This window comes from Temnothorax nylanderi, unplaced genomic scaffold (genome assembly GCF_030848795.1).
Source record: "Temnothorax nylanderi isolate EJ_2023f unplaced genomic scaffold, tnyl_v1.0 TNYL_tig0762_pilon, whole genome shotgun sequence".
Taxonomy (NCBI): Eukaryota; Metazoa; Arthropoda; class Insecta; order Hymenoptera; family Formicidae; genus Temnothorax; species Temnothorax nylanderi.
The window spans coordinates 1-70,930 of NW_027249824.1; the positions used below are offsets into that span (position 1 = coordinate 1).

Genomic DNA, 70,930 nt, shown 5'->3' on the forward strand with positions numbered 1-70,930 from the left:
AATATTATTACTTAGCCTCATATTTATTTACTTTTAAACAATGCTTGAACTAGATTGTTACTATTTCCAGCAGGATAACAAATATATTATTAGTATTATTATGTGGCATTAGTTTCGTAAAAATTAACCTAGTCTTAAATTAAAAAAATTAAGCAAATTTATTTAAAAATAATAAACTGTTATTTAACATTTTTCTTTCAAAAATTTGCGAAGCGTTTATGTTTCATAAAAAATATAGAAGTATAAAATGGATCTCTTTGGTGCATACAGTCGTAAATATATAAGAGTGTTCAAGTCGCAGTGAATGCATTATAAAGTCTTATACGTTTTAAAAAGATGGTTGATTATATCTGACTGGAAAAAGTAGATTATCAGAGAGAGATATTTTTTTTCATAGAAAGTACACACAAGCTGGCAAATTAAGCACGAAATACTAACTAATACTTTAAAAAACTTTTGTGGTATTTTTTGTTAAATGTAAATCGTAATTAACCCTTCATTGCCCTCGTGTTAGGCAAGCGCTAACATCACATCTTATTTCTTTAATTGCATAGATATGGCATAAAGGTGACTCTGAAACTTTTTTAATTTTTATTCACAATCTTTTAGGTTATATTTGTATAGTTATTTTCAAAAATTTTGTTAGTACAATTTTTAGAGTAGACTTTGAAAGTGCGATAACATGTGATATATCTATGCGCAGCGCTCATGTCAAGAGCAAATACGTAGAGTCAACGTGACTCGTGCTGTTGCCAAATGCAAGTTTTATTGTTTTAGATTGAGTACCAGTCCATATTTCATCTCTGTTCTTACAAAAACTGTGTTTGGAGGTCACTATTTCCAATGTCTGTTAATCTCTAATCGACTATTAATTTTCAGAATAGCCAACTTCTATTGACTATTCTGAACAGTCAATAGTCGGTTTAGAGTTTAACAGATGTTGAAGTGGTTCTTGATCTGAGAAAACTATGTGCAACATCACACTAATACAGTGATAATACATACAAGAGCGGCGCAAGGTTAACACGAGAACACTGATGTTTGTTTGCTGAACGAGGGCAATAAAGGGTTAAATGCGCATTCACATACTTCCAAAACACTCAAAACAATCACAATTACTTCAAGATCACTGTAGCTTGTTCATGAATTGTCTAATTTATTAATCAATACGGGTTCACTTCTTCTTGGTGTTGGGACTTGTCGACTGAAACACGCTCGAAGCTGACATTAAATTCTCAATGTATTGGCTCAGAACCTGATTCTCACTTCTCAACTTGAGATTCTCCTCCTTCACACTATCCACTCTCTGTGACAGATCTAGATAAAACACATGTATTTGCACTTATAGAAGTGCCAATAGACATATTCTTCTACAATCTTCACCTTTACTGAAAAATATACATACCATCTAAAGTATTTTGCAGTTCGAGAACCTGTGCAATCAATCTAGCTTTCTCTTCTTGCTCATCTGGACTAATGTCTGGATCTAAGCCTATAATTAACATAAATCCTTTTACGCAAACCATCATAACTCAATAGTATTATAATTTTATATAAAAGGAGAAATTCTCCTGAAGTTGCTGTAATTTTTCATGTAATATTATTTATGTATGTAATAATTTTGATAATAGAAATCAAAGTTTCTCTTAACAATCACTTAATGCTCACTTTAAAAATATATAATTAGAAAAAATATTTTGTACATTTACTTAGAAAGACAAACGATACAAAAAATATGTGTAATGAGGGAAGAAATCAGTAATATCACTTACTGTTAGGACTACAGCTTCCATTGGTAAATGTCGATGGAAGAGAATCCATGCTACGTCCTCTGCCTAGCGGATCAGATATATGCGAGGCATTGTCCAAGATTTCCTCTTCTGGTATTATCACTATGAATAATATGCGAGAAATAACCTTAGTAAGGTGTTACTCCACAACAACAGAAATCAGAAAAAAGCTTAGAGGCTTCTCATTACCAAAGTACAAGCAAATTGCATAGAATGTGTAAACGCAATTAAGGATTTCTAAGCTAAATAATTTGCAAGATAAATAATCCAACGATCTAATATCTCTCGATCGTTTCAACGTCTTTACGTCAAATTCGAGAAACGGAGTAAACGTCACGTTATCATTGCTAATTTATTGTTGATTGTAACTGGTTCAATTTTCACACTATCAATAAAAGTAAACATAAGATTCGGGATGAGGGAATAAAATATCGGAATAAAATAAACTCAGGACAAGTAAAGAGTTTGTAGATTCCCCTCGGATAAGAGGTCCAGTGCCTTCGACTCCTTTGAGTCCTGCAGCACAGGGAACACTCTTCCTATCTTCGAGGCTCAAGACAAGTTTTAATTTATAGGTTATAATTCGTCAATGACGAGCGAGCGGTCGCTGAGAGGCATCGCGAAATCAGACGGCTCTAAGTTCTCACCCTGAGGATCGTCGTCCGCCAGAGGTATGCTGTTCATGTCGTCCTGAAGCTTGGCTGTCATCGTCGCCGACATCTCGACCGTGACGGCCAAACACGAACCGTACTCCGTAGCTGTCCGTAGCGTAGCAGCCGATCGGAATCGTTCGCAATATCGCAATTCGCATGCGACGCGAGCTTGTGCGCGGGCGCTCGACTTTATCGATCCCGAGTCCCGAACGCGACCCAATCGAGAGCCCGCGATATTTCCGGACTCCAGCGCGGCGACGTCTCAGGACTTGATTATTGTGGAGATAAATTTTATGATAATTATAATTTTCTTCTCTCCTAGCTCCGTTTGTTTTCCTTTTGTAATTTATAGGGATTCAGAAGTGCAGTTACAATGCACTCAAATTGTACATGCTGGCAATGCATGACGCATGAAGGAAGAAAAAGGAGAATATTGTAAATTATATATCTCGTTATATATAGTTCGTGAATAGAGAGCATAAAGAGATAATCTAAAGTTTGCGATCAGCTATCATAAGTCAGTTAAGAATGCATTCAAAGATATACTAATACAGTACTAAAGAGTACTAATATAGAAAAAAATAATAGTTCGATATAAATTATAAAAATAATCTTTTTAGATAAAAGTTAAATTTTTAATACCTATTTTTGTTCTTGGCCTTTGTTGTGACATATCGTGAAATATATCCTATTGTTTATTCTTTTATTTATTTATATTATTTATATTATTTATTTATAGAAATTTAGTAGGTGATTTTTTATTTAAAGGAAGGCTTTAGTGACATTATAACAAATAATTTTCTCTTATGTTTCCAAATATCTGCTTTCTGTATGGATTGAAATAAATAATGTTTCTCATTTGTTAATTTCTTTTACCTCATAATGATTGTAATATGAATATCAGACCATTAGAAGAAACAATTCTTTAAACATCATCAGAGTTTATTTTTACAAAGTTAGCGCATAAATATTTATTCAAATAGCGAAATAGCACACCCTAATTATTCTTATATCTTACAACAAAAAATTTGCATAAGAATAAAATGTATTATAATTAAGCTATAATTAATTAACATTCTATTTTATAACAAGTTCTATGATATTGATTATGCTTTACGGAGATTTGCTTAGTATTACCAAGTCGTGCTCAAGAATTAATTGCAAAAACTGATAATTTAAATTACATTAGTTTGACTTGAGATCAAACTTGGTCGGTATAAATTTATTTTTAGAAGGCAATTTAAAGTCTGTATTATGCCTGCAAGATTCCACATGTCCATTGTTTGTTTGGATATGTTCTCTTTCTTATATTTATCTTATACCATTCTTCGGTTTCATTTTCTGTACTTTTGTATTCTTTTGCAGCAACATAAATCCTGATATTTTGCGGCATCAAATATTTATCCATTATCTCCTTGATCAAGTCCGGTCGCCACTCAGTGAACTCATGTTGCGTCCAAATAATTTCGTCCAAGGGACATGTTTGCAGCGCTTGGCTGTAGAAATCATATCGATAGGAGGCGCAACTTTTCGGTATAACGAAGATCAATATTCGCCATATCTTTACATTCTTGCAAATGTAAAATTGCGTTACTTCATATGATACACCATGTTAAAATGCAAGATGTCTGGTAAATTGCGATACTATCATTTGCCAGACATTCTACGTTAGATTATATTTTATTTCATCAATTACATTGTAGATCCATTTTTTCGGGCCTTCTAACTTCAGCATATTGATGTATTGATACATATACGTGTGTGTGTGTGTGTGTGTGTGTGTGTGTGTGTGGTGTGTGTGTGTGTGCGTGTGTGTGTGTGTGTGTGTGTGTGTGTGTGTGTGTGTGTGTGTGTGTGTGTGTGTGTGTGTGTGTGTGTGTACGTTATATGTATTAATATACATAATTATATTTGAAAAGAACTGACTATATAAGATATAATATTCGTATAAAGCATCAGGACTAATAGAATATAGAAAAGTATATTATATTACTGAAGACCGGTATTATTGCTACATTTCAGGTAAAGGAAATGAATTGTATAATTTTATGATATACTGTACAGGAACAAAGTAGCATATAGTGCCAAAGTGTCATCATTAAATGGATGTTTAGGCCATTCAGGAACTTCAACTTCTTTGTTTTGCACACCACAAAAGTGTTTTACTACCATTTCATCTAATAACTCTCTAAACAAAAAATTTATTTATTGATATAACATATAATAATTATATGTAACTATGTAACAGACATTATTATTAAGTTGTTTATGGCAAAAGATTTTACTTTATTCAGAAGTCAGAAAAATAACTATACGGGATATTTTACACTGAATTACAAATTGACATTCCAAATTTTGCTCGGACCTCATTTAAAATATTGATTATAATAATTATACACTGGATAAAGGAATCTATAGAAAGAAATTGAAATTTTACGTAGTAATTTATGAAGACTGACATTTCTATATATTTTTCTCCATTTATGTATTGATAAGGACTTTGACTCCTTTTTGGAAGATAAGATAATGTGTAAATATTTAACATACTAATTATTATAAGAGGTACATTAATTCATCATTTACCAATATTTCATTGATCATCATTCAGTACAAATAAAAAAATTCAAATATTTTGGATATAATATTTTGGAAAGTATAAAAAACATTCACTTTGTTTTAATCATAAACAGTTATTTGTAAATTATCTCCGTACCTTTGCCAAGAATACACAGCGATATAATATTTGCAGAATAATATGTCTCATAAAACTCTAATAGCTTATTTCTAATGTTAATGTTTTTCTCCTTCGGTATTTTGTCCAATGCTCTCTATTGCCTTCGCCGAATTTTGAATACGGATGATCTGGTGTCGCAGATAATTTCTCCAATTGATTAAATCGCCACTTATCATCCATTAAATGTATCTTGTGTTCTAAATTTATATCATTTACCTCCTGATCAATCAATTTTTCCATAAAGAGTGGCGTTAAGAAAAACTGTGTAAAGTGAAAAAGCGCCTTCCAACTTATCCGGTCTTATATCGAAGTAAAACGTGGTGTAATCTAAGCCTGTCGATGAGCTGCTCGAACCGCCATTCCACTACAGATATATATTGTAATTATTTCAGTGAGAAAATTTTTTTGGTCCCAAATGTAACATACGCTCGCACAAGTGCGCTAATCCAGGTAGATCGTCTGGATGGTATTTTTAGCTAAAAATAGGGTTGCGATGTTAGACATGATGGACACGATTAAAAGATTTCTGAGGAAAAGGAAAATGGTATTGTGTACCGAAAAGACCAAGATGGTGGTGTTCAATAAAAAAGGTAGGGAAAAATTTGAAAGGTGGAAATGGAATAATAAAGAAATTGAAGAAGTTAAGCAGTTTAAATATTTGGGATTTGTGTTCAGCAGGAATGGAAAATATGTAGAACATGTAAAGGATTTATGCAGAAAAGGGAGGATTGCGGTAAATAAGGTATGGGGTTTGGGGGAAAGAATTTGCAGAAAACGATTTTTGTAGAAGGTGGATGTTGTTTAAATATTTGGTTCAAAGTGTGATTTGGTATGGTGTAGAATTATGGGGATGGGAGGAAAAAAAGGAATTAGAAAAATTATGTTGGATTACGTTAGATGGATTTTTAATTTAAATTTTGTACACCAAGATATATGATGTCAAGGGAGTTGGGATTAAAGAAATTAAGAATAGGGTGGGGGATAAGGGCTATGAGATATGAAGAGAAAATTAGAGCGGCTGATGATAATAGATGGATTAAAATGTGCTGGATAGATAAAGAAGGAAATGATTGGAAAGATATATATGGTAGAGAAAGATCAAAATATTTTAATAGGAATGGTTGGAGTATTGTGGCTGTAGATGCTTTAAGAAGGGAGGGAAGAGATTTAGTTAAGGAAATGAGTGAAAGAGATGAAGATGTACAAAGACAAATTGAGGAAAGTAGTATTTTAAATTCTAGGTATAATAAGAAATATAAGAATTTAAGTAGAGAAATAGTTGGCCCTAAATATTTAAGGAAGGAAAATATGGATAAATATGATAAAGGCGAAATTATTAGAGCTCTGGTGAACTTAAGATGTGGTAATTTGGAGGACGCGCATATGTATTGGTTAAAAGAGGAAAGCGGTATTTGTATGTTTTGTAAACAAGGTAGGGATAACACGAATCATTATGTGTCGGAATGCGAAGCGATAAAAAATTGGTTTATAGAATTAGGTAAGAATAATAAATTAGGTAAGAATAATAAAGAAAGATTAGAGAGGCTTTGGAATGATGATATGGACATCATCAAAGAAAAGATATTGTTAAGATTATATAGAGAACGGTCAAAGTTAGAGAAAGAAGAGCGAAAAAGAAGGTTGGAATAATACATGAAGGTCAATGTGTAACAATGTGCAATAGTTATATAGTTGTAAATTAGGATAGTAGTGTATGAATGGCAGGATGAATGATTAAGGTTATTTGTAAACCAAGTCCACTTCTTGGCTATGTAGCTGAAGTTAATAAATATACATAGCCTGTAACATATTTCATCTCTAATTAAATAATCCTTGAAATTGATAATTTAGCAGTATTAATTCCTGATTATTTGCGTTATCACAAAAAAATGACCAATTATATCCAGAAGGAAATGTAAACAGTAATCATACTATAGATAGAGTAACTCAAAAGAGGAGAAGTGCATAAAAAGTGCATCAAAACATTAAATTTATGTATATGCCGAAAATACAAAGTTATTAAACAGAAATCATAAAAATCAAAAAAGTAACACATGAAAAATATTAAATATATTAAACTGATGAAGAAGTGATGTATCTTCAGACTTATATATATTACAATTTATAATGTATGTACAGAATGATTTTATCAGAAAGTTTTTATGAGAATTATTATAAAAACAAGTATACGTAAAATAGCGAAATAATATAATTACCGATATTAACGTCCATTGCGAAAGAACTATTGGCAGTTGTTCAATCGCTTATTAAAAGAACTTTCATTTTATATTAGCGAGTTCTAAGCTCCTGTATTTTCGGTGGTCTTCTGTTTTTCCTATATCATCGTATCGATTCTCCACATCTTTATGAGTCGACATATTAGTCACACTGATGGAGCTACAGATTCGGAAATATTATTTCTAAACATAAAGGAAATACAAATACAGACTTTAAGAATGTATAAATTTGTTTACCCATTATATCTATATTATCTATACAACAACGATGCTGAAAATATATTATTCTAACTGAAGCAAAATTGTAACTTTTCAAGAATTATTTGCACAATAAACTTTTTTCGAAAAGTCTTTGAATCATAAAACATTTATAGTTACTAATAATATACAATATTAAATAAAATATTGAATAAGGATATTTTAAAATATTAGGAAAAATTTATTAAGTATGTATGAATGCAACACAATATTGTAGTATAAATTCAAACTGTTACATGGATTAAGTACGGAGTTACAATATTTCTATTTTGTTAAATTGTCAAAAGAAAATGTTTTCCTTATTTAAGTCATTTTCTTATGAACAAAATTAAAATGTAAGTAGTGCATTCTCTGTTCTTCATTCATTTTCTCATTTCAATATATGGTTACATATATGACAAAAATATAAGTAGAAAAGTAACATAAAAAGGAAACAAAGGAAAACTTAACTTATTTATAAGATTACAATCAATTATATTATTAATGGAAAAAGAGTCGAATGTAATAAAGTACTATTAGAGAATAATTTCAATTAAAATGTGTAATGTTTTTCATTGCCAACGTATGCGTCTTTTCTAAAACTTAATTTGTAATAATTGTTATCTGTTTTTGGATTATCAGTTATTGGAAAACCTATCCTAACCTAACCTAACTACATGTGTCCGCATTTTAATATTTCCTTGAAAAGACACGAATTTCGTATGAGTCAAACCGTATTTATTGTAAATTCTCAACAAAAGATATAAGATAGTAGACAAGAAAAGATTATGATGTCGAAATAAGTAATATTGATACAATTAAAAATATTACGCATAAGACAGACATTGCCAATGAATATACACCTACCTATAATATAGATAATATAAAGTAAAATAATGCCCAGATATCATCAATCATCACAATACCGATAATTAGTAAAACAGCGACAAATGCGAAAGATATTGATACACCAGTAGTATTGAAAACAATTAACAAAGAGAACAATGTAAACTATCCCAGACACGTAAACTCGATCATGACGATCGAGCGTTTGTGCAAATAACACGTAAAGCTACGTCCGCAAATATATGCTTAGCGATAATATTGAGTTTGTTTCAGGCAACGTATTCAATATTTATTCGTATGTATTTGGCCGGAAATGAACGTCTTTTTAAAGAATCTCTATATGAAATCGTTTGTATTTCGTATGAAGACTTTTGAAGTGCAATTGAAAAGGTTTGTGAGTCATTCGTTTAATTGTAATTAATTATTTATTTTTACACCATGCATTTAGCCGAAATAGATAAATTAATAAAAGTTTTTATATGGAATCGTTTGTATTTTGTATGAAGAGTTATGAAGTGTGATTAAAAAGGTTTGTGAGTCACCCAAATAATTTTAATTAAATATTTATAAACTCGGTAATTATATATAGCCGAAATATAGATTTTTAGTTATTCATGCTAAAAGAAGAAGGCGCTAGTGTTCCCGAAGGTCCGTCTGCAGTCAGAATTAATATAAACATTTTAAAAATTATTTTATACTGAAATAAATAAATATACAAGGCAAAGATGCAGAATAAAGGCCATCGCACACAAAATTGCATAGGTTGGATAAGCATAGCATAAGACCGCTGGACCAATGAGCATTTTATGTAAATTGGTAGTTATAAGCGATAGTTGCTAATTAAGTTTGTCACTCATATATTTCCATCTTGCAGAGGACCTCCGTAACGAGATCAAAGATGTACCAGCTGTGCAGGGTGAAGATGTTATCTCAAACGCCCTGCCACAGCCCAAGAGCGACTCAAATGTCATTACCGCTGAGAAGTAGGGGAGACCGGGGCTAAACCGCCAGTTTTTTTTCGGTGCCGATTTTTAACAACAAAATAAATAATTTTAGTTAAATGTGGTATACCACTGTAAAGAGTGAACCTTTAGCTACAAAATTTATATAGGAAATTTTTATCTATGTTGCTTTGTTTAACCGGTATAGAGCAAAAACGACAACGGTGGAAAAATTGAAATCTAAAAAATGCCGGGGTTGAACCGCCACCCCCCCCGGGATAAATAAGTTTCAGGTTTGATCGCCCATGAAATATTAGATATCTACACTGGATTCGTGTTCAGCATGCATTACTCTTTATAATCAGCATGCATTTATAATCACGTACCTCGAGATTTGGAGAGCAAATATTATTGCAGATATTACAAAATTTCCACGCGTAGAAAATTTCACTTTTCACCACGAAAACACGTTTGCCTCCGTAAAAATCATAACACGGCAGGTAACCTGCCGAAACTCCGTTGGTCACATGGGTACCATAAGCAGCGTTTACAATGTTAATAGCGAGTTCGCACAATATACAGGTTCTGAGATATTTGATTTGGCGGTTCAACCCCGTTGGCGGTTTAGCCCCGGTCTCCCCTACTTCTTGCCATTTGAGTTAGCATGTCAGAGCAACCGGATTGTCCATTGCGTTCCATCTTGAATTTTTTTTACAGTCGTTTATTAGGATTGCCCTGCTTTTAAATGTATTATTATTAAACTACTGATATCGATATATTATTAGTAATTTAATATTAAAGCTTGACAGAGTGACGTAAACTAATTCGCTCATAGTATTAACAAGTATTATGCGTTCAAATTCTCGAAAGATAGCTTCTTTACTATGCTCTCTCTTTATGTCGATCGATTCGGATAAAAATCTCCGAAGTCTTTCTTTCTCTCGCGATATTCCTGATACATAATCCTAGAGTAAAACTGTACAAAAGCTCTACGAAAGTGGCGATATTTTTCACGGATCTGGTTCGAGTCTCGGCTCTTGGGGAAGGTGCGCATGTAGAAAGAGTACGCCAACACAGTTTATCCTGCTAAATGGTTATTAATTCTCTATAAGTTCTGTATTGTTTACACATAAATTATAGAATATCTAAACGTTTCTTTTTTTTCGATGTCCTGTGAAATTGTACAATAGAGTTACAAATAAAGATAAAGCCACACTTTACGTATAATCTGATTCAGTCTTTGCTAATGTTACATAATAACGTGCGAAAGAACTAACAGTTAGACTATTTAAGAGGCTATTTAAGAATTTTAATCAAGATACTGGAAGCATAAAACTGTTCAGCTAGCTTTACACAAGATATTGGTCTTCTTCTTTATGAAATCGTCAAATTATGATTATGATACATTTCTACATTATCACCAGCATCGAATCTAATCTTATTTATCGTGATACTCTTGAGAAACTGTTAATCCATTGTCTTAATAAACTCGATCGCGGCGCAGAGAACTGCGTCCACCAATATTGTTCCTCTCCCTCCAATCGATTCCCGTAAAAGCTGTCTACATATTGAACAGTCGATACAACGACGGCGGATTAGTCTGACATTAAGCACACGTTAACAATCACTCTTCTTGCTAAAATCACATTATCTCTTTTCAATCGCATACCTTGATTATGACATAGACCAGCACGGGAGTCAGATCGTTGGCAGCAGGTATGCCTCTTTCCGACGCCATGGAGAGGAGATTCATGATGGTAGTCGCGCAACAAAATATACGCTGCAACTTATCCCTAGGAGTCTTATACGCCGATATCACAGCCAATTCAGTCTGCGCCCATGACCAGGGGCATTTGTAATGATAAACCTTTGGAATGCGTAGGTCCTTGTGATTTGGAGTTACGACCTTCGCCAACTTTTTGATGTGACCGTGAAGAAGCTGGTCCCTATATACATCTCCATCTTCATTTAGGGGTGCGTTCCGATTCCCCACCTGGGTGCTGAAAATCTATAGTGCACGTGACATATACTATAGGATTTTTAGCACTCGGGTGGGAATCCGAACGTAGCCTAGATAGAGCGCATTGTGGTATACCCGTGCCATGACGGTTCTTTCCACCACGACTCTCGCCAAATCTAACTGGTTGGCGCTCGCCGCTGAAAGTAAGAAGTAAGTTTAGACGTCTCTGAGTACTCCGCTAAGATCAATTGCGAGATAAATAATTATATTCATTGTACATTGCCAGATCGGATCGTTGTCCTTCCCTAGTGGGCCTTCCCTAGAAAATTATCCGCGAGATCCTGTTTCTCGTCAGCTAGCGTAAGCTTTTTAAACTCTTCGTAGAAACGCAGGAAGAAAGCCTCCTTTTTTTCCAAAAATACCCTCACACAAACGGATACAAGATGATTATTGATAGCATCCCGATCGCACTTAACTCGCACGCATAATCTGGAAAATATTATTATTAAACGGTTAACATCTTACATTTAAACATCTTACATTTACTTATACATTACATACAAAGATGATATTTATATATAAACAGTACCTATCTAAGTGAGCTAATGTCGACAGCAATCCCTGACGACATCTGATTAAATATGCGATATAAGGAGATCGTTTTTGATAATCCTCTCGAAGTGATTTGAAGAGCTTTCTACATCCATCGTCATTAAATAGACGCACGCAACATAAAGTTTCATGAAGATGAGCTATTAATGCCCTATCCTGCAGGATTATAGCTTCTGCCAATTGTAGTTGTAAAAACGCAACCAGTTCGTTTTCTTTCTGAGACCAACAATGTCTCTGTAATAAAATTTTATATGCGAATATTTGAACATTAAGTAATTAAGTAATCCATAAAAAAACCACACTTTTTGTTTTGTACACCATGATTGAAAAATAATACAATAAATACCTCTGAAGTATTCCATGGAATGTGCTGAAGGTCAGCAGTGCTAAGTACCATACGTAATTTTCTTTTAGCATCCGCAAAAGCATAAGAGAGTTCTACATTATTCGGATCGATTGAAAGTTTTTCGTCTTCCACCTCTTTTGTACGGGACTGATTGCTTTCGACCAAGGCTGTATTGCTAGCTGCGCTTGGCTTTCTTCTGTATTTCGCTAATATATCATCGGTAGTATCTGAAATTAATCAAAAGAACAATTTATTACTGTCTAAAACTTGCAGGAAAACTTTTCCTTTTTTTTTTAGCATTACTTTCCGATTTATCTTCGATTCGATTCTACAAAACTATTAAAACAGAAACCGTTTATATTGTAACAAAATAATATTGCTTGAAACAAAACTTTATATTGCTTGTCTCGAAAAGAACATTCTCTGTTCCAAATAATACATCTATCCTGTCATCCTCTTTCTTATAACGCACCTGATTTGGCGATGCACCTAGCTCCAGAGCTTGACGACCTTGAGCAATCTTAGAGAGATCATTGACGAGCTTCTCGAAGAGATTCGCTGCTGAGAGATCGCAATCATAGTTAACGTAGATGTCGACGACGCTCTGGGCATCCGCACAGATCCTCGTAAGCGCATGTATGACCATCCACTTGTGCTCGAAAGAGCTGCTAGAGGTCTCGAGAATGTTCATAAAGATCTCCTTGAAGAACACCTCAATCTGCATCTTGAGGTGCATCTTGAAACGGGCGAGCAACGCCAGGAACAGTGCTAACGACAGCTCGAACACTTCCGGCACCGAAGACACGCCAGTCTTCGACAGCGCGACACACAAGTACTGTTTAATGGCGATAACAAACATCTCGTTAGAGCGCAATATTGGACCGGCATTTTGCAAGATTCCCAGAAGTAACTGAAGCGACAAGATCTTGGAACGGAGCTCGTGCGATCTTGGATCGGGAGTGCCGTCCGGCAGCGGTTTCATAGAGAGCTTGCAGAGAGCGCGAAATACCAGGACTGCATCCTTTTGCAGCACATGGGTGAATTTCGCAGTTACCATGTTGTCATTCTCAGCGGCCGCCTCGTCACCGTTGTCCTCCGGACTGCCGTTCTCCAAACTGACTTCCTCTTCCAATGGCACCACGGATTTTACTACATCATCAAGAATACTCTTGACAATAATTGTTTGAGAATCAATGTTATCATTACTAGGAGCATTCTCTGGACTTAGCTCGGCTTCAGTTTCGCCGTTTGCTATGACAGAACCCTCCTGCTGATGTTCCCCATCAAGCCTCACGTTCTCTTCCTCCGCCTGAGTCTCCATTCGCGCGAAGATCATGTTGATCACCTGCGTGAGAGTCGCATGGGCTGTTTGATTCACCAGGTTGCGCGACGCCAAGTAAACGTTGTAAACAGTACAAGTTGTTAACAGTACCGTACCCTCGTGTACCTCCACATGCTGGCTTGTCATTACAGTCAGCAAAGCTTTAATAATCTGCAGCTGCACACCCTCGACAATGCGCACAATCAGCAGCTTGTTAGGCTCCGTTGAATCAGGCACATTGCCAGTGAGATGGCCATATGCGATTAACTTCTGCAGGCAGTCCAGTGCTGTGTCACCACAATCCGCGGTGACTTGATCTGACATGCTAACTCAAATGGCAAGAAGTACTTCTCAGCGGTAATGACATTTGAGTCGCTCTGGGGCTATGGCAGGGCGTTTGAGATAACATCTTCACCCTGCACAGCTGGTACATCTTTGATCTCGTTACGGAGGTCCTCTGCAAGATGGAAATATATGAGTGACAAACTTAATTAGCAACTATCGCTTATAGCTACAGGCTTATAGCCTGTATATTTATTTATTTCAGTATAAAATAATTTTTAAAACGTTTATATTAATTCTGACTGCAGACGGACCTTCGGGAACACTAGCGCCTTCTTCTTTTAACATGAATAACTAAAAATCTATATTTCGGCTATATAATTACCGAGTTTATAAATATTTAATTAAAATTATCTGGGTGACTCACAAACCTTTTTAATCACACTTCATAACTCTTCATACAAAATACAAACGATTCCATATAAAAACTTTTATTAATTTATCTATTTCGGCTAAATGCATGGTGTAAAAATAAATAATTAATTACAATTAAACGAATGACTCACAAACCTTTTCAATTGCACTTCAAAAGTCTTTATACGAAATACAAACGATTTCATATAGAGATTCTTTAAAAAGACGTTCATTTCCGGCCAAATACATACGAATTCAATATTTGTTACATTTATCCAGCAACAGTTTACGCCCAGAGGTTTGATTAATGTATAGTTTACAATTTACATATTATTGATGGGGAAACAATTTACACATTGTATACACACACATATATGTATTATATATATTCTATAGAGGACGATTTTTATCTCTTTTATATATCTCATGTAATATTTTTATTAGGGGAGTGGGAGTGGAGAATTTCTTCATAATTTATTTTCTTTTATTTGTAATAAATATTTAAAAATATCAGTACTTTACCATATGAAAAAAATAGCCACAAGATTAGGGAAAGTCAAATATATATAAAATTTTTATAGTGTTTTTTGTGCCAAAACCAATTAATATAACAAACGACAAACAGACAAAATAAATTAAAAAATCTTAAATTATAAGAAACGCAAACAAAGATAAAGTTTAAATAAATCAGTTATTATTACAAACTCACCAATATATAAATAGTATTACATAGCAAAGTAATAATTATTTTCCTATTCACAATTATGTATTCAGATCAAAATCATTTATTAAGAAATTATACAACTAGTCGAAAGTATATATTTTACATGTTTGTTGTTCTTTCTTAAATAGAGCTTAATTATTAATAAGAGAAAAAGGAAGGCATATCTTTTCACACATTTTGATATATATCTGATATAAATAGTATACATATCTGATATTATAAATAGTATATATTCTTTGAGATTCTGAATCAGGATATCTGCGGTGAGGAAATGACAATATAATATTTATTTGATTTATTACAATTTATTATTATAGAAATTAAAGAAGAAATTGAACATGATTCAATTTATACCAATTAAGAACGTTTTTTAATTAAGAATAATATCTGTAAATAAGTATAATATCTGAACTCTTTACATTGCGAATATTATATGGAAATCACAATTGCATCCCCAGTAGAGGAATATTCCTAAATTATATTCAAATTATCTTATTTTATTTATATACCATATATCGTTTAATTCATAATACTTAATATAATTAATTTAAACTTTTATTTAAGCTTGTACTTATATAATAGACATACTATTTTAGTTAGGGAGCTGGGTGCCAAATCGGTATATGATTTGTTCATGTTTCATATCGATAAGGATTAAAGTTCAGATCAATACGAATCGATTTGGTCCAGTCAATTAAGATCCTACGTTGCTGCGTTTTTGCGTTACAGCGCTTCAAAATTGTAAAAAAAAAATGGGTACTAAATCATTTGCTCATGTCTGCCTCTGAGGCTGATGGTCAAAATCATCCTGAAAACGAAGAAAATCCATGAGGCAGACATCCAGGGCTCTGGATTATCACGGTACGTTGTTGTAAAAATGTAAAAAAAAAGCTCTATTAAGTCATTTGCTCATGGTTCTAGTTGCGTCCATTCGATTCATTATAACTCCCTGAATACGAAAAAAATTTGGCAGACATTTTGCTCACTGATTTTGAACTGTACAATTTTTTGAAATTCAAGGAGAATCAAAGGAAAGCGGGTATTACGGCTGATTATTGTTATTATTAATAGTTTTAATATTATTATTTTGTTTAGTAATTTTTATTAACTCAACTCAACAGGTAATAAAAAAGTAAAAAAAAGCACTTGTAGCTTGGCGCGAGTGTCGAGTTTTTCAAAAATATATTCAAATGGTCTGCCTTTGGAATATCAGAGGGCTGGATGTCTGCCTCATCGATTTTGTTCTTTTTTATAAGAAATCTAAACATCAGTCCAAGAGGCAGACATGAACACATGATATAGCACACCTTTTTTTTTAATATTTTTGAAGCGCTGTCAATTGACAACGCAGAGGCAACATGCTGGCAGACCATTTTTCTGTGGTCCTTCACATTGTCTTTAATCGAACAATTCAGGTCTGCCAAGTGTACACTTCATATACACTTTTTTAAATCATAAAAAAAACTTGAAAAATTGATTACTACAAAAGTCAGAGCCCTGGATGTCTGCCTCTTCGATTTTCTTCGTTTTCAGAAGGATTCTGAACATTAGCCTCAGAGGCAGACATGAACAAATCATATAGTACCCCCTTTTGCTTCCTCAGGCTGCCTTCACATGCGGCGTAAGATCGTACGCCAGCGTACGCGTAACTTACGCCAAACCACGTCAGCCAATCAAATAATCTCAGCTAACATACGCAAATCTGCCTAGTTATTTTACGCGTTTTACGCTATTGCCGATATGCCAAATCCAATTTCTCGCGTAACTGATGAAGTGACGTGTGTGTGTGTGTGTGTGTGTGTGTTTGCGGACAATCGCCGAGAGTAACATTCGTGACCAGACGGATTGGACGAATATAAAGAAATGGATGAAATTCGGGTAAGTCAACAAATTCTTCTAACAAATTCTATATAAAGTTTCTAAAAATAATCCATTCAATGCTTAGAAGTATTCGGTAATCGCTTGCCAGTATGACAAAATAATTTCAAGGTTATGCTCGATAATTATGGTAATCTGTCATTTGCATGTTTGGGCTAGTTTTAGCAATCTGCTGCGGCATATACATCTTGACTTATATATTTCCTTTTTTTAATGTAGCACAAATGTGGATACTGCGGGTGGTTGTTTAGGTTTACCACAAACTTCACTGATCACGAATGCTTCAAAAATTACATCGAAGAAGTAGACCGCATCAACATTGACGAAAACTACGTCGTAACAATAGGTATGATTGCTGTATATAACTCTTTATGTATATTTTGTTCTATTAAATGAATTAATTAGTATAATTATTTAACAGTCGAAAACAATCCAACGGTTGTTGGCAAAGAAAATTTAAACGAGCTGTTGATCGAAGCAGTTAGAAGCAAGCGTGGGCTTTACGACTTCCGTCATGTACCTGCTTCAGAGAGAACTATATTGCGTAAAAATGCATTATGGATGGAAGTTTCAAATATACTACGAGGTATATTTTACACATGTAGAAAGCCTTTTCTTTATTTTATTGTATATAATGCTTTAAAATGTAAATGAGTAGAATGAGCTTTAAAATCAAATTATTTATTAAGGATCCCTCAGTCCAGAAGAAGCTAAGGCTCGATGGAAATATTTACGAGATAATTACATAAAAGCCCGCAAGAAGGTTCGAGCGTACATACCCAGCGGATCGGCAGCTACTGTTGCTAATACCAATTGTAAGTCAAGGTTTCAATATTACGAGCTTATGAGATTCCTTGACGATTCATTGCAGACACGGCCGTAAGTTCTTACTTTTTAATATTTACATAACTATCATTCTTATTTAGTCAGAAATAAAAGAAAGTTTGTCACAGGTGTGACCCATTCATTAATATATGTATTTCAGGACAGTGAGTTCGTTGACAGATGCCAATGAAAGTGAAGTAGTAACTTCACTTGACACACAAAACGAGCAATACGAGAGTGATGCCATAGCTGGGTCTTCGACGACACTTCAGATTTCAACTTCAGCTATCAACAAGTCTCCACAAACACATGCATTCCCCTATGTTCCTTCACGAACGCCGACACCTACAAATACTTCTCCACGTGCGCTCGATTCCATCGACGTTCTTTTACAAACCCCGACACCAACGAAAGACTTTCCATTGACATCAACTACAAACAGAGTGCCTACACGACCACGAACCACAGGATCGAAACGTTTGTTCATTTATATTATCATCTCTTAGTTTTTTTAATTACCGCGCGAATAACATTTTAATATCTTTGTAGAATCAGTACAAAACTCCATCGACGTTTATGAGCCGCCTGTTGCAAAAAGTATGAGTTTTTTTTACCTAAGTTCCTTACATATTAATGTGTGTCATAAAGAAACATTTTCAGTGTCAAAATGTACGTTGACGTATTTGCGTTCGTGTTTTAGAAAAAAAAAATGATGCTGCCTTTCAAGAAGCTTTGATAGAAGCCATAAGAGGCGGAAATGAGCCAGCAACACAACCGATTGATCCGCTGGACGGATTTCTTATCCGCTTGGGAGAAGGGATGCGAAAACTGCCATATCGAAACAGAGCCAGACTAGAAATACAGTTTTTGACATTGCTAGGTGAAATGGAAGATCGTTGCTTTAATCAAGATTCCGACGATCGAGATCAACGTAACTGTTCAAAAGGCATGTTTGAAAATGTTCGATAAGTCGCTCATTCCACATCATCATCGAACCAACACCTTTGAATGTGTTTTTTTTTTTATCAAAGATTTTGTGCCAAAAAATCCGTGCAATGTACAAGCGTAAGATAGTCCGTAGTCGTATAATTTTTTTCGTGCCTACGTGTTGATCAAAACGATTTTTTTTGTTAATACATTCATGAAATTTGATTTTATCGTCAAAGAGAGTGAAAAACTGATAAAACATTCAATATGATAAGATTTTAGTATTACGTAATCGTGCAAAACACTTTAGTTATGTTTTTAGTTTTATATATTTTGGCGTAATGTTTAGTTTTTTATTCTAGAGAAAACATCTTTGCGGGGTGTTATAAATACATAGCACGGTAAAGCTAGTGATTTAATCTGTAAACAGATTGTTTTTCCTTAAAGTAAACCAAAGATTGTGATTGTACGTTACCTAACTTAAAATGTGATATTCGCTTGTAGTCACGTTACTGTAAGTAAAAGTACAAACAAACGCGTGATATTAGTTAAGGGAATATATACAGTATATTATAATAAGTGTATACGCATAAAGTATAATAGTATATAATGTATATTTTAAAATGTTAATCGTTGAATAAATATGCATTGAACTGAACTTCTTTTATTAATAAATTTATACATACAAGATATATTGCCTGTAACAATTATCTTGGGACTCGCTAACGTTTTAGTCTTATCATTTTCATGTAGAAAAATTCAAAGTGTATTATTAAAAATCATTGTTAAGAACTTTTTGCCACTGCCAAGGTACTGCTCCGCCGTGTTCAAAGTATGACGCAAAATCGTCCCGGATTCTGGAAGCAAGTCGAGTGTGGGCGTTAGCTTGGCCAGCATTGTTAATTTCTTGCAATGCACCGCCAATCGAGGTTTCGTCATCTGTGCCAGTTCGAGTGTACCGCCTTTGGAAGTTCTGCAACTTGTTTTCATTCTTGATTATAAAATTGTGTAAGCATGTAGTCGCTTGGACAATTTTCACTGCAGTAGAAATGGACGAGATTATTGGCCGCCGATAGATTCGCCATCGTGCCGCCAGAATTCCAAATGCACTTTCGATCACTCTTCTCGCTCGACTCAGACGATAATTAAGTATTTTTTTCTGACGAGTTAATCGGTAACTTCGAGGGTACGGTCGCATCATATACTGCTTCAGTGCGAATGCCTCATCTGCCACTAACACATATGGTAAAGGGGGTCCGCTAGGTTCTATTTTACTCGGTTGTGGCAAATTTATTTCATTTCTTTCAAAACGTTGACCAAACTTTGAGTTCGCAAAGATACCTCCATCACTCTGTCTACCTTCGGCTCCAATGTCGACTAGTGTGAAGCAGTAATTGGCATCCGAAACTGCTAACAAACTAATACTATGAGCCCCTTTGTAGTTATAATATACCGACCCGCTATGCGGTGGTGCCTGAAAAGCAAACAGAAATGTTTATCACGGATTAATCTTCTAGCACTTCTCAGTATAAACAAATAACAAATAAATTCTGAAAAAAAGAAATCACCTGAATCACAACGTGTTTGCCATCTATTGCACCTATACAATGTGGGAAATTCCATTTTCTCTCAAATTCTTCCGCGATTCTCAACCAATCCTCTTCGTTCATTGGTGGCATTACAGATTCGTGGAGACAATTCCACAATACCTCGCACGTTTCAGAAACAATTTTTGAAACAGTGTTTACTCCAATTCTAAATGCATAGGATATTGAGGCCATACTGTCACCGGAGGCTAAGTAACGCAAACACACCAGAAGCCGTGTGCGAGCCGGTATTGGGTCTCGAACAACAATCTGTTTTTCAAGGAAAGGCCCAACTATACTCAGCAACTGATCAAACATTTCTGTAGACATTCTACAGTAATTGTAAAACATTTCCTGGTCTTGTAGCTCCATTTCTTTAACCAGATTGTCACTTGCTCCTTGCAAATATCTTCGAAATTGTGTGAATATTGGGCGAACCCATATTCTTCGGCTTTCTTTTTCTTCACGCTCTACTAGAAGTCTCCATAGTACAACGAGTTTCAATATATTCGGTTTTCTAATTTTCCGGTGTTGAAGCGTTTGCTTCGCCTTTCTCCACTTCTTCAATCGTATGCCAATAATCGCTAATAAGATGTTGGAATCCATATTCAAGGAATTCCATGAACTCCCGAAAAACGAGTTCGTCCAATATACTTATAGCCTAATAAAGATTAAGAAATAAAAAATTTAGTTTTTTTTAGAGCAGAGGGACTAAGTATATGTGACAAAAGTAATAGAAAAAATAATCTTTCCTACCTTCAGGATTTCCAGTAGGCAACAAAAAATTTAAATCCGCAAATGATCTCAAGTGATCTCAAATGATTGCAAGTAATGCAATCGTTGCCAGTGACAATAGGTTATGAATGCTATTCTTTATTGCAATCTTAACCCCACCGTGCATACCGTTACATATATTGCGCTTTCACACATTCGTACATGCAAAGTACCTCAATCACATGGCGCGTATTTAGCAATACGCTTAAATATTAACAACCAATAGAAAATCACTTTAGTATTTCTGCTCTGTTGTACAACAGAAGGCCTGATCTGTCATTGGTCAGGATTGTTACGCTTTACGCGAAATTTAACGCAATACGCTCCATGTGAATTGGGTACTTTTTAAATGGCGTAAGTTTTGGCATATTACTAGAATACGCAGGTTACGCGTACGCTGGCGTACGCATCTTACGCCGCATGTGAAGGCAGCCTCATAGAGGAAGCTTTGTTTTCATAAACTTCGTATATGGACCTTTGATCGCATATAAAACTAGATCTAATCAACCAAATGTTAATGAATTATATATGAAATAAGGGTAGAAAAGACCGAAGAGAAAATTGTTTTTTTAGTTTTCGATGCCAATGTGTTTCTTATGTTCTAAAACGTCGAAATATCGCATTAAAAAAAATGTCGGTATGTGTGTATGTATGTGCCAAATTTACCGAAATTTTTATAACTCCAGAACTAATCAACCAAATCTTAACGAATTATATATGAAATAGGGGTAGAAAAAACTGAAAAATATAATAGAATTAATAAAAATTGCTAATAATAAAAAGGTTACCGATTTCTGTTTAAAAAAACAGCCAAACTTACCAAAATTTCTATAACTCAAGAACTGATTAACCAAATTTTAAAGAATTATATATGAAATAGGGGTAGAAAAAACTGAAGAATATAATAGAATTAACAAAAATTCCTAATAATGAAGGGGTTACCGATTTTTATCTAAAAAAATCTATATGATTGCCCTAATTTCTGCAAATTTTGAGATATCGAGCTTAATTTTTTTTATGGATAGAGTATTATTAAAGGTAGATTGGTGTTGAATTTGGCAATGATCGGTGAAGGGGTTACCGATTTTTACCTAAAAAGTGTACAAGTTATATATGTAATCTTATATATAGAACGTATCATTAAAGGAAGGTTGTTTTGAATTTCGCAAAGATTGGTGAAAAGGTTACCGATTTCTGCCTAAAAGATATATAAGGTAGACCGAGGCGAATCGGATTACTAATTAGCACGATAAAATAGCTCGTTTGAAAAAAAAAACACTAACGAAAACTGTCTTAAAACTTATATTGATCCGATTCGCCTCGGTCTACCCTAAGTTATTTGATGGATAGAGTATCATTAAAGGAAGATTGTTAGTGAATTTGGCGAGGATCGGTGAAGGGATTACCGATTTCTGCTTAAAAAGTGTATAAGATGTACATGTAATTTTATATAGAGTATTATTAAAAGAAGGTTGTTTTGAATTTTGCGAGGTAAAAGGGTTACCGATTTCTGCTTAGAAAATGTGTAAGTTATTATTTGATGGATAGAGTATCATTAAAGGAAGATTGTTATTGAATTTGGCGAGGATCGGTGAAGGGATTACCGATTTCTGCTTAGAAAGTGTATAAGGTTGTACATGTAATTATATAGAGTATAATTAAAGGAAGGTTGTTTTGAATTTTGCGAGGATCGATGAGAGGGTTACCGATTTCTGCTTAAAAAATGTGTAAGTTATTTGATGGATAGAATATCATTTAAGGAAGGTATTGAATTTGGCGAGGATCGGTGAAGGAGTTACCAATTTTTGCTTAAAAAGTTACATAAGTTATACATGTAATTTTATATAGAGTATCATTAAAAGAAGGTTAGTATTGAATTTGGCGATAATCGGTAAAAAGTTTCTTTCTTTATACAAAATTTTGAATTTTTGAGAAATGTCTGTGGTAGCTTTAACTTCCGCAAATTTTGAAATATTGGGTTATTTCTAATTCTGTTATATTCTTCAGTTTTTTCTTGAATTTGGCGAGGATCGGTGAAGAAATTACCGATTTCTGCTTAAAAAGTGTATAAGATGTACATGTAATTTTATATAGATTATTAAAGGAAGGTTGTTTTGAATTTGGTAAGGATCGGTGAAGGGATTACCGATTTCTGCTTAAAAAGTGTATAAGATGTATATGTAATTTTATACCTATAGATTATCATTAAAGGAAGGTTGTTTTGAATTTTGCGAGGATCGGTGAAGGGGTTACCAATTTCTGCTTAAAAAGTTACATGTATAAGTTATACATGTAATTTTATATAGAGTACCATTAAAAGAAGGTTGGTATTGAACAAAATGGAAATAAGATATATCTGCAACTACTAGGGATTATTTTAGTAAAAACATTAATTATTTAATTGATTTTTGTAAGAGTATAACAGATATTAGTATAACAGATATTAGTTGCAATACAGCTTTATCACAATAAAAAAGTGTGCAAGTAGAAACTTGCACATTGCTTCCTCATAGTTTTTAAGTGGGCAAGTAGAAACTTGCACATTGCTTCCTCATAATTTTTAAGTAATGCAAATTATAAATTTGAACATTACTTTCTCACGATTTTTAAGTATGCAAATTATAAATTTGCACATTGCTTAATCAACATTTTATTTCGCTCATAAAGCTTTCTCTATGAGGAAGCCAAATTAATAAATATCTACTAATAATTATAAAAAAAAAAAAAACAGGCTTTCTCATAGAGGAAGCTTTATGAGCGAAATAAAATGTTGATTAAGCAATGTGCAAATTTATAATTTGCATACTTAAAAATTGTGAGGACGTAACGTTCAAATTTATAATTTGCATTACTTAAAAATTATGAGGAAGCAATGTGCAAGTTTCTACTTGCCCACTTAAAAACTATGAGGAAGCAATGTGCAGGTTTCTACTTGCACACTTAAAAACTATGAGGAAGCAATGTGCAGGTTTCTACTTGCACACTTAAAAACTATGAGGAAGCAATGTGCAAGTTTCTACTTGCACACTTTTTTTTTTTTTACAAATTCGAAGCGCTGTCAATTGACAACGCAGCGCTACCATGGTGGCAGACGCGGTCCTTAATGTTTCTTATGGTACAATTATCGCTATTAATAATGTCTGCCACATGAACAAATCATATAGAAATTTTGGCACCCAGCTCCCTAACTATTTGTAAAGAAGGCGACGGAGATTCAAATATGAAAAATTTATTATTATTGTGGTAGTATTTACTATTTCGCATATCTATCATTTATATGTTATTATATATAGTGTATAAACGAATAAAGTGATCTATATGTGAGCAATCGCGAGATCTCCAGGGGGGAGGGGGCCTATAATTAATAATTTTATTTGCGTTTTTGATTCCTTTTCTCTTATATAATTTTGGGATCTCTACAAGGACGTCATCGTTGGAATCTAAGGAATTTTGAGGAGAGAAAACTGATGGCGAGGGGCTGATCGTTTGAGGAAGTCGAGAGGGAGGAGGGAGGCCTGTTCGCGCCTTTCGTGGAGCTCGCAGGAGGCTAAGCGGAAGGGGAGCGCGATGAAACGCGCGTATAGCGCGTGATCGGCAGGTGACGGAGAAGACTGTCGCAGGGCCCTCCACGGCCAAGGAAAATGAGATGCCCCGACCGATCTCCACGGCGCCGACCGGACCCGGAATGGCGAGGTCATCATCCCAGAGGTTCACCGGGAGAGCTCCGGTCGGTAAAAGTGAGGCCCGGCTGTCCGGAGCGCTCGGCGAAAATTTCGAAATGCCATTGCGAAGGCGCGGGCTCGCGAAGCACCTCCGTAGGACCGACTGTATACGACACTGCGCGACGGGGACCGTGGCGAGCTTACGAATCCGCGGAACTCGCCCCTAATTGGTCGGCGGTCGCGATGGTCGCGATAACGCGCAGAAGATTTGCGCACCCCTGAGCAGGTATACCATCGATCCGGTATCGCGGTATCGAGCAGCGTTCGCTCGATCTTTTCCGGTTCGTCCCAGTTCGTCCTTCGGCGTGGGTAGACGTGCGTGTGTGTGGCAAGAAGTCCCAGCCCCAGCCCGATCTTTGTGAGAGGCTTTCGAGAAGGACGAAAAGCAGCGGCGAGAAGCCAGGATCAGCGGATCGGTGAGCTTGCTTTCTTTAATTGTCGCGTTTTAAGTACATCGCGAGTCGCGTTTCGCGTGGGCGTCCATATCCCTCGTTCGCGTTAAGAATTTTGAGTATAATTGCTTTAACATTGTTGCGCCTATTTTATGTTGAGTGTTGCCGCGGATTCATGTGATCGCGTAGTGATAAGTGCTATCGCGAGTATCGCGCATTATTCGCCATTCGTTAGTGCGCCTCGTTGGACGTCGTCGTGACGTACGCTGTTCGTGTTAAGGCTATTCTACAATTGCGTAAACGTGGTCGTAAGTAGTTGTAAGAGTGTTGTACGGCGTGGTTGTAAAGCGGTACTGCGGTTGTAAAGCGTGTTGTGGAAGATGGTTGAACTTCATCTTTCACGACTACGCCAGATGTGAACGTAAGAGCCAACCAATCAGAGTGCATTCGAAATACACACTGCACTCTGATTGGTTGCTTTAATCAAGTTTACAACGTATCGTTACTCTATTGTAGATTAGGTGCTTTCCATTTACATCAAAACTCAGATAATTCTCACTTGTGACGTCGTTCTATCCTTTTTGGCAATTCATGAATAATAAAGACAGAATGACATCACAAGTGAGAATTATCTGAGTTTTGATGTAAATGGAAAGCAACTATTGATCCGTTGTACAAGATTCACGAATACTACTACTCCTACTCCTACAACCCTACGTTTACGCAATTGTAGAATTTACTGGCGACAGAATCCCTTTCGCGTAATCGCGGTTTTTGAGATCGACTCCGTGCGCGCCGAGCGTGACGCCGCATCGTACACTGAGAAAAAAATGTTGTTAATTTGACTAAACTCGTTTAGTTGATAGTAATTTGTTTAATGCAAATATTAATATATTTAAATCAAATATACGTGAGTAATATCAAGAAATTCTTGTCATTTGAAATAACAAGATCATTTTGTTAAATTATTTAATTCAATTAATCATAAACCTTATTGTACTAATGAAATTATAATCAATTGAAATAAGTGACAATGTTAGATAAAATAAATTCTACAGATGATAAGTTTAGTTGATTAAACATTATTTATGTTTATGTTAAATAAATGATTCTGTGAAATGGATAATCCTTGTCATGTAAATACATAAAATATTTAATTGTTTTAAAAAGACGTAGCTATTTCATTGAAGTAAATATATTACCATAGAGAAACCTATTTTCATCATTTTAATAAGAGATTTTGTTGCATGAGCATAATATTTAGTTACAAGTTTGATTAAACGAAATACTTTAACTATTAATTTAATCATGTCATATGCTCTGCAGAAACATATAATTGATCAAATCTAGAGTATAGTGCAGTAGAACAAATCGAATAGAATACTTGGTGTAATTATATATTTTTTTCATGCAATTTGTTCTTCTTTAGATGAATAATAACGAGTAACTTATTTGAACTGACAATGTTTTTATCTTTACTCTGCATTTTTATATTAGTATATGTATGTCAAATAAATAGTTTTGTGAAATGGATAATCCTTGTCATGTAAATACATAAAATATTTAGTCGCTTTAAAAAGACGTAACTATTTAATTAAAGTAAATATATTGGCATAGAGAAAACTGTTTTTATGATCTTAATAAGCAGTTTTGTTGAATGAGCATAATATTTAGTTAACAAGTTTGGTTAAACGAAATACTTTAACCATTAATTTAATCATGTCATATGCTCTACAGAAACATATGATTGATCAAATCTAGAGTATAGTGCAGTAGAACAAATCAATTAGAATACTTGATGTAATTATATATTTTTTTCATTCAATTTGTTCTTCTTTAGATGAATAATAACGAGTAACTTATTCAAGAAAACCCTATTATTTAATGGAAAAGACACTATTATTTGAAGTAATATCTCCCAACCAAATAATATATTATTTTGTTACAATGAATGTGATAAGCGTTTTCACCGCTAGGCGGCTGCTAAACTCGTAAGTCAAATTCGACCAGAGACCGTATATAAGGCCCCACGGCGAAAGCGTCTATCACTCGCAGTTGTACACATCATCCATCACACGGCCACTCGAGTGATGAAGATATGACAATTATTTATTATTTATTTATTTATATATGTGGCAGTCGACCGACTGCTACATATATAAATAAATAAATAATAAATAAATATTTAAGACATTTTTTATGAAGCATAGATATTGTTTAAATGAAACAATAGTATCATTAAAGCGATAAAGAATATGTCTTTTGTTTTAAACAATTTTTTTATTTAAGACGAATATATATATTCTTTTAAAAATCAAACAATCGTAATCATTAATCGAAACATTAGTTTGTTTCGACAATAAAATTTATTAAATCCAAAGAATCCTTTTTCTCTGTGTACAACGCGAATATATGCAGTTTTATTTGGACTATATTCCTGATTTAAAGAACAATATATTTGATTGTAAGTATCAAATGTTACATTGGAAAGAATAAATGCTTTTTTCATTGAAATTAATATTGGTGACAATGAACAAAATATACTGCTTCTTCAATATTAAAAATAATCTGATTAAAATGTTATATGTTCAGGTGAAACAAATATTTCTTCCCTTTAATTAATTATTCGTGACAGTTAACGAAATAAAAACTTCATATAACGTTATATAGAATTCACTGGAATGTATCTGTATTTGTACAAATTTATTATCTTGTTAGACAAACTAAATTTACCATTGAATCAAACACGTTACTATTGAATGAAATTGATGAATTTGTATACTTGACAATATTTATATTTCAGCATAATAAATTACCGTTAAGGAAACTAAATATTTCTTTTCATACAAATAATACTATTGAATCTATTTAAATATAATATTTTTTAAATTAACAAATGTTAGCTTGACAGCCCGTGACCGCTGCATTTAGTTGAATCAAATAATATTTCTTTGAATCAACGATTTTTTTTCTCAGTGTATATTTCATGTTTGATTCTGTCGCACGTTTACTGCCTTTTCACGTTTAATTCTATCTCCTGTTTATTTCTATTTCACGTTTGCCTTTGTTAGGTCGAGCTGGCCCCTCGCACGACCAACTAAATTGGCTATCGTGGTTTTGCATCTAGATTCTCGCGAATTCTGGAAATTAGTGGACGCGAGGAGTGCGCGTCTGGCGCTCAATTATTTATTGAAGGTGTGGCTTTCGAATCGTGCGAGGGATCAGCTCGAGACAGCTCGAGAGACCCGTCGTCCTTAGGGCCTGAGCAGAATAGCTGACTTATAATTTTAAGACAGTGTTTTATGCTTTAAATCTTTGTTTTTAGCAACGCACAATACTGTTTTATGTCTCAAGTCTTACAATGTTGACACTTTGTACACTCGTTTAAGACTTGAGACATAAGACAGTATTGTGCGTTGCTAAAAACAAAGATTTAAAGCATAAAACACTGTCTTAAAATTATAAGTCAGCTGTTCTGCTCAGACACTTACTCTCCCGTCTCCCCCTTTTCATCCGTCTTGCGCCTCGCACGGGAAAGAAACAAAAGACATGATAACAAATATACATGTGAAGGGTACAGGGGAAAAACATAGTTCACACACTTGTGGCGAAGAACCATCAATCCAACATACGATGTAAACATTAAGTAACTGCATTCCGATATCCACTGCCAGTACCTTTTGAAATAGTTTCCTAAGATGTCTTGAAACTTAAAATTGTGTTTTTTTTTAAATTACTTTGGATGGACATTGATCGTTTTTTTCCTTGTACACTTCATATATATATATATATATATATATATATATATATACATATATATATATACGTATATGTATTATCACATATACATAATATTTATAATTATAAATACTTCTATGTTATATGTAATACTTTTTCTTTTCTTTATTTTATTTATAAGATACGAAGTAGATAATAGTCTAGAACTACTGTACATGTACGTATTTTTTGTACATATTTTATTCTATTTTCTAAATCCTGATCTGGTTAAACAATTTTGCTTATGTCTTTGAATCATTCTTATTTATAATATCCTTTTTACAATTAACATCATGTCTCATATACATCAAAAGCGCCTTGCATAAAGTTTGTGTCGCAGTTTCCAAAACTTCTTTCGTATGAAAGCCTATACTTATACGTAAAAAATTCTTTGCTTCACCCTTATATGAAAATCGAGCACCTGGTATCGCTGATACTTTATATTCCCGTTGACACCATTTGATGAATTTGGTAGCATCTATATCTTTAAAAAAAGATAATTTACAAAAAATGAAGTAAATAAAAATATAATTAAAAAATATAATTAAAAAAGAATACAATATTAAAATTGTAATATATAATTATTTTAAAATTTTATATTCGAATTTACTCAGTTATACTGTATTACAGGAATTGTATGGGAAAAAGATTCGTTATACCTGACGGAAGATGGATCCAGACGAAATAACCACCTCCTGGTCGTTGATATGAACAACAACAGTTTGGCAGAAATTGATCCAGTGTCTTACAAAGGATATTTAATCGTTCCTGTAAGTTGATTTTTATTTATTTTATTTTTATTTACTTTTTATATAATAGTTTAAAAATATATAAGAACAATTTTCGTATTATAATAAATTATAGAGAGCATACATAATCTATTTTTATAATTAAATACCTATTAAAGATTTGCTGTACGATAATCACTGTTAAATTAATGATATTTTTGAAGCATAAAAATATTTATAGTACAGAGATGATGTAACGTACCTTGTAGATCTTTATAATCTTATCCAGATACTCATTTTCGAGATTTTCATGAAGCAAACTTGCAATTACTCCGGAAACATAATGATTAACTCCACCACCACTGCACATTATGCCCCTAAAAAAAAATTAAAAATATGTTAAAAGACATGCATTAAGACAGTTACAATAATAAGTCACAAGATTTTCGTCAATCCATATAACGCACTAATATTCAGTAATTAACTTTATTTAGACTTTTTTGTAAATCGTTGACACATTAAATAATTTCACATAATTTACAATTTTTTATTAACAGTTTTTTTTTTAAGAAAAAGAAAATAAGATCTCTTACGATGTTTTCACAATGTTCACAATACGCGGACTGCATTCAATCCATCCAAAGCGAATCGCTGGTGAAAAGATTTTAGAGAACGAACAATTTGATACAATGTTTCCTCCTTTATAATTTGGTTCTTTTGGATCATCGTAAGAAAATAAACGTCGTGGCGGAGATCCTTGCCCATAATAAAGCAAATTGTACACATCATCGCAGACTACCACTATGGAATTGTTTTGTGCAATCTCTACTAAACGCTTGCATTGATCTACCGAGAAATAAAATTGACAAAATAATCTATGTTAATGTATCTCAAGAAGTAAGGTACCAATGACGGGACACTTAAGACCTATGTCTGGACACCTTTATCATTTTAGTTTCTAAAATAATTTAGTTCTTAAATAAGTACAATGTGAATTAAAATCAAAGATAAAAATATAATACAAGAAAAATATTTTTATCTTTGATTCTTTGATTTTAATTCACGTTATAACTTATTTAAGGATTAAAATGATAAAAATGTTGAGACATAGGTACGTGTCCAGGCATTGGTATATTTACTTTATATATTTTACTCTTTTAAGTATATATGTACTTTAGATTTTTGAACTTTAGATTTTGAACACTTTTGATTATAGAATTTTGTTCTTTTAAAGTACAAAAATTTAAAGTACATATATACTTATATATATATATATATATATATATATATATATACATATATATATAAGTATATTGGTTGAAAAAATGTAGATAATGAAATCGCAAATTGTTCTGACACAGAATACAGTGGATTGTATGGTTACGACAATTTAAAATATACATTTACAGCAATATTTAAATTACCAGGTGACAATGTCATTCCGGTTGGATTATGAAAAATTGGTATTGTATAAAACATCGCCCAGAATATTTTCTGATTGTTTAAAAGAAAGTTGCCTTTTGTCTTCTCTTCAATTATTATTTTTTCAAGTGCATCTAGATCTACTGCATCATCCTTCATTGGCACTATATGAAATAAAGACAATAATAGACACTTTAGTTAACATTTTTACATATAATTTTTAATAAAATGTCTAATGTTATAAAAACATATTTATGTTATTTATATTTTTATATCTATATATATAGGATTATATACATATGGGCTGAGTTTCTAAATTTATTGCCAGCGTTGAAAATCTATAGTATACGTTACGTGTACTATAGATTTCCAGCGTTGGAAGTCTATATACATGTAACGTATAGATTTTCAGCGCTGGCAATGAATTTAGAAACTCAGCCATACATTTGATACATTATATCTTATTTTAATTACTATATAGTATATATGTTTTTACTATATGTATATACATTTTTACTATATAGTTTTTATATTCTTTTTTATTTTTATAAATTTAATACATTAATGTCCGTTTTCACCAACGTCGTTTAACTTTAACCTTAGTTTAACTTACTCTTCGTCTGTTTCTAATGTCCATTTCTATCAACGCAGGTTAATTGTAATCTTGGTTTAACTTACCTGTCATCTTTTCCTAGTTCTAAGAGTTAAGCCCCTTGTACAATAGGCGATAGCGATAGCGATAGCGACAGCGACAAGGTTGCCGACAAAGCTATACCTTTGTCGGCAACTTTGTCGCTGTCGCTATCGCTATCGCTATCGCCTATTGTGCAAGGGGCTTTAGAAAAAGATACTTAGTAAGTTAAACCGCGATTAATCTATATAAATAAAGTTAATGCTACATTGGTAGAAATGGGCATAAGGGAGACTGTTAGACAAAGAGTGAGTTAAACTAAGGTTAAAGTTAAACGACGTTGGTGAAAACGGGCATTAGACATTATTTTGTTTGTTTTACAAATATATAACAAATTTATAGTAGGTATCATCTACCTGTAACTATTCGCATTAATGGAAATTGTTTAAAAGCATCAAGAGCAATCATATAAGTAACTTCCTCTACAAAGATAATTCCATTCGGTGAGAGTATGGTATTTAATAATAGTTGAAGACCGTGCGATGCTCCGCATGTCAATATTAGATGCTCTCTCATCACGGAATGGCCATACCGTTTGCTTAAAAACTTGGCTAACTCATCGCGACATTCCCAAAGACCCGCTGTGATACCATATTGAAAGAGATAATATTTCCCTTCCTTTTCTTCTTCTTCCTAAGGCAACATTTATTTTCATCAATATGGATTGCAAAGTATCAATAAATATTTTAGGATTTTTTTCTGAAATAGGTTATGAAATATTCCATAAATGCAAGCAACAAATATTAAAATGTTTATTTATCTTCATAAAATTTTCATTAACTATTTAAGTATCATCGTTACATTTTAATCTTAACTTAAAAAATATTTAAAACTGTCTTTGTTAAATATTTGCATGAGATTTGCTTTTATCAAAATATTTGATAAATACAATTAGCTTTAATTGCACTTCAACTTGAATGAATATAATTGAATCTGCTATCTGATTCTGAAAAAAATTATAATATATAGATATTTTTTACTTATAGAAGTAATTTTTTTAACTTTTATGACTCCATTTTTTATAAGTCATAATAATAAATAATTATTAATATTAGTTGTAGTCACATTATTACTTGCGCGATTTAACAAATGCAACGGACATATGCACAAAGTACAAAGTAAAAATAAAAATAATTTTATTTGACTAATAATAACTTATTTTTAAATATCATTATGATAATAAATTGTTTTTAAAGATACTTAATAATTTAGAAAGATACAAAAAGTTATTGAGAATATGTATTGATTGTTCAAGTATATTTTGTCTGTCAAACGCAAAGATAAATATGCAATATTAAAATACTTCATTTTTACCAGTCTATGTCGCGTGGATCTATTCAGCATTTCTGCACAATGTTTTAATAAGTCAGGACCAGGTGCTCCGACTGACAAGTTTACAGCTTCCTGATTGTAGACATTAAATATTGGGTCACCATCGAACAAGTGTCTCAAATGTGGATCATGAACAATATCCATGTCAGTTCAAGTTGTGTAATCTGTTTTAATTTTTATAAATAAACTTTACATTGCGTAGGCTATTACCAGAAATTATTTTATTTTACAAATAAAATGTATATACATATAAGTAGTTTACAAATTACAATTCGGACAAAATTAATTTTTTGATCACAGTTATGAATATTTTTAATCATTGTTTATACTATTTAACGTAATATTTAATATAATCAATATTTAAATCATAAAAAACAATAAAAATCAGTATAATTTATCGATTCTATATATATCAATATTATGCACTGCGATAATGCAAAAGGAATAAGTAAGTTCTTTTTTGAAAAATATTTCAATAAAACATGTAATTGTTATGTAAATGCGTAAATTTTTTATTGCGTAAATTATTATATAAAAAGTTTTTTATTTAAGTCTACGTATTATAGACAAATTCTCTCATACCAAACTCTTTCATTCATTCAGCTATAATTTGACATTTTTTAAAAATATAAATATAAGTAGATTGTTTGGAGCAATTAATCAGCAACTTTACAGAGATAACGCATTGCATCATTCAGATAGAAAAATGAAATATGAGTAGGCAATATATATCTTGTATCACAATCGTAGTTACTAGTATTATTAACAATAAGTATTCAGATCTATAAAGCCTCTAATAAATGTTTAGTAGATATCATGGAAATTCAAAACTTTTATTAATCGTTAATGTAACTTTCCCATGGATGTCTACTGAGTGTCTATAGGCCTGTATTTCGTACTTTTATTTGATTTATATTTGATTAATTATTAATTACTAGGCGTAAATAAGTTTCGAAGTTTATATGAAGCTACATGGATATTTCATAGAGCTCTGATGAATAACTAATATGACATTAACTAGAGATTTTCTATGACTGTCCACTTATTGACAAAAGCTAAGAAAAGCCATTAATTAAAAGTTATTAAATATATAATATTTTACTTACTCGTGTATGTATGATGGTCCTAATTAAGCATAAGAAATTTATTTTATATAATAAAAAATAAATTTTTATTTCTAGTATGCAGTCCGTTACATTGTATGTAAAGGAATAAATAAAATATGTTTATGTCCGCAATAAGAAAAATTAACACAATATCAAATACTGTAAATATAAACTGTAAAATACTAGTATATGTATATTACAAAATATATCAATATTGATTATATTTATGTAGATTGATAGTATGTTGATTAATAATAATATTTTCCAACACTGAACATTACTTTAATAATTCTGATTGACAATATTAATTATATATTAATTATATTAATACAAATTATAATCCACATATAATTTTTCACCATTTTTAATTAATTAGCAACAAATTACTTTGACGAATATTTTTGGAAAATATCATACTTAAAATTTTATAAATTAAAGTTTTATTTTAATTTATAATTAATTTTTTTCGTCCAATTAAAATTATGACAAAAAATATAATTACATAATTTTTTTAATATATCAAAGTTTACTTAAGAATTTAAATAATACACAAAACTTGATTTTTGATCAATTATATGAGTTTAGATATGTAATTCTGTCTATACATATATAGTAAATATCTCTACTTTTTTATAATGGATTTTCTATAGATATTTATCATAAAGGTAATGTGAATATTATAAATCTTTTATGGAAATAAATGGCTCATGGAGTATGATAGTTCTAAGGTCTTTTAAGGTGAATACTTTAAGGTGAATACTTTAAGGTGAATACTGGACATTACGTGTGAATACTTTTTAGTGTAAAAAAGTTTAGAACTGCAAAATTGTATACTTTAAAAGTATTGAATATGTTCACTTCTGTAATACACTGTGCACGGACACTGAACTTCTTTATGTAATTTGTTGAACTTGATTTAATTTAATTTGATTTGATTAAAGGCTGCATCTCGATTCACTGTCAGTACTGAAAATCTATATTTTTCTATATTTTACGTCACGTATACTATATATAGATTTTCAGTTCTGACAGCTGCTGACAGTACTGACAGTTGCTGACAGTAAATATCGGAATGCAGTCTTTATCAATTAAACAAAAATACACAGTACATTTTATCAGTACGTTTTATCAGTACGTTTTATCAGTTACGTTGAAGGAAGACTGAGATTATGAACGTGAAAATGTGTACTAAGAATATTTCAGGCACGAATATCCGTGTCACGCGATTGCTCATGAGAGACTAACGAACGTGAAGAATGTAGATGTCGTGAGAGACATTCCTCATGACCTGACTTCTATATACTAATTAGAATGCTTACTTCGCCGCCATTTTTTATGCTAAAGATAAGGGACACCATTTCCTGTGTCATATACTCACACATATATAAATCAGTCATTATTCGGTGATTTAGATCACGTGATACACTCACGGACAGTGCGCATCATGTGCATCATGACACATGTAATGGCGGCTCGGTTTCACTTCTATCTCTTTTTATCACATGTGAAATAATCACAGTGAGCAGTTCAGTTAGTATAGCCTGTGCTTATGACTAATATATTCTCGTGCCTTTCCGTACAATTCCGTACAGTTTCGTGCACGTGCATTTTGCATCAGCATCAAACTACATTGAATGCATGTCTTCTTCATGTATCAGCAATATGATATGAATATCGAGATATTAAATTGAATAGATAATGATATATCAATTTCGATAGATTTGAATAAGTTTCTTCAAAGTGTCCTATATTTTTGCTTATAATAATATTGTGAATAAATGCAGAAATTATTTTCCCCTTCTATTCATTGTCGTTATCGTTATCAACTATTATTAGCTTATGAATTATCACATATCTTCTAAAAGATTGATTCATGAAAAAAAGCTTAAAACTTTTGGATTAACAATGAAACTTCTCTCTTTGACAACATTACACAACTAATAACGGAAACGTGACGGTCAGCATTAATTTATTATTTTAACTCCCGTATTTTTAAATACATTACCTAATGTGAAAATTAAGATATGGAAGTGGTTCACTGTTAACAAAATTTTTTTGCTATCTTCTATTAAGATTTGTTCTATATCAAGACATGTTATTGTTGAGGAGACTAAATTTGTATTAATTTAACTTTTGCTTCCTCATAGAGGAAGCTTTGTGATGGTGAAAAAAATTTTTTTCGAGATTTTGATGGAAATAGGTTTAGAATGTTCCAAAATGTCGAGAAATCATATTAGTAAAAAATGTCCGGAAGTATGTATGTATGTATGTGTGCGCGCGCGCGCGCGCGCGCGCGTGTGTGTGTGTGTGTGTGTGTGTGTGTGTGTGTGTGTGTGTGTGTGTGTGTGAAAAATTCTTTATTAGCCTAAGAATAAGTTTGTTGTTTGAAGCATTGACAGTCAACATGTCCCAGACACAGTATAAGTAAGAACAGTAGGTACACTCTGTTAAGAAGTTGGAAATAAATATGGCGATTTGCACAATTAATAACATATTAACATGACGATTGTCATGGTAACTGTATGGTAACTGAGTATGAGATATTAAGATAAGATCATAGACGTTTATGGATAAGATAAAAAGATAATAATATCATATAAAATAAAGCGTGATCGCACGATCAACAACATGGCGGATAGTTGCCACGAAGTGTGTCTACTGTTCTTACTTATACTGTGTCCCAGACAGCAAAACGTCTGTCATATGTATGAAATATGTTTGTAAACTCGTGACGAGCGTTTGCGCAAATAACACGTAAACCTGCGTCCGCAAATGCTCAGCAACAATATTGAATTTGCTTCAAGCAACGGTTTATTCAATATTTATCACATTTTTCCAGCAATGTCTAGTTTATGCTCGGAGATTCCAGTGGTGTACAGTTTATATGTTATTGATGGAAATAATTTACATATTGTTGCTGCAAACAGTTTGCAGCAATAATTTACATATCTTTGCTGTAAAAGCATCATAAGTATGAATTCTAGCGGAATTCTCTCTAGCTCTTGATGATGTACGACTTATGTTTACGTAAAGACGATAGATGGCGTTAAGATTACAATCTAGTTACAACACTCCCCCTTAATCGAAGGACATCTAACGATATATAAAAATATCGAAATTAACTCTTATATTCTTTGATGGAAAAAAGGCTGTAATAACAAAAATATATTTATGAAATTAAAACTGTGTTGATACATCTGACATCTATACTTCTATATTCTATGTAGCATTTTTCATGCCTATACCTATCAAACAATTTTGGTGTTTAAGTCGTCCAAGACCTTTAGTAAGCACATCAGCAATCATATCTTCCGTACACATGTACTCGATGGCAATATTACCTTCTTGCACTTGCTCTCTAATAAATGATACTTTGGCTTAATGTGCTTGACTCGTTTGTGAAAAACGGGGTTGTGAGCCAATTTTTGAGCACTTTGGTTGTCATTGTAAATGAGAATAGTCTTCTTTTCTCCTAATAATTCTGTGAAGAATCCTTGCAGATGAACTGCTTCCTTAGCTGCTTCCGACATAGCCACATATTCTGATTCCGTTGATGACATTGAAGTACATCTTTGTTTTTTACTTTCCCAGGAGATCGGTCCACCTCCATATTTAAATACGTAGCCTGTATACGACTTTCCTTCTTCTTGATCATTTGCGTAATCCGCATCTACAAATCCTACTATACTTTCTCCTGTAGGTTGTTTAAACATTATACCCAAGTTCTTGGTATTATTCAAGTAACGAAGTACTCTCTTCAGCATTTTCCATTTCATTTCAGTATGTTCAACGTGTATTGACTGAGGAAACTTACTATAAAAGCGAGATCTGGTCTGGTATTTACCGCTAGATACATAAGTGATCCTATAACATTTTGATAAGGAACATCTGTAATCTTCTTACTAGTATCTTCAGCTCCTTTCATGCCAAGATCGACTGGAGTTGCAACTGGTTTGCTTTCAATCATTCCGAACTTCTTTAGGATCTCCGTTATGTACTGCTTCTGATGAATGAATACTTCGCCTGTCTTCTTATTTCTTTCAATTGAGAGTCCCAAAAATTGTTTGACTTCACCTAAGTCTTTTATTTTAAATTTACTCTTGAGTTGGTTTTTTAGTTTCGATTTTCTCTTGAATCATTTGAAACGATGAAGAAGTCATCCACATAAACTCCCACTATTATTATTTTGTCTCCATTAACTTTAAAGTACACGCAAGGTTCATGACTTGACTGCTTGTATCCTAATTCTTCTAACACAGCGTGAACCTTTTTGTTCCATGCACGTGAGGCTTGCTTTAAACCGTAAATAGATTTGTTGAGTAAGCATACTTTATCCTCTTGTCCTGGTACCTTAAATCCTTCTGGTTGTTCCATGTATATTTGTTCTTCCAACTCTCCATTTAAAAAGGCTGTATCCACATCAAGATGATCCATGTCCATTCCACGTTCAACGGCTAATGCAATTAAAGAACGTAATGTAGAACTTCTTACTACGGGGGAAAAAGTTTCTTCATAGTCAATTCCCATGACTTGATTGAAACCTTTAGCTACTAGACGTGCTTTATATCTGCTGATTTTTCCCTCTTCATTCCTTTTAATTTTATAGATCCACTTGCAAGGAATTACTTTTGATTTTTGGGTCTATCAACCAAAGTCCACGTCTTGTTATCTTTTAATGACTGGATCTCTTGTTCCATCGCCAATTTCCATTTATCTTTGTCTATACTTTCCATAGCTTCTTTTACGGATTGCGGTTCTTCATTTACTATACACGTAGTTTCATATAGCACGTAGTCGGGGAGCTCTTTCTTCTTACGCATTCTTTCTGGATATCTTCTCTCTTGATTATCCGAGTTGTCATCTTGAGCCGGTTGATCCTCTTCTTGTTCGTCGCTATTTATAGACTGGAAAAGATCATCATTTTCATCTTCTGAGTCCAATTCTTCTTGTGCAATTTCTTCTTCAGGATATGCGGACACCAGTTGATTTAGAGAAACTACAGATTCAGTTGATTGGTCTGTGCTGTGAAACCTATCTTCTAAGAAAACAACATCTCTTGATTCAATCAACTTCTTAGGATTACCTGGGTCTCTTAATCGGTATGCTGTGGGATTTTGCGAATATCCAACAAAAATCCACTCTTTGCTTTTAGCATCCAACTTCTTCCTTTCTTGTTTAGGAATATGAGCATAGACTCGACATCCAAAAACCTTTACATGACTGAGGTCAGGTCGTTCACCCGTCCATACTTCTTCTGGGGTTTTACCAACTATTGACCTATGAGGGGACCTATTCTTCAAGTAAATCGCTGTCTTGCACGCATCCGACCAATAACCTTTAGGTAGCTTTGCATCTTGAAGCAGACATCTAGTCTTCTCAATAATAGAGCGGTTGGTTCTCTCAGCAGTCCCATTCTGCTGAGGTGAATAAGGTACAGTCGTCTCATGCTTGATGCCTTGTTCTGCCAAGTACTTCTGAAAGCTCTCATTTACATATTCGGTGCCATTATCAGATCTGAGTGCCTTAATTTTTAGTCCTGTTTGATTTTCAACAAAAGCCTTAAATTCAATAAACTTTGCTAGAACTTCCGTTTTGATTTCAGGATATAGCCAAATATTTTTCTCGAATAGTCGTCTACAAAAATAAGCAAATACCTTTTTCCATCAATAGATTCTATACTCATTGGACCGCATATATCCGAATGAATTAAGCCTAATTTTGTAGTAGCTCGCTTATAATCAATCTTCTTAAATGGACGTCTAGCTTGTTTTCCTTCAAGACAACTAACGCAGGTCTTATTACTATCTCCTGTAAATTTTACACCTGTAACTAAACCATTTTGCATTAATTTCATTCCATATCGACATAAATGTCCTAATCTCTTATGCCAAAGATCTGCAATAGAATCAGTTACAGTAGTATATGCACTTAAAGATCTATTAAAATCTAACCTATACATTCCTTTGTCATTAAACGCTGTTAATACCGCATCTCCAGATATTTCACAATTTTCTTTACGATATATCTTACATTCTTGTTCATTAAAAACAAAAATAAAGCCCTTTTTAACTGTCTGACTTACAGATAACAAATTAGTATTTAGATTAGGAACATGTACAACATCAGTTATTCCAGTAATACCTTCAATATTCTTAATAGGAAAGAAACCTACACCATTGCTACGCAATTTTTCATTATTCGCTACTGTAATTTCTATACCTTTACATACATCTTCGCGATAGTTCTCTAGCCAATGTTTTTGACATGACATCTGAGCAGTTGATGCAGAATCCACGTACCACGCATCTGGATCTGGTTTATTTGAAGTATTACTTTCCATAGCAGCCTCTTCTTTCATCTCCGACCGCTCGGTGGTGAGTAGAGCAATTTCCTCTCGATTAACTGAAGTCCCGGAAGAGCCTGGAGTTACCATCATCGTGAGCAGAGCGTAGTCCTTCTTCTTATCAGTGGATGCAGTTTGGTCCTTCTTCGGGCAATCTGGACTTTTATGTCCTGGTTGTTGACATGTGTAGCAAATAACAGGCTTCTTTTTATTACTGCTTTTCTTCAAACTTGTTGGCTTATTTTTATTTGCATTCGCTGGCAGTTTCTTCTGGTTAGAATGTGTCTTCAATGCCAGGGCCGATTCATTTGCAGCTGGTTCACCTTCCTTTTTGGCAGCTTCGTTTAGAAGTCTAGATTTAACATCTGCTGCACCAATCTGTCTATTAGAGTTTTCTAGTGCCATTACCAGGGGATCATATTTTGATGGAAGTCCACCCAGTAGAATCGCGCCAACAGTTTCATCGTCTATTTCTTTTCCGATTTCAGCTAACTGTTGTACAGTCGACATAAGTGATGCAGGTTCTTACATGAACTATAGCAGTATCGTCGAGTGTTAGCGACATTGCGGCAAGGGCCATCCCATTCTTCTCAGCCTTAACCTCTTCTCTGATTGCGTCTCCCTCAGGATATCCAGTGACAGCATGCCATAACCTTTCATGCATTAGATAGGCCTTCATTTTGAATTTCCAAGTAGAATATCCTTCTCGACCAGATAGAGATTTGATTGAAGCCGGTGGCAATACACTTCGCGAGTCTCGTGAATCTCGTGACGTCGACGCATCAGTCATTGTGAATTTTCCTTTTTAATAATTCACCAAGTCACAGGAACGGCTTTCTACTAATACGCCCTGGGCCCATAACCTGTTGTAAATAGGCTGGGTTTGCAATCCAACGTACGACAGTTTCTTATTAAACGAAATGTATTTCTTAAGAACGATACAAAACGTGTCGTGTCGTGTGCCGCTCGGTAGAGACTCGAAGTGTGCGCAGAGAACGCTAACGGAATCAATGGCGCGCGCAGACGTACAACTTAGTAAAAATAAAAAGTGTAATAATAGAGTAGCACTAGGTGCACACGCTACGCATGGTGAGAACCAAGAAACCTAAAGACGATAGATGGCGTTAAGATTACAATCTAGTTACAACATGTATACGACTTATGTTTACGCAAAGTTTGTGGCAATACATAAATTGGTTTCAGCAACACGTTTGCATGATTTTGCACATTCACGCTTTGCTATCAGAGGTTAAATAATTTTAAATGTTTAGATTATCAAGTATTAAAATTTAAAACCATGTAATCAATAACCACATAAACTTTGCAAATTTAAAATTAATAATATACTGTATATATACATACAGTGTGCGCGTGCGTACGTATGTGTGTGTATATATATACGGTATATTATTAATTTTAATTTGCAAATATATATATATATATATATATATATACATATATATACAATAAAAAGTAATATAGAAATTAAAATTTGATTGAATTTGTTTAATAATATGGATTCATAATATGACTATTTGTTTTTATTTTTTTTGCAGTTGGTAGAGCTGGATAACAAGGCACAAGTAGCACCAGCACAGCTGCTGAGTGACGAAAAGAGCTCCACCAGACGTAGCTCGCGGTCCAGTCTGGCTAATATCGAACGTGAACAAAGTCACGAAGAGGTGAGTCGTTAAGAGTTACAGAACAGGGGTACAGGTGGATTCCGTTTTTCGTTTTTCATTAGCTTCTATTCCGCCTTATCGCATCAACAAGTCCGTTTTCTTCAGCTGCATATTCTGTATTTTTTCTGTAACAGTTTTTATCTATCCTCTTTCACTCTCTCATGCTTTCTTGTAACACTTATTTTAAATGCAAAATTTGTCGTACTGCAGGTAAAGAAAACAGCTCTATCGTACATCAGTATAAGTAAGAACAGCAGGTACACTTCGTGTGCCTTTGATTTTTGTGGTAAACTATCCGCCATGTTGTTGATTGTGCGAGCGCCCTTCAAGCTGCATACACAATGAAAAACATAGGCAACAGGAACAGAATAATATTCTCTGTTCCTGTTGCCTGCGTTTTCCAGCTTCGGTTATTATTAGTTACCATGACAATCGCCATGTTATTGTGTAAATCGCCATATTTATTTCCAACTTCTTGACGGAGTACCTACTACCTACTGTTCTTACTTATATTGTGTCTATTATATCGTGCTCTCATTCGTCATTCGTCGATGATTTTTTTAAACGTTACTGAATAGGTAGATGTAGATGTACTTCTAGGGCGCAAACTTTGAAATATACCTTTTCGTCTTATCTTTTATATTTAATATACCTGTAAAGGATTCATATCAATCAATTGATTTCTGAATATCTTTTGGTATCATATAATAGAAAACTATTAAAATATTAAAATTAATTGATCAGATTTGAAATATAATATTAAAATTAAAAATATTAAATATGTGAAGTCAGGGCAGTAAGGGTCGGACGCAGATCCTTGTGCGTAAATTCAATATTTATTGATCCTCTTGGTACATTACTCCAAACAATATCCGTACGTTTCGGCTCTGAATCGAGCCATCTTCAGCAGAAGCGAAAGTTTGTCACGCGTTTCTCGTGCCGAAGGCGAGTTAACTGATTGAAAAGTCAGAACGTTTCTCGGGCCTTTTGGTGAGTTTTTTAATAAAAAAAAAAAAAGGTTTCCTTATTTTACAACTTATCGAAACTATTTACAGATAGGGATCAAAGTGTCCAGGGTTCTGACTTTTCAATCAGTTAACTCGCCTTCGGCATGAGAAACGCGTGACAAACTTTCGCTTCTGCTGAAGATGGCTCGATTCAGAGCCGAAACGTACGGATATTGTTTGGAGTAATGTACCAAGAGGATCAATAAATATTGAATTTACGCACAAGGATCTGCGTCCGACCCTTACTGCCCTGACTTCACATATTTGAATCTCGAGGGTCCTTATATTAATTTATTTAAAAATATTAAGATAAAAGTTTTAAGTCCGACAAAGAATCGACGCGCAGTTTAATAAGTTAGAAAATATAGATGTATATGTATATACATATATATGATATATACCGTGCGTACCAAAAGTTCCGGAACGGCCAAATCTAATAAGATCGTTTATTGGCCCCCTTTGAACTCTCCAACTTTTATATGAAATATTTTTTTCATAAACCAATACTTTCTGAGATAATTGGCTGTTCCTGAATTTTTGATACACACGGTATATATATAATAGTCACATATAGTGCCTTGTGCGAAATTTTGGGCTCATGATTTCCGCGGCTTTAATGTTAATATTTTTCTTCCTTAATGCATCTTGAATTATTACTGGCGGCTTATTACCGAATTCGATGTATCCATAATCAAAAGACTGCATACAAGAATTTATGGTATGTAAAGATATTATGCGAACTGTCGTGTAATAGTTTATTATAAGAATCATGTCATATTTACACACTCCTTCGAGTAAGTCGTGCATTATATCGACGTGAAATGACGTGATTTCGTTAAAAATTGAGTTTTCTTTTATCCCGGCCAATCTGTAATTGTCAATTATAAGATCGTCATTATTTAATCGTCATAATTTTCTAAGGTGCGCAGCAAATGTTCATTTTCGATTGGAATTCTAATGGGAAACATCGAAGATTTACATAAACCGCACTTATTTTGTGAATTCTAGTATGAGAATCGGTGGGATTATTATATTCGAATTTATCATCATAATACATATAAAGGAATTACGAATTTATCTAAAAAGAATTGAGTTGAATTGAGTTGAATTGAGTTCGTGCGGTCGAATCTACACGAAAGAATCTACATAGGGAGCTTTCCAGCAAGCGACACAAGTCGACACAAGTGTCGTTTTGTCTTTGTTACTCATTGCTAAAATAGAAAGATAGAACGACGTTTGTGTCGACTTGTGTCGCTTGCTGGAAAGCTCCCATAAAGAAGTCATATATACATATAGATTTGCGGAAATCGCTGTATTTTTTTCCTATTTGCCGTTTGCGTTCGTCGCCAGGGAGCTTTTCTCGGAATTCAAACGCTCGAGGATCACCCCATTATTTGGGCCAATCGCGTGTTTTCGTTATCGCGCACGTAGTAATTTCGGCAAGTACGCCGCGCCCCGCGCCCGGCTGCGCGAAGGAATGTAAGGGGTGGGGGACAGTTCCCATCAGGACATCGCGCGGTACGGCTGCGACGTCGCGACGCGGCCGGCGGCGTGGATCCTTCCGACCTTCGATCAGCTTCGATCGTAATCGACGTAATCGTATTCGGTCGCGAACGAGCGCGATGTGTGTGATGTGGTAACGAAGGTACGGAGGGGACATGGTGTTCGCGAGTACGTTCGACGATCTCGCAATAAGAATAGCCGACATAAGCCGCTTATCGCGAAAAATGCGGGTTAATCGTCGTCCAGCATGGTGTACGCGACGCTTGCGGAGCCTGCGTTTTCTCGTCGCCGTGTCTCGCGCATGACGGTGGAAGCCCTGGAATATCGACCCGCGATCGAGGTCGGCGTTCGAGACAATTTTTCATCGAGGTACACATCGGAGGCATCCGAGTACCGTGCCTCGCCTCCTGTAAGTACCCAACGCTTCATATTTGTTCGACACGAGTAATTGCGCTCGCGAATGCGATCGCCATGTCCATGTCGTCCCGTCGAGAAGCTCGCGCGGTTTTCGTCGGTGCCGTTTTCCTGGAAGACGCTCGTCGCGGTCATTTTTTTCGGATGACGGGACAAATATTTTTTATACGCGAGCGTTACTTCTACTGTAGTAACTTACGATAATTCACTCATTTACGTGGAATCGTGCCTTAATTAATTATTGGAGGAGTGAAAACTATTACGTAGCCGCGTCTCAAAAGGAATTGAGTCTTTACCTATTACTAATGTATAACTTGGAAGACTGCATAAAGCCATGAATCACACTGAATTGTACATACTTTTTGTTGTGTTAGTTACAGCTGTTAGCTAAGATAGCGAACTTACAGTTTGTGATCGATATGATCATAGCAGACAAGTTTACTTTGCTAAGAAACCGATGTAATAACAACAGTGGCAAATTCTTTTGCTGCAGCAGCAAATACAATTTCAGCAAACCATGATTAGCTGCAACGGTGAAAATTTTTTTTCCGTGAACATTTTTCTTTTTATGGTGAGACATATATAATGTTGCTACTGTGCATTTTTTATAATTTTTGTCATCTCTAATTCGTATGAGTAGATCAGTTCACTTTCTGTGCTTCTGTGCAGTCGAAAATTAAATTATTATTTTGCTGTTGATTTACTCTTTATTTTTAAGCTTAGTTCTAAACTTATTTTGAACATATTTTTATTGTTGGTGCTTTTCGGAAAATTAAAAGTTTCAAAAATACCTCGGTTAAGGACTATAGTCTACTCATAGGTATATATTAGTTCAACTTGTTCGCGTCATCACGTTAGTGATAGTGAACATACAGCAAGATTTTAAGACAGTGACCATTCAGAACAATATTGACTACGATTACACGGCGGCTTATAATCTGGTTTAATAACTATGTACTATCCAATCCAAAATTTTTCTTTTTTCGATTATAATGATCATTTAAATGTGAGTCTATTTTGATATTATAAACATTTGAATCAATTTCTTTTAATATATACATATTAAAAGTTGTAGTTTAAGTATTAAAAGAGGCATATTTAAATAATCATTATATGACATCTGTGCTACTACTTTTTAGATTTCCAAATTTTGAAGTTATATTGACATCATTTTACTAGGCTATTTTTACTGGGATTTTAACATATTGAAATAAATAAATAATTACCTTACTTCAGATAATATTGATTTCAAAATCGATATTGGTACGTTAACTTTTTCTTCTTCCTCGTTTACTGAATCCTTGTTTAAGACATTTTCGTTATTTTTTTTTGAAACTTGCAGCTGAAAATTATCAAAAATATATTTTAAAAGAAATACCTACAGATTTCTCTAAACATTTTTACGTAAAATGTTAATATTTAATTATTTAAAGTATAAAAACTATTAAATTAAATATATATAAATGTGTAAAACTTAAATTAAATGTATATAATTATTATTATAAATAATTTGGAAACTTGAGTTTGTCAATTATATTTTTAATATCCCTTCGTGTAAAGAAATTTTAAACACATTAATCGGATTTTAAATATTTTATTCAACTATAATATCAATGTTAATGGTTGTTAAGGATCGAACATAGCAATCTCGATGTAAGCATCGGGCCGCGAGGCTGACCGCTACGTGCCTGCCGTCAGTCGCATGGCACGTATTCGATCCGTCACTGTGAAGTTGGCACCTCATTTTCAAAAATCGGAAATTTTATTAAGAGTTCCATTTGCACCCACAATAGTTCTACAGTTCCTGATAGATTTCAGAAATAGTTCCGTCGATTTAGATAAAAATATAACGATTCAAAAAAATGAAGTGCTAACTTCTCGTGACACCTCAAGTTTCGAAAATATTTATTTTTATCACGGAATTCTATAGTTCTTGAAGAGTTCTATAGTTCCTGATAGGTTTTAGCGATAGTTTTGGTCTTTAAGTATTTTTAAATAATTTTTTAATCTGACCGCTGGCACCTCAAGTTTCAAAAAAATTGATTTTTATCATGGAATTCTATAGTTCTCGAAGAGTTCTACAGTTCCTGATAGGTTTTAGCAACAGTTCTGGACTCTAAATAGTTTTTAAACAATTTTTTACTGTTACCGCTGGCACCGCACACAAGAGTAAAGTCATGAATCGCAGGCAGTTTCGATCGACTTTTTGACAGTTCTCGATAGTTCTCGCATAGTTCCAACAGATTTTATAGATTTTAGCAACAGTTCCGGCCTCTAAATATTTTTAAAATAATTTTTTACTGTTACCGCTGGCACCGCACACAAGAGTAAAGTCATGAATCGCAGGCAGTTTTGATCGACTTTTTGACAGTTCTCGATAGTTCTCGCATAGTTCCAACAGATTTTATAGATTTTAGCAACAGTTCCGGCCTTTAAATATTTTTAAAATAATTTTTTACTGTTACCGCTGGCACCGCACACAAGAGTAAAGTCATGAATCGCAGGCAGTTCCGATCGACTTTTTGACAGTTCCCAATAGTTCTCGCATAGTTCCAACAGTTTTTATAGGTTTTAGCAACAGTTCCGGCCTCTAAATATTTTTTAAACAATTTTTTACCGTTACCGCTGGCACCGCACACAAGAGTAAAATCATGAATCGCAGGCAGTTTCGATCGACTTTTTGACAGTTCTCAATAGTTCTCGCATAGTTTTTGCTCTCGCATTGACTTTACTCTTGTGTGCGGTGCCAGCGGTAACAGTAAAAAATTATTTTAAAAATATTTGGAGGCCGGAACTGTTGCTAAAAACTATAAAAACTGTTGGAACTATGCGAGAACTGTTGGGAACTGTTAAAAAGTCGATCGAAACTGCCTGCGATTCATGACTTTACTCTTGTGTGCGGTGCCAGCGGTAACAGTAAAAAATTATTTTAAAAATATTTGGAGGCCGGAACTGTTGCTAAAAACTATAAAAACTGTTGGAACTATGCGAGAACTGTTGGGAACTGTTAAAAAGTCGATCGAAACTGCCTGCGATTCATGACTTTACTCTTGTGTGCGGTGCCAGCGGTAACAGTAAAAAATTGTTAAAAAAATATTTCGAGGCCGGAACTGTTGCTAAAACCTATAAAAACTGTTGGAACTATGCGAGAACTATCGAGAACTGTCAAAAAGTCGATCGAAACTGCCTGCGATTCATGACTTTACTCTTGTGTGCGGTGCCAGCGGTAACAGTAAAAAATTGTTAAAAAAATATTTCGAAGCCGGAACTGTTGCTAAAACCTATAAAAACTGTTGGAACTATGCGAGAACTATCGAGAACTGTCAAAAAGTCGATCGAAATTGCCTGCGATTCATGACTTTACTCTTGTATGCGGTGCCGGCGGTTACAGTAAAAAATTGTTAAAAAAATATTTAGAGATCGGAACTGTTGCTAAAATCTATAAAAACTGTTGGAACTATGCGAGAACTATCGAGAACTGTCAAGAAGTCGATCGAAACTGCCTGATGCGATTCATGACTTTACTCTTGTGTGCGGTGCCAGCGGTAACAGTAAAAAATTATTTTAAAAATATTTAGAGGCCGGAACTGTTGCTAAAATCTATAAAATCTGTTGGAACTATGCGAGAACTATCGAGAACTGTCAAAAAGTCGATCGAAACTGCCTGCGATTCATGACTTTACTCTTGTGTGCGGTGCCAGCGGTAACAGTAAAAAATTGTTTAAAAACTATTTAGAGTCCAGAACTGTTGCTAAAACCTATCAGGAACTGTAGAACTCTTCGAGAACTATAGAATTCCATGATAAAAATCAATTTTTTTGAAACTTGAGGTGCCAGCGGTCAGATTAAAAAATTATTTAAAAATACTTAAAGACCAGAACTATCGCTAAAACCTATCAGGAGCTATAGAACTCTTCAAGAACTATAGAATTCCGTGACAAAAATAAATATTTTCGAAACTTGAGGTGTCACAGGAAGTTAGCACCTCATTTTTTTGAATCGTTATATTTTTATCTAAATCGACGGAACTATTTCTGAAATCTATCAGGAACTGTAGAACTATTGTGGGTGCAAATGGAACTCTTAATAAAATTTCCGATTTTTGAAAATGAGGTGCCAACTTCACAGTGGCATTCGATCCGGGGTTGTCGATCACGCCGCCCCGCGTGGTTGATCACGCGTCGATGCCGCCCCACGCACAGGTGCGAGCATGCCGGCGAGAATTGGAGCACGGCGCAACTCCGGACACGCGCAGTGTCTTTGTTCGTGATAACTGCGCCCCTCGCGCAACGCCGTCAATCATCGGATTAATCAGAGAGCGCCGCGTTCCGGATCTCTCCCCCGTTTCCGTCTCTCGAGAACTCTCCTGGCGGAAGAGAACGGCCTCGTGGCAGGCTCGTTTTGCACGTCTCCAAATCAAGTGATTTCGGCAAAACGGCAACGGCAAATATTCTGTGTGCGTGGTTTCTCCGCCGATTCATGCGCGGCATTGCCGCCCAATAAGTCGTTAAAGGTGCGTGATTGTCAAGGAACCCGAGACGTTCTTTAACACGTGCCCCTCCGCTCAACCGGGAGAAGCACGACTCCATACTCCGAGTCGCCAAGAGCGGTCAACTGCTATCTTCGAGGGTGACCTTCCTGCTCATCAGGTGAGCTCGCCTCCGATCACTATCATCGCGTCGCGTTCGCGATCGTCGTCTGCCTCGTGGACAAGATCTCCGTCGCAAGGGCATCAAGTTGATGCTCTTGCAAGATTTCCGTATCGCGTTTGCGGCACACAACAGATGAATCAAGATTTTCGATCGATTCGAATTCTGACAGTGTACGTGAAACGGTCGTTCGACATCGAGCCCCGATGCAATTCATTACTGGCCACGGAAGTCGTTCTCTTATTCGCAACACTCCCCTCATTTCGCGCTCTTTCTGGGGTGCGTTCGGATTCCCCATCCGAGTGCTAAAAATCCTATAGTATGTGCACTATAGTATGTCCTATAGTATGTTAAAAAAATCTGTATTAAAAATAATATAAAAATGTAGGAAGTTTTTATGCAGATACCGTATATGAAATTTCAAATACGAAGTTGAAAATTAAAGGAGTGGTATTTCGAAAATAAAAGTAACGAGTAGTAATATTACTATGCGCATCTGTTTGAAAAATCAGATACTTGTAAAGGAATCTTGATCTTTAAGTATATTTAAATTAAGTTCATGTTCATGAAAATTAGAAAACCTGTTTAATTTAAATATGCTTAAAAATCAAAATTCCTTTACAGATATATGCATTTTCAAATAGTTGAGCATAGTAATATTACTGCTCGATATTTTTATTTTCGAAATACCACTCCTTTAATTTTCAACTTTGTATTTGAAATTTTATATGCGCCGCCGGTGTCTGCATAAAAATTTCCTACACTTTTATATTATTTTTAATACAGATTTTTTTAACAGTGCATATACTATTGGATTTTTAGCACTCGGGTGGGGAATCCGTATGCAGCCCTGAATGGTGCTGGCATAAATCGCGCTCCGCTGACATTGCTATGATGTTATATTGTAGAATTTTACAATCTTAATTAATATTTAAATAATGTCTAACATTCCTTTTGTAATTCTCTAGCTCGAGTTTAAGTGCACAAGCAGATATAGTTTCCTAGAGATATCAAACTGTTAGAAAAAACGTGGTCTAAATTTTTGAGGTAAGGAATTAAAAATTGGTAATATGGAATACACATTGGAAAGGCTACTGTGATTCCATTTTACGTAGTTGCTATTCACATATTTCATTCATAACTGTTCTAAGAAAGAATTTTCACTAATTTAATTAATTTTATTTCTATCTATTAATGATATTTATTTAATTTATTTATATTTATAAAATAAAAATTTTCTAAAATAAAGTTTCGTAAAAAATATATACGCATTTTATATGGAATATACATAAAAATTACTTTACGTCAAATATTAATGTTATTTTTTACAAGTTTTTTATTTTATCAGTTATAGTTTTTCGAAGCACCATTGTTTCGTGCTCGGCCGGAGATTGGAAAAGAATTTCTATGAATTTAATGTTGTAGTATTAACACAAGAAAATTCAAAGACGAATAACCCTTACGAAAAAATACTAATCGAGTGTAAACGTTCAAATGTAGGTGTTTCATGAAGGTTACACTCAATTTGACAGTCATTTCGGTCCGTCAACGTAAATAAAAATAATGTATTTACTGATTTTACTTGTATTACTACGTGTTTTCCATCAATAGCACCTATGCAGATTCCATTTTTCATTAAATTCATCCGCTATACGCAACCAGTCTTTTCCACTCAAAGTAGATGGAAGAACTTCTTTACGTTGTGTCCTTTTTTCCATTTCTTTGCTCTATTTGACACACATAATACATATACATTAATGTAGATTGTGCCTCACTGCGTTGCACGTTTTACTTTTTTTTTACAATAACAGTGAAAGATTTATAAATATTTTATAGTATTAAAAAATGCATATAAAAGATAATCAGTTCCTTCGTGTGACTTAAATTCTTATTATCTTACGGAAAAATGTCATGTTGTTTTCAAAAAGAAAACAAAAAAAATCTGCTTGTTTCTGAAATCAATCTTGATTTCTGTTTTAGGTAGCTGAAGAGAGGGAGGAGAATAAGCACAGAAACAAGGAGAACATACCATATGGCGAGTATGGTGGTTGGCACAAGGCCGTAAAGATGGATTCTACTATCACTACTACCTTAAAGAACTTCGGCGGCCTTCATCAAAGACAAGGTAAATGCGAGGCCATGAAGACACTCGAAGATGCGCCATGAGATCTCAAAGAGAGGTAGATAACGTTTGTTGTATTAATTCTTTTGTTAAAATAATAAGGTAGGTAACGTTTGTTGTATTAATTCTTTTGTTAAAATAATACGCGTGTAGAATTGCAAATAAACTTAAAACTTAAAACCATATAATCAAACTTTGCAAATTTAAAATTACTAATATACTGTATATATATATATACATACAGCGCGCGCGCGTGCGTACGTATGGTATATATATATATTTTTTTATTGTATATGTATATATATATATATATATAATATGTACATATACAATAAAAAGTAATATTGAAATTAAAATTTGATTGAATTAGTTTAATAATATGGATTCATAATATAATTATTTGTTTTTATTTTTTTTGCAGTCGTTGGTAGAGCTGGTAGAGCTGGATAACAAGGCACAAGTAGCATAGCTGCTGGGCGACGAAAAGAGCGACGATATCATCGATTTTCGCTCGTGAATGTCGTGAGTGAGTGCGTCGACGGAGATGCGACATCGGTGAAGGACCACGGAGAGGAGGAGGGGGCCTGGGAGGCATCGGGCAACGGCGGAACGACCGTAAGGTGAGTAATATTCGTTTATTATTTTGCTGTCCCGTGGCGGATTCCGCCACTTTCTCAAGCGCGACGTGATTCGCCCTTACATTATACTCGAATCATTAATTCATTACTCGTACAATACAAGTATCGATTATCTTGGGCACTGCAATGCTTTAATGTAAAAATATTTGTATGTTTCAGATGCTTTATCTGATCAACGTAGTATTACAACTCCGCTGTTGCGCATCAGCCGGTGAGTGATTTGATCCAACATTTTTTCGCTTTTTAAGAATAAGGAATAAGAAATTATGGCTCCTGGTCCCTGAGTCGACAACTCCGCGATGACGGTGGCGACGTACCGTCGCGGTAGAAATAAGAACTAAGAACTCTCTTTCTCTCCAATGGAGAGGGCTAGTCAAAAAACGACTTTTTTCTTTTTCCTCGAATCTAATTTTTTTCTTTTCTTTCTCCCCTTCCTTTTTTTCTCTCCTTATCCTTTTCTTCAAGTCGATTTAAAAGATCAAGCAACTCTTTTCATCGAAATGAGGTAATTTTTGTTGTTGTTCGGGCACAACGGGAACATTTTCGTCAGATGCCCTTTTTCTCTTATCGTTTGTTTATCTGGTTCAGTGGACAAATCAGATGTATCATATGAATCAGATAATGCGTCCTGATGTTGCGCAGTGGGTTCCATAACCTGACCACCTGACGATAAATAAATACGACATATGATTCTACCTATAAGTAGTCTGAACTTCTTTATTAAAAAAACAATTACACGAAATCCCTGTGACATTTATACATTTCTAATAAAAAGTTTGACCTGTTACACGCAATTTATTATTTCTTTTCTTTAAAAAAAATTTTCCTGATTGCGGTTATTCCTCTTAAAAGAGCTTATAATAAATTCTAGTTTATTAAAGAATAAAATTTATCTTTGTTATAATCGAAAGTACATATAATTACGTAAATATTTTTACATAATTGCCCATTACGCAATATAGTATACGTACCTATATTATTTATAATTGTATGTAATTATTTATTATCGATAGGCAATAAGGAGTAATGAATTAAATTTGATGTTTCAAATAAATAATGAATTATAAAATATTAAATTAATCAAAAGTTTCGACCGCGTGTGTGTGCGTGCCGGGCCTGTCGAAAGTACGAGTCGGAGCGGCAGTCGTAAAATTCCCGTTTATTTATTTATTTTTTTTTACAAAAAGATTTTTCGTTGAGTAAACACGATATGCTTTTTATAACCACCCGCTGTGGTTAGCTTTAGGATTTCTCAATTAATCCTTAATTAGTTGTCAATTGATGAAAGATATTCATATATGCTGAGCATTGCAAAACACTGTCTTAAATACGTCGGAACTTTTCTGCGATATGTATGATCATTCTCGGAAAAAAAAATATCTTGATTCTTCAAATTTAAAGATGTTAACAGAAATACTATGCAATAATTTGGCTTACGGCTAACTAAGGATTAATTAATTTAATACAGACTTTTTTAATTCGCTATGGTAATTATTGCACTAACCAGGAAATTTTAACTGGCATAATGACAGCCATCTCCAAACCTTAACTAGGTTTCTGTGGTTTACTTAATTTAATACTTAACATAGACTTAAAACTGCTGGAAAAAGACTGCACGATATTGATCCATGAAAAATGGGTTATCAAGTTTATTTTAGTGAAAATACTAGATAAATCCTATAATATAAATATAAATTCTGTAATTCTAAAATTTGTACTTTGTAGAATATGCACTTTGACCAGCTGGTTAATCTAAAGTAAAAAATAATTCCTTTGAAAACAGTATAATATAGCACGTAAGTTTAATTACCAATTGAAAGGGCTATCATTTTGGAAATTAATTGTATCGCCAGAAATTAGTGTCACGCATCACGACTAATTGTATTAACACAATGTTTTTTTCTGCACTCTGGTTTTGCAGCTGTGAGTGTTGTATTTACTTTGATTTTTTAACTTTTTCTACAGTTTTTTCGTCATCACACAGTGGGTAAGAAAAGTACCCATATGTTTGCCAAAATGCTGTTTGATAAGCTATGTAACAAGTTACTGTTCATTTAATTGTCTCCATTTACAATATAATTAGCTAAATGCATTTAAATACTTTACAAATTTCTTGAACAATAAATAAAAGTGCTTAAATATGACTTAACATATGGTTTTTGCAACATCTAGGAAAACATCCGGCAATCCTTCCATCATCGTGTAATAAAGTACGCGCCGCGTCGCGAGATTAATACCGGGAGTGCCGTGCAAAGTGTCGCGCGATCATGAGCGACGATATCGTCGATTTTCGCTCGTGAATGTCGTGAGTGAGTGCGTCGACGGAGATGCGACATTGGTGAAGGACCACGGAGAGGAGGACGGGGCCTGGGAAGCATCGGGCAACGGCGGAACGACCGTAAGGTGAGTATTTGCTGTCCCGTGGCGGATTCCACCACTTTCTCAAGCGCGACGTGATTTGCCCTTACATTATAGTCGAATCATTAATTCATTACTCGTACAATCGGTACAATACAAGTATCGATTATCTTGGGCACTGCAATGCTTTAATGTAAAAATATTTGTATGTTTCAGACACCATAATTTATCTGATCAACGTAGTATTACAACTCCGCTGTTGCGCATCGGCCGGTGAGTGATTTTTTATTTTTATGCCAAGGCAACAATATAATGCACATTTTTATATTCTTAAATTAAAAAGTAAATTCTGTAAATTAAAATGTTTGTATCAAATTCAGACTTATTTACGATTACACACAAAACAAAGAAAAATTAAAATTCAAGTTAGTAATTTTTTACTTAATTTGAAATGGTACTTACGTTTTTGCATATATTATTTAGCCATTTTTCTTAATACTCAATATATAAAGAACAATAATTGTTTATCAAGAAAAATGGCTGAACAATACATACAGAAACGTACATTTCAACTAAAATAAAAAATTACTAACTTAAATTTTAATTTTTCTTTGTTTTATAATCGTAAATAAGTCTGAATTTGATACAAATATTTTAATTTACAGAATATACTTTTTAATTTAAGAATATGAGAATATGCATTAATAAAACCCGAAGAGAAGAATTGTATTAAATTTTGTATTATTTCAAATTGATACTTAATAGTAGGGGAGACCGGGGCAATTCGTGACAACGCGAAAAATTTGAAATGCGCGCCATCGGAACCCATGCGCAGCTAAAAATCTGAAATAATTACTGTGAGTGGCGCTAGTGGCCTTCTATGTTACAACGAAGTTTGACACGCGTATTTACCGTGTAACGTTGGCAGTGTCAGAAAAAGTGCTTTTGTGTTGTCGAAGTAAAATTTTCAAATCTCGGATTTTTTGTGTTTACTACGAATTCATCCGTTAGAAATATCATTCGGTAAGTTTTACTTGTTCTCTAGATTGTTATACACGTGTGTGAATCACAGATTGTATGCACTTTCATCTTGTCTGGATTTTTTGCAAACCGAAAAATGAAAAGTGACGCTGGGGCATTTCGTGACACGAGCACTCGGGGTATTTCGTGACACGGTGCTTACGAAGAAGCGTTCGGGGCGGCTCGGGGTTAGGTTTTGGTATAGTGCACGTAACATATGCTATACCAAAATCTAACTCCGAGCCGCCCCGAGCGCTTCTTCGTAAGCACCCAATAATTAACTAGAGTTCCATCAGAAACTTTATACCACCGTTTTTCGTCTTTCCACGAAAAAATTTCAAACCTCATTTCTTGTCCAACGCACCAATCGGAAGCGCCGGAAGTGCGAACAAAAGTGGCTGGATGATTGCTTCTGATTTTGTGTTGTTTTTGAGACATTTTCAAAACCACTGTCAGGCTTCAGCGGCAAATCCTGTGCTTTTAATTCTGGACAATCATCAATCTCATATCTCAATTGATGCCCTCCAGTTTTGTCAACAGCATCATATCACAGTTTTATCTTTGCCGCCCCACTGTTCACATAAACTCCAACCCCTGGATAGGAGTGTTTTTGGTCCATTAAAAAAATCTTATAATACGCATTGCGATTATTGGATGTTGAATAATCCCGGAAGAACGATGACGATCTATGACATCCCTTCAATCGTCACCTCAGCATTGCCTTTAGCCGCAACAAGTTCAAATATCAGATCCGGATTTCAAACTGCAGGAATCTTTCCTCTCAATCCAGACGTTTTTCAGGAAATTGATTTCTTGCCCGGTCATGTCACTGATAGAGCATGGAGTGGAGAGGACCAATCACGGCCAGGATCGTCAACCGAAAATGGTATGCCCAAGGCCTCAAGCCCAAACATCAGCGACGATGACATTCCCCTCGCTGAGGTCCTTCAATCCATTCGATCGTTTCCCAAAGCGGGCGAAAGGAAGGTCACGAGAAGAGCACGAAAACGCAGGAAGACTGCAATTCTGACTGACGCCAACGAAGTAGACGCACTGATAGAGGAGCAAACACATAAATCCAAAAAAACCAACAAGAATGTGAGGAAGAAGCCTTCCAAAGAGCAACCAGCTCGCAGACAACGTGGACGCCCGAGAAAAGTCATTCGTTGCAGTTCTAATGATGACTAAAGCACTTCTTAATCATTTTTTGTCTTTTTTATCTTGTTTCAGAGTAAATTAATGTTATGAGTTTTGAATAAAGTCATTAAAACAGGATAGAACAGGAGTGTCACGATTTGCCCCGTACTCTGTCACGATTTACCCCGGTATCGGGGTAATTCGTGACACGAGACATGGTGAGACATTTTGTGTTCTACTCTAAAAGTTATGTAATAAAAAGACACAAATAAAATTTTTTTTCAAACTAGAGGGTTGAACCATTAAAAAACTACTGTCAGTATTTTTTTATCTATAACAGTGTTCTCAGGAAAAATTGGTAAACGCGAAATGTCACGATTTGCCCCGGTCTCCCCTACAATTTACAATAATATAAATTGTTCTTATCTCGTGTAGAGACGGCCCTTCAGTAAGTATGTAAGGTTGAATTGCGTAGGATTGTTTTCTGGAAACAAACCGTTGTACGCATATACTGTATATTACATGTATAATACTTTCCTTTAAAAGTAGCAATTAAGCTTTCCAGTCGCCATTGTAGCAACAAATTCTCCATTGCAATCTCACGAAATGTCGAAATCTCACAATCACTTTCGCGACTCGCGACTTTGCTGTACCTCTGTGAAGTTAGCACCTCATCTTTCAAAAAAACATTTTTTTTTTCAAGTTCTGAATGCACCCCGAAGAGTTCTAGAGTTTCTTATTAATTTTATAAATAGTTCTGGCGAATAAAGCTAAAAAAACCGTTGATGAATCTTGGGGGTGCTAACTTCACAAAATGAAATCACTAAATCAGCGATAACAATAAAAGTATTAAAAATATTTAATTTTGCCATTAGGATTTCTTTTAGAACTCTTGAGGTGCTACCCAGAACTCTTAACAGAACTCCCAGAACTTAAAAAAAAAATTTTTTTACTTTACTCAAAAATCGAATATATCGAGAATTTTTTGTATATAAGTCTCAGAGCTTCGGGCATTAACAGTTATTGACAGAACTCGAAAGGTGCTACACAGAACTCATAGCAGAACTCCCAGAACTTTAAAAAAATTATTTGATCAAACGAAAAATCGCGAGAACTTTTTATATATCGGTCGTAGCGCTTCGAGCCTTAATAGTTTTTGGTAGAACTCGTGAGGTGCTACCCAGAACTCTTATAAAATTGCCCGGTTTGCTAAACAAAAATTTTATCCCGCGGAACTTAGAAATGTTTCGACCCGACATGTGAAAAATTGCGAGAACTTTTTATATATCGGTCGTAGCGCTTCGAGCCTTAATAGTTTTTGGTAGAACTCGTGAGGTGCTACCCAGAACTCTTATAAAATTGCCCGGTTTGCTAAACAAAAATTTTATCCCGCGGAACTTAGAAATTTTTCGACCCGACATGTGAAAAATCGCGAGAACTTTTTATATATCGGTCGTAGCGCTTCGAGCCTTAATAGTTTTTGGTAGAACTCGTGAGGTGCTACCCAGAACTCTCATAAAATTGCCCGGTTTGCTAAACAAAAATTTTATCCCGCGGAACTTAGAAATTTTTCGACCCGACATGTCGACCGATATATAAAAAGTTCTCGCGATTTTTCACATGTCGGGTCGAAAAATTTCTAAGTTCCGCGGGATAAAATTTTTGTTTAGCAAACCGGGCAATTTTATGAGAGTTCTGGGTAGCACCTCACGAGTTCTACCAAAAACTATTAAGGCTCGAAGCGCTACGACCGATATATAAAAAGTTCTCGCGATTTTTCACATGTCGGGTCGAAAAATTTCTAAGTTCCGCGGGATAAAATTTTTGTTTAGCAAACCGGGCAATTTTATGAGAGTTCTGGGTAGCACCTCACGAGTTCTACCAAAAACTATTAAGGCTCGAAGCGCTACGACCGATATATAAAAAGTTCTCGCGATTTTTCACATGTCGGGTCGAAAAATTTCTAAGTTCCGCGGGATAAAATTTTTGTTTAGCAAACCGGGCAATTTTATAAGAGTTCTGGGTAGCACCTCACGAGTTCTACCAAAAACTATTAAGGCTCGAAGCGCTACGACCGATATATAAAAAGTTCTCGCGATTTTTCGTTTGATCAAATAATTTTTTTAAAGTTCTGGGAGTTCTGCTATGAGTTCTGTGTAGCACCTTTCGAGTTCTGTCAATAACTGTTAATGCCCGAAGCTCTGAGACTTATATACAAAAAATTCTCGATATATTCGATTTTTGAGTAAAGTAAAAAATTTTTTTTTTTAAGTTCTGGGAGTTCTGTTAAGAGTTCTGGGTAGCACCTCAAGAGTTCTAAAAGAAATCCTAATGGCAAAATTAAATATTTTTAATACTTTTATTGTTATCGCTGATTTAGTGATTTCATTTTGTGAAGTTAGCACCCCCAAGATTCATCAACGGTTTTTTTAGCTTTATTCGCCAGAACTATTTATAAAATTAATAAGGAACTCTAGAACTCTTCGGGGTGCATTCAGAACTTGAAAAAAAAAAATGGTTTTTTGAAAGATGAGGTGCTAACTTCACAGAGGTCTTTGCTGTGTCTTCCGTCGACCCGTATAGACAAGTGATCGGTGCAGACCTGTATCAACATGTGCGCTATGCACACAATCTTTGATTTAAGAATGTTATTTTTGATCCAAGATTTTTTCGCTTTTTAAGAAAAAGAAATAATTAAATAGAAATTACTTGATCTTATTTTAAGAAAATTATAATTTTTGATTTGAAAATACGTTACACTCTATCCAATATTTTTTCTCTTTTTATTCAAGAAAATTATTCTTAAATATTAAGAATATATTTTTCTTCGTTGAACTATATAAAATTACTTTATTGAAGCAAATTTTCTTCTTCCAACGCAATATAATCTTATTTCAAGATTTCCTTGTTGAAACTAAAGATATTTTCAAATTAAGAATAATCTTTTTTTTGTGTATAGTACACGTAACGTATACTATAGATTTTCAGGGCTGACAATGAATTTTGGAACACAGCCCTCACTACTCATGTTCGAGCTTCGTGTGTCGTTGCATTAACCCTCGAAATTCGAAACGCGATCGCGAGCGGTACCTACCTCGGAACGTACGTACTCCTCTGGGAAAAATAAAGACGGTTAAGTCGCCCACTTTGGGGCCCAGGATTAATATAATCAAATTATTTGGATTGCTCATAACCCTAATTTTACGTAACCTCGTATTTGGACTAGAAATACATCATCAAAATGATGACGTCAGACGAATAGGATCAGTTAAAAAACCTAAAAATTGACTTAAGTAAGTGTGAATGTTGGTTATGAGAAGACATCTCGAGTCCTTTAAACTAGTTTAAACACAGTTTTATCATCGAACATTGCTGTTGCAGTAATTGCACATCTCAATTAGACAACGACGATGAGCGCATCCAGTAACCTCATTTGAGGAATATGTAAATGAAAACATTGACTAGTCTTATAAGAAATTTGAGTTGAAACTTACCTACTATTTGAAATACCTAACTAAAAAATCAGGTAATGTAAGCAAAAATTTGAGTTACGGCTGAACTCATTTTAAGAATATTTAGGTAAAGATGTCGGGTACAGTTAGCAGAGATTTGAGTTACAAATAACTGTAATTCTAGTTTACTCTTTCCATTTTTCGGTTTCCTTAACTAAAATTCAGTCCTAAGCTTAATCAAATGTAGGTAGTCTGTAACCGTGGGTTGTTTCCAATGAAACCCAAAAAGAGGAATAATTCCTGATTGAGATTCGAACTTGTATAATTTACATCTTCTATTTCAGTTTCTCACTTTACTAAACCATCTTAATAGTTCTGAAGCTTATCAACTGGTGTAAAGAAATTGTCTAAGTAATTCCAGATTAGAACAATTTTTTTACTCCAATTAATAGGCTTCAGAGCTATTAAGATGATTTAGTAAAGTGAGAAACTGAAACAGAAGATGTAAATTATACAAGTTGGAATTTCAGTCAAGAGCCATTCCTTTTTTAATGTTACATTGAATATCCACCCACATTCAAGAGCAACAATACATATAATAAAAACAATACATAATATCCGAGCTAAATTTCTTAAGACCTAACATCTTTCCTCCTTTATAGGTAGCAGGAAATCAAAATTTAAAACTTGCATCTTTCATCCAATCCATTTATTAATGATATGTTTATTACGCAAATTGATACATTTATTATATAAAATCAAATACAAAGGATATCTTTTTGTAGAACGTTTCATTGACAACCCATGCAGATTTAACTACCTTCCATTCCCCCGTGGCAAACACACACGGCTAAAAAGTTTCATCTGCAGATTGGAGAGCCTCCTTCCTTAGGAGCACTACTTCCTGGATGTGCGCGTCGTCATGTAGCAGTGTCACGAAGTGATCCCTGATTTCGACGTTTGTCGACTTTGTTGGTGTCTTCTTAGCGCCGCTCTTCCCGCCTACGTTCCCGGGCGACGGGGTAATGAGGGGCAGCAGGAGGATAAGTGCGTTGTTTCGAATTTTCGGGTCCTCCCTTGAAAAGAAACACAAACAAAATAAGTAACGCAAGTTTCAAAGTAGTAGTGTAGTAGCAGAAATATGACTGAAGTGAAAACTGCACAAAATGTTAAAAAACACAAAGTAAAAATGGACTTTAAGGCAAAGTGTAACCAACAAGCATTAGAAAAAATATGGAAAGGTATCGTTTTAAAAATTATTAATATTCCAAAAAATCAAGGTTGATTTAGGGTGGTAAAAATGCCTCTTAATTGAGCACATCAAGAATCATGTGACTCACCTTTTGCACTTTCCAGAACAAGCTCGTAGCTTTCCTTCAGATTTCTATCAGAGAGTTTAGCTAACTTTAGTTTGGCCAATTTGATTATTTTCTCTTTCGCCAAGGCAATACTGGCGAAGAGATTGTTCTCCTTTTCGGGAAATTCTCTCGTGAAATCGTCTAGGAGCTGTAAAAAGAAAAAAATGTAAAAACTATTGTGTTAACTTCGTTAAATAAACACAAGCGCTATGTTCACATCATGTGAAGTCCAATTCCTATAAGATTGGAGTTCAGTGATATGAATATTATGCTTGTGTTTACTAAATTCTGTCTTAAGTCAACAAAATTCTACCGTGCTTCTACCGCAATATTAATGTCTGTACAACAAATACTTACCAGTCTGTATCCTTCCTGAATTCGTTTGGCTGAAAACTTCTGGAAATAGCTAAATATTCCTTTATCGGCAAGGATACCCTTTTGCTCTTTTTCCGTGGCTCGCCAAAAATCCGGTTTCTAGAGGTGGACATTGTTTTCCAGAAAGTTTAGGGCTGTCCTGGTCTCTTTCGTGTCTGAAAAGGATGGGAGAATTATAAGTCTAAAAAATTAGGACAATTCCAAGTTAATTAACTAGTACCTCTAGCCTGGCAGGACTGATGTCATAAGTTATGTATACTCACATGATGTAGGGTCCGGAGCTTCTGCTCTCTTCAAAGAACCAACTCCTCACCGACGTGGGTGTTGACTTGCTAGAAGACCGGCTAGACGCCGATCTTGCTTAAAGGCGGCAGCACGCCACTCTTTCGAAATTTATCTCTTTCACGTAGGCTTTGTAGAGAGGCCCCGATAAGTTTCTCTGCTTTGAAAGAGCGTCTTCGGCAAAAAGGTCAGGAAGAAAGGCGCAGGAGATGTTCCTGATGGGAATATCTCGCACAACTCGTTGGCCAGGCGTTAGAACAAGGCGGATTTAATGAGTCTTGAAGGCTCTTCTTCTAGGATGGCATCAATTACCAAAACGCTGGCATTTTTTCTGTTCTCAACAACAACAATCTCTTACTTCTTACGTAACTGAATATCAACAGAACTAATTGAGAGAATTGACTAGTATAAGTTAAAAATCTTTGAAATAGAATAGCTAATTACGATTTTTAGTTATGCGGTGTTATTTCTAATTCTGTACACGCCCGAATGGACATGGGCTGAATTATGGTCGTGAAGGAGACACTATATATCAGCTTACTCAGAGAATATGTATCTTTAATCGTGTAGACAAGAAATGTTACGTTCAATCATGTGGGTATAAAGCATTAGCCATAAAAACATCACAATATAAATACTTTTGAATCTAGTTAATCCCTCTGTGTAGAAAGTCTATCTCTTTGTGAAGTCGTAAATCTTTCTTATTATGCATTTAAATTTTTAAAGAATAATTAACTTTGCAAGAAAATCAATCTCAGTATGTGAAGATTTAAAACTTTCTACAAGTGTATTTCTTTACGTTTTTTTTTGTTTTCACAGAAAGGATTATCTGAAACAACTGACATTAAATATGAGAATAATTATCCAATAAATCAATAAAAGAAACGTATAATATACAAGTATCCTAACATACATGGAATGATATATTTGATTTGATATTAAATCAACGAAAAGATAAATCTTACTTGACATAAATTAATGCATGACCCTTTTCTGGGGTCATAGTCTGAGGTTCCAAACATTTAGGATGTGCAAGCGTGTTTCTCCACTGTGATGCTAACATTAAAGCATTGTCTACTGTTTCGAGTTCGATTTTCCCTGTTTTCAGTTTCTTCCGGAAGTTTTTCCAGTTTTCAATTTCTTCTTCCGTCAAAACTTCACATCCGTCTTCGACCATCTCTTCCAATTCAACTAGCGAAGTAATTTTCTTAATCTTGTTATTGAAGATCTTCAATCGAAGAAATAGTTTGACATTTTTAGCTAATTCGCCGACGTATAAAATTTTACAAACACGATCTTTTTCTAGATTTAGCTCTTCCAAATTTTGTATTATCTTATCGAATTTTTGTGTATTTTCATTTTTCTCGTTAGTTATCTCTTGTATAATTTTATTTTGTTCTTTAGTTATCTTTTCGAATTTTTGTGTAATTTCCTTTTTCTCGTTAGTCGCGTACCCCAGAAAAGGGTCGAAACGTACGCGACGTATATATCTTTTGACTATTTTGTACAATAAATTTTATCGACTGCACATTAAGTTCGGCTCTTATTGCCTAATTTAATTCAAATATTTTTATATTCTGAGTCTCTAAATATCATTAAACACATGAAGTCTGTATCGAAAGATGAAATCGAGATAACAAAATATACATTTGATATAAATAAAAGCTTTGTTGAGTGACTTCAATACACAGTTCGTATTTTTAGAGCCAATTTCACCAATCACGGTTAGCTTTTAACCGACGGTTAAAGTTAGCAGGATTGACCAATAGAAATGAATCCACCCTGCTTTCTATTATTCAATCCTGCTAACTTTAACCGTCGGTTAAGCTAACCGTGGTTGGTGAAATTGGCCCTGATGTAATTTAACGAACAAGTTAAAAGTGATCGATGCATTCGTACGTTTTGTTGTTTGATAAAAAACTTTTATAGAGCAAACCGAGATTTTATTTCGTCGATAGAAACAATTTATTGAAAAAATCCTACATTGAGTTGAAGCAACTGAATTTTTTATTACAGCAATCGTCGAGGGGCTGGTCACTCCCGATTTCAATGGACCAATGATTTCCAAAAGAAATCGATTTCTAACGATTGCCTATAGGATTTCCGCGATTTCAAAATGTATACGATTACCTGCGCTATCTCATGAATTCGCATGATTCTTAATGAATTCTAATGAATTTGACATTGCAAAATCAATGATTTCTAGATTATAACAAACAGAAAATTAATTAATTATTATTATTATTTATTAAATTAATATTATTAATATTATTAAATTAAAATTATTAAATTTATTATTTTTCATTTGCTTAATAGTTTTTATTGCAAGTAGGGCTTGCCTTGCTTACAAACGGCTATCGCCAGAAGACCTGTAATAATTGTTAATTTAAGAGTTAAAAATATGTTTAAATAGACAGTTAAATAAACAGTTGAACAGATCAGAATAATTTTTCTATTTTAAGATAGATCTCCTGATGAACTGTTACTTCTTAATATTTTAGATAATGGAATAGTAAACATTCAATTACTTACTAGCAACGAGATGAGCTCGAGAATATTGCACTGTTCTTACGAGTTAAAACGATTGATTGTACGCTCTCTATTACGCTACGAACTCAGGCTACAGACTGACTTATAACGAATTTGTTTACATTTGATGTCTCTACGGTGTCGATTGTTTTTTATTTCGGCTTTGCTCGGTCGCGCTCAGATCATACCATACGAACAATACTTCAGATCAATACTTCAGATTTATCGTTATTTAACAAAATCATGAAAATATGTTGAATATCGATTCAACCGTTAAATTATCACAAAAATGATATATCTGGATTTGTTTTGACTCTATTAAGAGTAATCTACCGTCAAATATCGCTATTAAATGAAATTAAAAGATTTAATATATTTTTGAGCAATCGCGCTCTTAACGTTTCTTAGACTTTATTTATATATCTATCGCATAAAATATTAGGAATCATGAAGGAAATAATAGGCAGTTTATTTGTACATCACGCATAACGTATTTTATCACGCTTTTAATCGCTATTATTTTAACGTCTTTGAAAATGTTCGTTTCGTTTACAGCACTCGACCAACCTTTACTGCTTTTGGGATTCGGCCTGCGCTGCCTCCTCTGGACAGATCCTTTGGCTGCTTTCGATCAACTGCTCTACTGGCACCTCGTTGTCACTGTCGTCCAGCGGGATAGTGATGTCTGTCTCCAGACTCGTATCTAACTCGGGACTTTCTGTAAGAGGAGTAGAAGGACGGGATTTTGGGTCAATAATTTTAATTTGAGCCTTGGTTTTGATCGGCTCCTTGGCTGGCGTTGCCTCTCGTTCAGTCGTCGCCTCTGAGATCGTCCTGCCTCTCACTCGTATTTCGGAGGATGACGATGCCATCATCTGAGCCTGCGATGACGGTTGCATCACCCCCGGCAAATCTGGGGCTAGGGCTTTCCTTGACGCAGATTTAGGAAGAACGGCATCCTTCGATGTACAGCTGCTGTCTTCCTCGGTATCCGTCTCTCTCCTTTCTTTCAGATGCTTGGTTGCTTGCTCGAAGGCTTTTCTCTTCGGCAATGGTGTCAAAAGCGTTATATCCTCAATTATTTGAGGTTTTGTTTTGACGCTGGTTTTTCTTTTCTTGAATCTACCGCTGTCGTGTCACGTCGGTCTGCATCCTTGACAGTACTCGGTCCTGCTTCGCTAATTCTTTCGCCTACCGTGATAGCTTTAGGTCTTAGTATCAGTGATGGTATTTCTTTTGGTTCACCAAATTCCACTCTAATTTGACCTTCTCGGATTTGGCCTGTGAAGTCAAAATTTAAGGTGTCTCTTCTTTCCATTGGTCTTTTATCGTCTATAGTAACTACTATATTTATTGTAGCGACGTGTTCTTTATTTTCGTTAAAAACTGTTAATTTGCTCGGTCTGAACACATGTCTTCCTCTCGCTTTCTCGGTCATTGCAATTGCTTGTACCGCCTTTTCCTGCAATTCTTGATGTTTTTGCAGAATTTCTTCTCGTTCGTATGGTATGGGTGAGATCAATACTTATATATCTTATATATCTGAGTCGGGATCTTGTACTATAATATATATTCAACGAAAGAACGTCCCGCCTCTGCGCATAGGGGAAAAACATGACGCTCAACTCAGTACCGTGGCATAGAGAGGATGAAACCTGGGGGCCTATTACGTATCTTTTCACGAGGCGAAAATGCGAAAAGTGATTAGATTTACTAGATTTCGACCAATGAAATCGTAGATACTCTTATAGTATACATATTATAATAGCTTGAAAACATTTGTGATTTCAAGCGATTTCCGAACATCGTGTGATTTCGTAACAATTTCCTATGATTTCACATGATTCCTCAATGCAAAGAGAAATCACTCGACTTCCATTGATTTTCAGTGATTCTCCGCGATTTCTTATGCGATTTCGAACCAAGTGGTTCAATGATTTCCGAAGTGACCAGCTCCTCGGCAATCGTATACATAAACGGCTGCTGCTGCTGTGTTATAAATTGCAGCCGCTGTTCGAACACGATCCGTATCAGCATCGCCAGCACGTTCTCCGCCCGTGTGATCCGCATCTCCAGTGTATAACATAAGTGTAGAACGTCATCAGTTGAATGACGTCATCAAACAAGGATAGAAGAGACGAGTATTCAGGAGCCTTAAAACTATGTGTTGGAAGAACTAAAAAGTCTAGTATAAAAATGTAAACGATTTATACATAAAAATATTTTTATTTATTAATTATATAATATATTGAACAGTTTTAAAGACAAAAATTTTGAACACAAATTCGTATAAATTAAAGTGTATTTTTCTAAATTAAGGTACATTTATACCTATTCGCATGAAATATATAAATTACCCATCGCTCATCATGTGAACATTTTGCGGAACATAAGAGAATAAATCTTGTAGCCTAATAAATCTCCAAACAGATTTCTTAATTACTTCAAATGCGCAGTAATGCCTGTTAACAGTTTTGGTATGAAATTCTGTACATATAAATGATATTTGGCGCATATTATTAATAGTCATGTAATGAATTTCGCCATAAACAATAGTATTATCTTTCATATACATAGCTATAGCCATATCTTTGTAATAAGTAATGCCATTCACTTTTAACCAAGTGTCGAGTACATATTCGTATTGGATGTTACATGGAAGTGTATTTTTGAAATCAAGATAATCAGGCAGATCAGTTAATTCTTGACGTAGTGTAGGTCCTAAACTTAATCGGTCAGAAAATCCTTTTTTACTAAGAAATCTGTGTGACAGAATAAGTTGATGTTTTAGTGCCAAAGTGTACGGGCAATTTCTGCGGGATCTTATGGCCTTCGCATTCTCCTTGAATTGCTTGTGCTTTGCTTCGAAACGAAAGCAAGATAAATGTTTGAGTGGTCCTAATCTTCTCAATAATCGGGGATAATGTACGATGAAATGATGTTTAGGTTTTAGTGGCTCCGCAAAAACTTCCATATATAGCGAATAATGTTCCGATATTAAAGTTTCAAGGAGTTGAATTGTTGCAGAGGTAAATGATGAACTCATTATGATATTTATAATTTGTCGCAATACGAGGAAAATTTCCCAAACGCTATTATTTACGGGCACCAGATCGCCGATCAGAATACCAAGATGTTCAACTAAAAAAACCATTTCTGACGCTGAAATGATTAGATTTTCTGCAGTAAGAGCGTTGCTAGATATTGAGATTGGTATGTTTTTTCCAAAGTTTCGACCACAATCAAAATGCTGCAAGCGGGCATTAAACATTTCAAGGGAAAAAAATGTTCTCTATTTATAAAAATATTCAAGGTTTTACCCATTTCATATCTACATATTCCTTCGAAAAAATCATGCATAGGATCAAGACTTGCATTTAGTATGACATGAAATTTCGGGATTTCATTAAAAACGCATTTACTTTTCACTCCCGTGGAGCAGTTTTCACAGTCTTTCAGATAATTTGTTCGGTCCGTAGCATTTGAGTATTTCTTTCACTTGTTTTCGGCTCTCAATTTTGTTCGCTGTACATATTCTACACACATTTTGTGCGTTAAAGCTTGTTGTCACCAATAATCGCTAACAGAGAAAAATAAATCGTTCGTTGCTGACCATCCACATTTACATTAACCCATGTTTCTCGAGATCTGTTATTTGATCGATAATATTACGAAATATTTCATGTTACCGGCGGTCTTGTGATCTTTCGTATAGTGAAGTTGAGCAAGAAATATATTTTCCAACATACTACTAATTCATATGGGATACATCTAATGAAAAATAAACGGCATCGAGTTTTCGTATATTAGCATGTGAAACCGAGAGGATTATTGATCTCAACATCGTCAAAATAAAATATCATGGAAGTACGGTTTTTTCCTCAAATTGAGATTCAATGTTCTGCCATAATTCACCTTGAACATTGAAATTAATGATTCACTAGATTTGCATTCTTCAATATGTTGTAAAATTGAAGATAAAACGTTGGTATTTCTAAAAATTTTGTTAGGACCTTCGATATCACTTGGATTTCTATGTTTGAAACAACAGCTTTGGCGTTTTCCCCCCGATAAAGCGGGAACTTATCGATGCATGAATTTTGAGCGACTGTGGTTTTATCAGAGTATTTGCGTTTTCAAAATATTTAAACTGTGATGTTCGGATTTAAAATTATCAAAACCGTGTTGCAATATTGTTAACATCTTGGTGAGATCTGAAAGGGCCTGTCTATAATCTTCAGAATTACACTTTTGCTTCAAAATCGGTATAAGAGTTAAATCATACAAATTCTTCAATTTATCAATCAAAGTAGAAACAAACGATCGTGTGAGACTTAACTCCGAGTAAAGTTGTGAAACGAATGATAAGATTTCTGTTAGTACTATATATTCAAAAGCTTCGATATTGAAAATTGCAGGCTCGTGAAATGACATTCCGTTGTTGAGATTGAATAATTGTATTCGAGGACACAAGGTTAGGACAACTCAAACTTTCCAATTCTGCAAGGTCTGAAATTCATTTTCAGATTTCTATTTAGACCGATTCGTGCTTTATTGCCAAACGACCTAAAATGCTTTGAAAAAAAGTGTCTTTTATAATACGAATAAAAACTGTTAAAACTTCTTGTACATTTTCATGGCGACAGTAGCAGCAGGCTGATAATATTAAAGTTTTATGGCGCAGTTTGACGTGTTTTAGTAAGACAAGTTTTGAAAAAGAGTTTCGTTTCGCAAAATGGGCACGGAATCATTTTTGGTACTATCTTTTTGAACGAAAAGGTGTAACGGAACAATAAGAAAGACACATTTTTTTGCACGGAGGCTTCTTTTACAGTATCTTTAAAAAAAACTAAACATTGAAACAAAACCACACAAAATCAAAATTTTTGTCGCAGACTCTTTCGAGAATTATTTTACCAACTATGATAAATCCAAACAATAAGAAACCAAATTTTTTTCCGCAAGATCTTTCTAGCATTATTCTAATAACTCAAAATTGTAACGAAACAATAAGAAAAAAAATATTTTATCACACGGAGGTTTCTCTCTTTTATTAAAATATTATTCTCTTTAAACTAAAAATTAGAACGAAACAAAACAATTTGTTTTGATTAAAAAATGAATAAAACAATGGAAAATTGTTTGCATTTGTGATTACGTGTTTCTTATCTTTAAATGACATTATATCGCTTATTGATTCCATTATATTCGGAGTCATTTTATCCAAATTATTTTCATAGCCATATAAAATTCTTTGAAATAATAACCATATGTGAGCGCTTTCTATCGGGTATTCAATGTCAAAGACTTGAAAAATTTTAAAACACAATCTATAGCTTTTAGGACTGACGATACCTTGTACAAGATGTCATCAACTGATATAAAAATATCAAAATATCCGTGTTAGATGGGCCGACAGCGATGATGAAGGCTGCAAGTAATCCCTAGATTTGCGGCTGCTTTTCTCTTTTCTTCTTGTATTTTCGTGATGTTCTGCTATTAACTGCAAAAATTGTACTATATAGAGGCCAGTAATTGTATACTTGAATGTGATGAATATTAATTATCATGATACTTACAGTAGTTGAATAATTAGGTTATCTTTACATTCAGGTATCGATGGTTTTCACTGATTTTTTCTCACACGGAATCGGTTTTTAGGTGGAAGTAGATGTGGGAGAAGTCTCAGTTGCGCAACAACTTTTGCATCTGTTTGATGAAATGACATTAATTACACAAGGTGAATACGTTTGTATATTATTTAGAGGCAAATATACTTACTGTCGGTCAATTCTCGTCGTATT

At 34.3% G+C, this 70,930-nt stretch overlaps 8 protein-coding genes across 21 annotated transcripts; 2 read left to right on the forward strand and 6 right to left on the reverse strand.

The window, feature by feature from the left end:
- Positions 1–1,146: 1,146 nt before the first annotated feature.
- On the reverse strand, positions 1,147–2,624 carry LOC139785240 (uncharacterized). Its single transcript, XM_071724410.1, has 4 exons — positions 2,438–2,624; positions 1,773–1,892; positions 1,406–1,492; positions 1,147–1,317 (listed from the first exon to the last, which is right to left on the reverse strand). Exons 1-4 carry the CDS (start codon positions 2,508–2,510, stop codon positions 1,175–1,177), a joined length of 423 nt encoding a protein of 140 aa, XP_071580511.1. The 5' UTR covers positions 2,511–2,624; the 3' UTR covers positions 1,147–1,174.
- Positions 2,625–10,725: 8,101 nt separating this feature from the next.
- On the reverse strand, positions 10,726–14,612 carry LOC139785241 (brefeldin A-inhibited guanine nucleotide-exchange protein 2-like). 2 transcript variants are annotated; one of them, XM_071724411.1, is made up of 7 exons: positions 14,530–14,612; positions 12,829–14,134; positions 12,357–12,583; positions 11,988–12,244; positions 11,677–11,887; positions 11,108–11,595; positions 10,726–11,038 (listed from the first exon to the last, which is right to left on the reverse strand). In XM_071724411.1, the coding sequence occupies exons 2-3, from the start codon at positions 13,999–14,001 to the stop codon at positions 12,563–12,565; spliced, it is 1,194 nt and encodes a 397-aa protein (XP_071580512.1). In that variant the 5' UTR covers positions 14,002–14,134; positions 14,530–14,612; the 3' UTR covers positions 10,726–11,038; positions 11,108–11,595; positions 11,677–11,887; positions 11,988–12,244; positions 12,357–12,562. The 2 variants fall into 2 exon arrangements, with proteins under 2 accessions (XP_071580512.1, XP_071580513.1); XM_071724412.1 differs by lacking the exon at positions 14,530–14,612 and adding an exon at positions 14,391–14,489.
- LOC139785247 (GTPase-activating protein and VPS9 domain-containing protein 1-like) lies at positions 11,096–11,542 on the reverse strand. The gene is made up of 2 exons (XM_071724433.1): positions 11,534–11,542; positions 11,096–11,446 (listed from the first exon to the last, which is right to left on the reverse strand). Exons 1-2 carry the CDS (start codon positions 11,540–11,542, stop codon positions 11,096–11,098), a joined length of 360 nt encoding a protein of 119 aa, XP_071580534.1.
- Positions 14,613–16,813: 2,201 nt separating the features above from the next.
- On the forward strand, positions 16,814–19,385 carry LOC139785243 (uncharacterized). The gene is made up of 7 exons (XM_071724414.1): positions 16,814–16,975; positions 17,195–17,321; positions 17,397–17,561; positions 17,665–17,854; positions 17,961–18,277; positions 18,350–18,397; positions 18,501–19,385. Exons 1-7 carry the CDS (start codon positions 16,961–16,963, stop codon positions 18,767–18,769), a joined length of 1,131 nt encoding a protein of 376 aa, XP_071580515.1. The 5' UTR covers positions 16,814–16,960; the 3' UTR covers positions 18,770–19,385.
- Positions 19,376–21,228, reverse strand: LOC139785242 (uncharacterized). Its single transcript, XM_071724413.1, has 3 exons — positions 21,070–21,228; positions 20,296–20,974; positions 19,376–20,201 (listed from the first exon to the last, which is right to left on the reverse strand). The coding sequence occupies exons 2-3, from the start codon at positions 20,917–20,919 to the stop codon at positions 19,500–19,502; spliced, it is 1,326 nt and encodes a 441-aa protein (XP_071580514.1). The 5' UTR covers positions 20,920–20,974; positions 21,070–21,228; the 3' UTR covers positions 19,376–19,499.
- Positions 21,229–26,338: 5,110 nt separating this feature from the next.
- On the reverse strand, positions 26,339–35,751 carry LOC139785244 (2-aminoadipate transaminase-like). 12 transcript variants are annotated; one of them, XM_071724418.1, is made up of 10 exons: positions 35,367–35,467; positions 35,092–35,167; positions 34,258–34,276; positions 33,134–33,315; positions 32,176–32,452; positions 31,131–31,292; positions 30,300–30,552; positions 29,969–30,083; positions 29,638–29,746; positions 26,339–29,462 (listed from the first exon to the last, which is right to left on the reverse strand). In XM_071724418.1, exons 4-10 carry the CDS (start codon positions 33,293–33,295, stop codon positions 29,221–29,223), a joined length of 1,320 nt encoding a protein of 439 aa, XP_071580519.1. In that variant the 5' UTR covers positions 33,296–33,315; positions 34,258–34,276; positions 35,092–35,167; positions 35,367–35,467; the 3' UTR covers positions 26,339–29,220. The 12 variants fall into 12 exon arrangements, with proteins under 12 accessions (XP_071580519.1, XP_071580521.1, XP_071580524.1 ...); XM_071724420.1 differs by having other exon boundaries at positions 35,393–35,409; XM_071724423.1 differs by lacking the exon at positions 35,092–35,167 and having other exon boundaries at positions 35,393–35,475.
- A 1,808-nt stretch (positions 35,752–37,559) lies between these two features.
- Positions 37,560–38,224, reverse strand: LOC139785245 (uncharacterized). Its single transcript, XM_071724429.1, has 2 exons — positions 38,072–38,224; positions 37,560–38,012 (listed from the first exon to the last, which is right to left on the reverse strand). Exons 1-2 carry the CDS (start codon positions 38,222–38,224, stop codon positions 37,560–37,562), a joined length of 606 nt encoding a protein of 201 aa, XP_071580530.1.
- A 6,610-nt stretch (positions 38,225–44,834) lies between these two features.
- LOC139785246 (kinesin light chain-like) lies at positions 44,835–53,410 on the forward strand. 2 transcript variants are annotated; one of them, XM_071724430.1, is made up of 4 exons: positions 44,835–45,201; positions 51,836–52,035; positions 52,399–52,597; positions 52,775–53,410. In XM_071724430.1, exons 1-2 carry the CDS (start codon positions 45,040–45,042, stop codon positions 52,019–52,021), a joined length of 348 nt encoding a protein of 115 aa, XP_071580531.1. In that variant the 5' UTR covers positions 44,835–45,039; the 3' UTR covers positions 52,022–52,035; positions 52,399–52,597; positions 52,775–53,410. The 2 variants fall into 2 exon arrangements, with proteins under 2 accessions (XP_071580531.1, XP_071580532.1); XM_071724431.1 differs by having other exon boundaries at positions 51,836–51,980.
- The last annotated feature ends 17,520 nt before the right edge of the window (positions 53,411–70,930 follow it).

What these genes read in the sequence shown, in the direction of transcription:
- LOC139785242 (XM_071724413.1), bottom strand. Translation starts at nt 20,919, where the DNA reads ATGGATTCCAACATCTTATTAGCGATTATTGGCATACGATTGAAGAAG. An exon ending in GCAAACACGTTGTGATTCAG is followed by an intron (nt 20,202 to 20,295) that starts GTGATTTCTTTT and finishes TTTGCTTTTCAG; the next exon opens with GCACCACCGCATAGCGGGTC.
- LOC139785244 (XM_071724424.1), bottom strand. Translation starts at nt 33,295, where the DNA reads ATGGATATTGTTCATGATCCACATTTGAGACACTTGTTCGATGGTGAC. An exon ending in GATCCACGCGACATAGACTG is followed by an intron (nt 32,453 to 33,133) that starts GTAAAAATGAAG and finishes ATGTTGCCTTAG; the next exon opens with GAAGAAGAAGAAAAGGAAGG. An exon ending in CGGAATGACATTGTCACCTG is followed by an intron (nt 30,553 to 31,130) that starts GTAATTTAAATA and finishes ATTTCTCGGTAG; the next exon opens with ATCAATGCAAGCGTTTAGTA.
- LOC139785245 (XM_071724429.1), bottom strand. Translation starts at nt 38,224, where the DNA reads ATGATTGAAAGCAAACCAGTTGCAACTCCAGTCGATCTTGGCATGAAA. An exon ending in GACCAGATCTCGCTTTTATA is followed by an intron (nt 38,013 to 38,071) that starts GTAAGTTTCCTC and finishes AAAATGCTGAAG; the next exon opens with AGAGTACTTCGTTACTTGAA.
- LOC139785241 (XM_071724411.1), bottom strand. Translation starts at nt 14,001, where the DNA reads ATGTCAGATCAAGTCACCGCGGATTGTGGTGACACAGCACTGGACTGC. An exon ending in TAGGTGCATCGCCAAATCAG is followed by an intron (nt 12,584 to 12,828) that starts GTGCGTTATAAG and finishes GATTAATTTCAG; the next exon opens with ATACTACCGATGATATATTA.
- LOC139785246 (XM_071724430.1), top strand. Translation starts at nt 45,040, where the DNA reads ATGGTGTACGCGACGCTTGCGGAGCCTGCGTTTTCTCGTCGCCGTGTC. An exon ending in AGTACCGTGCCTCGCCTCCT is followed by an intron (nt 45,202 to 51,835) that starts GTAAGTACCCAA and finishes TTTCTGTTTTAG; the next exon opens with GTAGCTGAAGAGAGGGAGGA.
- LOC139785243 (XM_071724414.1), top strand. An exon ending in ACGAACCACAGGATCGAAAC is followed by an intron (nt 18,278 to 18,349) that starts GTTTGTTCATTT and finishes ATATCTTTGTAG; the next exon opens with AATCAGTACAAAACTCCATC. An exon ending in TGAGCCGCCTGTTGCAAAAA is followed by an intron (nt 18,398 to 18,500) that starts GTATGAGTTTTT and finishes TTCGTGTTTTAG; the next exon opens with AAAAAAAAAATGATGCTGCC.
- LOC139785240 (XM_071724410.1), bottom strand. Translation starts at nt 2,510, where the DNA reads ATGTCGGCGACGATGACAGCCAAGCTTCAGGACGACATGAACAGCATA. An exon ending in GGCGGACGACGATCCTCAGG is followed by an intron (nt 1,893 to 2,437) that starts GTGAGAACTTAG and finishes TATTATTCATAG; the next exon opens with TGATAATACCAGAAGAGGAA. An exon ending in ACTGCAAAATACTTTAGATG is followed by an intron (nt 1,318 to 1,405) that starts GTATGTATATTT and finishes TGTTTTATCTAG; the next exon opens with ATCTGTCACAGAGAGTGGAT.